Below are 72,089 nucleotides of genomic sequence, written 5' to 3'. Positions count from 1 at the left end.
TGTGTATCTTAAGAAAATTCAATAAAATAAAGAAAAAACTTAAACAAAGTGACAAAGTGTACCTGTATGCTAAGAACAAGTAGCATTGTTCCTAACTAAGACAACTTTTTCAAACTGTACCCACTCTGAGTCAAAGTAGAGCATAAACAGGAAGAAGTGATCATTTCCAGAGATAAAGAGTTTCAGGGGGCCAGAGCTATAGCACAGCGGATAGGGTGTTTACCAGGCACGGGGCCAACCTGAGTCCAATCACTGGCATCCCATATGGTCCCCCAAGCACTACAAAGAGTAATTCCTGAGTGTATGGCCAGGAGGAACCCTGAGCATTGTGGGGTGTGACCCCAAGTCTCCCAAAAGAGAAAATAAAGAGTTTCAGTGAATGCAATTGTCTTGGGGTGATTAACTTAAGGAGTCACTCTGTCTCCCATGAACATCTATTTCGTTTTTTCTTTGCCTTTAGTTGTACATATTAAACAATTAAGTTTACTTCTCATTAATACTTGCAGTTATTTGGATAAACACAGTAAGAGATATAGGTTCCACAAGAAGTTCTCGGGGCTCCAAGGCAAGCCCGCTGAGCTTTCCTGTAAATTCCAGACTAAGTCCTTGGGTGGGTTCAGCCTGTCCTTTCTCTTGGGGGTCCTGTATCTTCAGTCATAAGGGATTGCATCAAAATCATGATTTTGTGTTTTCTAGATTGTCTCATTCAGTGCAGAGGTAACTTTACTGCTCACTTGCCTTTGCAAAGTTGATTTTCCTGCCAGATCCTGAAGTGAAGAGGGGACTCCCAAATCCTACAATACAAATGATGAATTTTTGTATCTGGTCTGAGAAATTCAAGAAAAGCTCAAGAATTGGAGCACATCAAACAACAACATGAAATGGCGAACACCAGAGGCAGTTCACGGCCTTCACATGACACTATCCCAGGAAGTTGTCATAATCTTTAAGGACACTCACTTATGTAAAGCACTTGGCCTGTTGCAGAACACCAATGTTTGGGGGAAAGTTTCACAGAGCCTTTCTGAAAGGAGAGAATATATAAACATACTTATATACTCATACTGGAGCATATACATTACATTGGGTTTATAGACCATGATAACAATTGATTACTTGAGAAACTAGAAAATTGGTTCACCTTAAAATATGCTTCATGAAGAAAGGAGCAAATGTTTTTGAAAAATTACTTAAAAGCTAGTACCTGGAGACTGAAGAGGAAGGAAGGTGGTTGTCTAGTACTTTTGCAACCCGGGTTCTATCCCAGATTCTCCATAGTGTCCCCTGAGCACCACCAGACTGATCCTTAGCCACAGCCAGATGTGGCTCAAAACCAAAAAGAAAACAAACAGCTTGATATTAAAATACTTAAAATAATTAACATTATTCCTTTGAGATAGCAATAATTTTTGCTCTGATTTATGTTCTCCCACCACTTCCATTGTTCTTGAGTTGTCTTCCCAGAATTCTGCTGTGCTCTGGGTGTCAGCCTGTCCAGCCATAGGTCCACAGGCCAGATTCAAAAGACCCTCTGGAGCTATACCTGGCAATGTTCATGGCTCCAGTAGTGCATCGCATGGTGCTTAAGGGACAATACATTTCTGTGGTTCAAAAATAGGGCCCCTGTACAGAAAATATCAGTTCCAGATATTCATACCAGCCTTTCCGTTGACCTTAATAAATTTAATGGTATTTAACACTTTCTGATTGCTATTATATGTAAAGTGCCACGTGTGTAATACACATGGTGTCAGTCATTGGATTTGACACGTTACCATATAAAATGTTCTTTTAAATGATTATCCTGTTCCATGAACAGCATTTCCCTGAAAGAATATAGTGTTGTAAATAGCTTACACCATGGTCAGCAGATGAATCTCAGTTTCTATAGGACTGAATTGAAGTTAATAATGTTAACTATTCAGAGTCACTTAGATCAAGTTTTTTTCTTTACAGACAGCTCCCAGACTGAGTAAGTTGAAAGTGTAGGGAGTATACATTTATTATATACTAGTCTATTTTTTTTTGAGAATTTGGATTCTTTGTTGGATAAAAATAACTATTGTCAAATTCGTTGACTCTAATCCAACAATTTTTCCTTCAGAAAAAGTTCCAGGAACTGTGACAAAATTGAGGGAAGTGGATGATGATTATAACACATTGAAGTTGTACACACAAGAGCAAATAATGAAATGGAAGGTGAGAGTTTGTTTCATTGCTGAATATGTTCCACCGTAGAGCTTAGCTATATAGAAATAACATGTAAAATGCAATGATGTTATTCATAATACATAGGAATTATTTTTTAAATTATATGACATGGAACAAAATGATCTTTTAATGTTATCAAACAATATGAAATAAATGAATCACGAGTTATAGCCTCTTGGTTGTCTCCATCTATCAGAATTTCCTCCAGTTCCTTTCACTGTTCAGCAGTAATTGTCTTGAACTACTTATACCTCAGCCTGGTTTTACTGAACGGTATTCTTTTTAACCTACATTCACGCTTTACAAGGCTTCAAGTATAATCATATCAGTGTACCTTCCTATCTGAAGCTTAAATCTGTCTCTTTGAGACATAGAACACAAAATAGAGCTAAATTTTCTGTAAACAGGCATCTAACACAAAATTTTGTCCTCAAAATTCCATTTTCATAAACTAACCATTGCAAACACTAAGTGTAGGATAATTCCAGTGGGATTTATATCCCTCAGAGTCATTATGGATAAAAATAACTATTTTCAAATTAGTTGACTCTAATCCAACAATTTTTCCTTCAGAAAAATTTCCAGGAACTGTGACAAAATTGAGCGAAGTGGATGATGATTATAACACATTGAGACTGAGACCCAAAAGGATGAGTAGAAATGGTGAAAGTAACCTAAAAACACAGACTATGAATCTCAACTACAGTGTTGATCTCTCCTCAGGGGAGATACTTAGACTTTTGTAGAAACACTGAAGAAATCTGTCATATTATACTCATATTTTATGTGTTTCAGGTGGCACTTTGATATTCCAGGGTTGTTTTCTTTTCTTTTTGGGTCATACATGGCAGTATTAAGAGGTTACTCCTGGCTCTGACTCAGGAATTACTCCTGGCAGTGGTGTGAGGACCACCTGAGATGCCAGAAATTGAACCCTGGACTGGCCATGTGCTAGGCAAATATCCTCCTTGCTAGTTTAACGTTCCTTTTCACTATTTAATTTCTATAAGTGTATGAGAGTTTTCCTGTCCTCACAGGAGAGCCAACAAATCCCCAGGTGTATTCATATGCCAAATACAGTAACAATGATAGGTCTCATTCTCCTGACCCTGAAAGAGCCACTAATGCCGCACAGTTTGAAAGGACGAGTAAAGAGAGTCGGCTAAAATCTCAGGGCTAGGATGAATGGAGGTGTTACTGGGTCCGCTCGAGCAAATCAATGATCAACGGGATGATAGTGATAATGATAGTATAGTGCACGGGTAGTTCTGCTGATGATTGAGAATGTAAAATTGTTAATTTACCTCTGTGCTGTACCTCTGATGCCACTTCAGTGAGTCAGTTTCAGGGCCCTCCATGGATTCTTCAAAGAGGAACTTTGTGATGAATAATATCTAATATGGGAATCTCATGTGAAGGGTTTCACTGGATTCAAAACTTGCAGAGTGCACTAGGACAAATTCCTGGTCTGTTTACCCAGGAAGCCCGCAGTCTAATGTGATTGCTGCTCCTACAACTGCTCAGCTTCCTTAAGGCAGAAAACTCACTGGTGTTAATAGCACTAAGTCCTATGGTTATTATTCTAGGGCACTGAGAATGATTCCCCAGGAAACCATCATTATCTGAATCTGGAGCTGTGGTATTGATTCTTTAGTAGCCTAGTTTCTAGAGAATACTCTCATGAAATACTATGCTCCATATCGATATTTATGTTTCTTTATATGTAGGATGTGACAGACACCTTAAACATGTAAGGGGAGTTGGGATATAAAATGTAATAGAACGTTCCACTGATGAAGTCTCTTAATTGTACCTATTCCACTATGTCTGCCATGGTAGACGATAAACCAAGTTGTTTGCATTGGAACATTGGTACTATGTGCAATGTATCTGAACTCTACGTTGATCAGAAGAAAATTTTAGAGTGATATTAAACTACATGACATCAAGAATTCCCCAGATGAGTGATAGTTGGAAAAATTAGAAATAATGTTGGTGGGAAGGTGCAATGGTGTATAGCTGTTGAAATATTGAAAGAATTAGGCAAAAAACTTTTAACATAAAATTAAAAATAAAGCAAAATGAAAAAAAGCATTCCCCAGATGGTGCAAGTGAAGAGAATATTAGGCAAACAAGTTAACTTGTGTTCCATTGACAGACTCAGAGACAGAAAGTTTAGTTATTGTAATGCTATTTCATACTCTCCCTCTTAGATATTAAGTGACTACATAGGAATTAGAGCACTTGTTTTGTGTGCAAATACTTTAAATGCTTGCTCTCCAGTTTATTACCATTATTTCAAAGATAAATAACCTCTTTGTTGTTTCATTTATATATAAATATTACTTATTTAATGAATGTCACAAGTATAAAAGAATTCATCAACTATTTAAAGTGTATTGAAGAGGGTCCAGGTAAAAATGGTTTTATTTACATGCAGTTCAACTCCTGAGGCAGTGATGAATAGGTAGATGAGAATTGTTTGCAATGCTTTCAATTAATTTAGTGCTTGATTAGAGAATCCAATAAATGTGGGATATAGGATTTTGTATAGAAAATGTGCCAAGGGACAATGAAGTTACACTGGATCCTGAATCTGGATTTCTGGGTCCTCTGACTGACAGTGCAAACAGAATAACTATGTCGCCCTTACCTCTCCCCTCACTCTGCTTTCTCTGAGGGAGTGGCTTGTTTTGTGAGGGTTTTCCTGTACTATGAAGCTGGACTTGTATCATTTTGCAACAGGTACAATGGTTCCCACATCTTCGCCTTCCCAAAGGCCTCCTTCTCTGAGCCCCTCGGACCTATTTCCATATTAACAAAGGTTCTAGTTTATATATTCCTTAAGTTTAGTCAGAAAATTCAAATTCTATCAGGGATGAAATTTGATCTGTTCTCACTGCTATCTCCAGTTGAGCTTTAGAAGATAGTAAATAAAACTGCTTTGAATGAATGGATATAAAATTCTAAAGAATTTATAATGAATGAAGAACCCTGATGAGAGAAAGTTACTAGATGAGTCTAAGTTTTCTTTTGCACTGCCCTGGGCATGCTGCAGAGAAGTAACAACTCATCTTACTCCGGGACGTCTATTGATTATTAGTAATGGCAAGAAAACACATTTTTAAGGAAAAAGACATATTACTTTACTTTTAGATAGCTAGTCCCTAATTTTCATTAAAAAGAAGTTTTGAATCTTCAGTAGGTTCACAAGAGTAGGTAAACTTTCTTTCTATTGTCCTGATCTGGGGTTGATATAAATAGAGCTGTTTTATACTGGAGTCCAAGGAGAAACTCCATTAACTTCTACAACATTTGGAATACTCAGAATAACTAAAGTGAGTTCCTTTCACTTAGGCATGGGAAAGCAATGTATATATTCAATGATACGTCAAAGAGGAAGGAACACGAGCACCTGGGATTGGACCCAGATAGGCCATGTGCAAGGCAAGTGTCCAACATTGTTTACTATCACTCAGGCCGTTCTTATTCTTCATTTTCAATCGGCACCCAATTCAGAGGAGGCTTCCTAGCACTCAGTTTTTTTGAAAGTGACTTTGTTCTGATATTTCCCTCTCACTGCATCAGGGACAGATTGATTCACTAATAGATAGTGGTAAGTCCCACTCCTTGGCCTCTTCTGGCTTAAGAGTTTTGGGAGGTACAAACTGTAGTAGGGAATCTCCAGGCGTAGCTGTAGCCTCTGAGCCATTAATAGATGCAATTTACAGAGGTTAGAGAATAGGATGACACCCACACATGTGCAGCAACCCTCTCCTTTGCTGCATCTTGGTAACATGCCATCAGGGTTCTCTTCCAGTGCCTTATTCTGACCCTCAACAGGAGTGAATATTTGGGAGTGAAAGATTCTGTGTCTTTTGGAACAGAAGTGACCTTTGAAGAGAGAAACACTGTAGGGAAGTCTGATGTTTTCTTTCTCAGGATGGCTTTGTTTTAAAGTCCCTTAAAGTCACTTGAATTCAGTTCCTGGTACTGCTGGTAAAGTCCAGAGAGAGAGAGAGAGAGAGAGAGAACTCTTACCCCTAAACTGGGAGGGACTTTAGCTCCTAAAGCATTTGTGAGTCATTGGAGTGTTCAGTCCCATCAATGATCTCTGCATTAGGGCCCAGGCAGACCTGGCTCTGACCTTCTATCTGACCTGAGAATGGCTGTGTGACAAGCCATACCTAGCAAAGTGAATTTGAAAGACCTCTCCACTGGACTATGGAGAGAGAAAAGAAACAATTCTGCCTCTCCCTGCTGACTCTTATAACTGGATCCTGCCACCTGTGTTCATTTTTCCTGAATCCTGGACTCATTAAGGTTCTATGTCCGGCTTATACAGCTCCTGAACTAGGGGAGAAAATGGGAGAAAGATCAGCAAAAGGGGAAAGAGACTTCTACAGTATTCTGGTCTAGAAATGGTATTTCACATGATGTAAAGTTTATATTCTGACTAAGTATGAGTACAAGAGTCATCCTCCTAGAAACCTTGCTTGAAAGGAAGATTTTCATGGTGTTACCTCCGTTCTCCTGGAGATCTTCCTGAAGTTTCCTTGGTTTTCTCCTGAATGGCACTCTGAATGACAGTGGTGAGAGATGGAGAAGCAAAGGCAGCGCCATGACAGGTTTGATTAAGGATCTAGAAGAAAGTAGGCCCAGGTTTTGGTTCCAGAATTCCTGGAATTGAGTGCAAATTTCTGGAATTGAGTCATGACTTCTCTGAAGTGAGGTAGCCATGGTGAAGTCAACTTATTTACCAATTAGATGCAGGTAGAAAAGTCCCCCTCAGTAACCCCTTTTTAACCTTGATGTAACTCTGTCTTATAACCAATTAGCTATATGTATAATCATTGTCATACCATTGTTCATCAATTTGAGAGCAAGCTACCGAGAGTATTCCACCCCACGGCAGAGCCTGCAAGCTAAACATGGCATATTCGATGTGCTAAACACAGTCACAACTCTCACAATGGAGACATTACTGGTCCCTGCTCCAGCAAATACACACACACACACACACACACACACACACACACACACACATATATTGAGAGAGGGGGAGAGGGGGGAGAGAGAGAGAGACAAAGGGGGAGGCAGAGGGAGAGATGCTGGGTTTCTGGACTTTATTAGCATTGTTTAAATGATACATTATTTTCCACCTTATTACATATGTGCTTAAAATAAGTCACAACTTAACAATGGGGGAAAAAATCAAAAATCACATGGACCACAAAGATTCATAAACTTCCAGGAGACTTTAGGGCAAATGTAGTTACATCTAAAGTGGAAGTCAGAAAACTGACTCTTAGAGGCTTCTTAATTTAGAAACTGTTCTGGGATCAGAGAACAGCTTCCTTTGTTTTTACTGTGTCTCTTGGCTTGGGTTTCGCTTGTGTGTTTGTTCATTTGGTTGGTTGGTTGGTTTTTGAACAACACCTGGCAATGCTCAGGGGTTATTTTCCTCTTTGCACTCAGGAATCACTCTTGGTGGTGCTCAGGGACAATATGGGTTAGATGAGGATCTAACCTGAATCAGCCACAGACAAGGCTGATGCCCTTCCTGCTGGTTAATGATTCTGGCCCCATCACTTGGTTTTAAAGATCACTGTGGAGTAAAGGCCTCACTTCTACAAATCTCCTCCCAGTCAGTAGGAAATGAATTTAAATATAAGTCAAACAGGACTTTGAACCTCACAACAGTTTCATTTCTGATTTGATTTCACACAACAGTTTCACTTTTGAGTTTAATCCAGTTCGAGTGAACTTCCTCATTGAGTCATCGGGAAATTGAAGCTACTGAAGCTACTGAGGAGACTGACAACAACAACAAAAAAATGTGAGTTTTGGGGATTAGACAGTGGAAAAATTATAGCCAAGGTTTTTAAAGTGAGCCTAACTGTGTGTGTTTGTGTGTGTGTGTGTGTTCAGAGAGAGAGACAGAGACAGAGACAGAGAGACAGAGAGAGAGGAACAGAACAGAGACAGAGATGAATATAGACCAACTAGGATCTTGTGGAATATAAATTAATATATATGAGACCAACACTAAGGACAGTACAGATAAGTGCCATGAGGATTGTGCCTCGGTTTCAAAGCCAGCCTCAGGTGCTGGGGGAAAGGCAGTTGGGATGGAGTAGGGACCACTAAGCAAATGATATGTGGAGGATTCTCTCGGGATGGGAGATGCGTACTGAAAGTAGATGAACGACCAAACACCCAAAAGTAGAGAGAGTAAGAAGGAAGGTGCTGCCACAGAGGCAGGAGGTGGGATGGAGTGGGGGTAGCAGGAGGGAAACTGGGAACATTGGTGGTGGAAAATGTGCACTGGTGGAGGGGTAGGTGCTTGATCACTGTACGACTTACATTTAATCAAGAAAGCATGATGCACTCTAGCTCCTTCTCAGGGCCCTCTATTTAGCATCAAGAAGGAAAAGCCTTTTACCTTGATAATATTCGGGGATTGATTGAGATTTCATGGACATACTTTTTGAAATACATTATCTATAATATATTTTATAGCTCCTAGGCTGTAATCTAGCATTTCAGAAAAGCTACTTGTGATGCTATTGTGTAAATAAATATGAAAGAAAAACTGATAGTCTATATAATTGTCACTGTCTACCTTTTAAGATTATCCATAGAATAAGACCATTTTCTCTGGGTCACGTCATATAATATTATTTGAATTTACATTTCCATAATAATAAATGATGTTGGTTTTTTTTACATGTATGGGGGAAATTTATCTTTGAGAAATATCTACCAAAACATTTTGGCCATTTTAAAAGACTGTTTAGTCATGTCTTTGAGAATCATTTATGCAGGCATTTTGCTCATATTTGAAAACTGTTTAGTGAACTGCTATAATTATGAAGTGCATATGTCAAACATTCATTGTTTCTGAAATGAGCCCAACTTGGTAATAATGAATGACTTCCTTGACAGGTGATTAGATGCTATGACTAAGATTTTTTTGTTTTAACATAAAATAATTTCATGGGAAAGAGAGGACAGAGAGAGAAAATGTAACATGTTCAAGACAGACTATGAGCCTGAATGACTTTAGAAAGGGTCATATGTGGTTATTCAGAGTGCTTTGGCCTGAAGTTCTAGGTCCACAAAGAGTTGTCAGGTATTGTCAAAAAGAAGAGTTTTGAACTTTTTATGGTCATCTACACTGCTTCTTTGATTTTGATATTTGGCTTTGGAGCTCAGGGTTTACTTCTAACTCACATTCAGGGATCACTACTAGTGGGGCAAATTTCATTCATCCATTTTATTCATACACAGGTGTAGTCATTTGATTCTGAGCTCTTCTTAGAGAGACTTGAAATTGCAGGTTAATTTTCTCTGAGTCTTCAAAAGCTCTGATCTAGGACCTACTCTTCTCCTCCCCTCAGATCAATTTTCCTTCCCTCAGATTAGGGAGGATGACAGAATGAACATATCAGTTGCCTATTAACTTACATTGTCACCAGAGACAGATCTTCACAGGCTTCATTGAACTGGTATTGTTATTCTATACAGATAGGGGTAGATAAAATACAGAGAGGAATTTTCATTAGTCAAATATGAGTCCACTGAAACTTCTCTTTTTACAGCCCGAATTATCAAGTGTTGCTACTAGTACAAGCAGTCAATCAGAAACCAAGTATTCGTGGTGGTTAGTACATTGATAATTTATTTTGAAAACTTCCTAATATTCTTGCTGATCAGCTACTATTTGTGTGAGGAATATCATCTGCCTTCTAGTTCTTAGAATTGACCAAGAAAAATTTTCTTTGTTTACGGTTCTGTTTCAGGAAGGCCAGTTACACCAGCACCTAAGCTACTAAGAAATGAAATGTGTCTAGGTATAAAGAGATATTAAATTTAAATATTTAAGTATTTTAGATTTAATCTTATCTACAATACTTGGAGAGCACTGCTATATTACAAACACAATTCATACTTTAAAAGTGTCTGTCCTGTTAGGCTAAAGTGACATCTTTTTCTATCACCTAGAGAAAAATCCCATCTGCTTTATCTCTACCTTTATTTTCAGTATTAAAGATTTCCAGGAAAAACCATGGCCTCGGGCACAGCTAAGACCATGTGGGAGGAAGCCACCTGCCCCATCTGCCTGGAGCTGATGACTGAGCCAGTGATGACAGAATGTGGGCACATCTACTGCCGTGCTTGCATAATGAAAAATCTTGAGAACCAGCAACAGCGGTCACCTTCCCAGGAAAACTTCCACTGTCCAATATGCAGAGCACAGTGTCAGAGGGAGAGCATCCGGCCCAGCAAGCAGCTAGAAAGCATCATTGAAACCATTAAGAGGACGGCTCAGGAAAACTTGTGTGAGGAACACGGAGAGAAGCTCTGCCTGTTCTGTGAAGATGATGGTCAGCTCATCTGCTGGTGTTGTGAGCGAACACCAGAGCACAAATGGCACTCCACAGCCTTTGTTGCAGATGTACATCAAAAATATAAGGTGAGTACTTGCCAGAGTGCTTCTTCAAATACCCATTACTTTATTTATTCTCGGGTCTGAAATGATTAATCTGAAACCCAGATTTCATCACGTTAATCTTCAGAAATGTTTTATAACAGCTGTCCATATGATATATACATAATGCATCTACACGGAGTCTTGCTATATCTCTATGGACATTGATATCTGTAGAACACTTGGCCCAGGGCAAAACAACCATTTTTTGGAAAAAATTCATAAAGACCTTGATGGCACTGAAAAGCTGATAACTATGACTCTGTATTCAGAGAAGTTAATATACTGACTTTACAGAGCAAGTAGAGAATTGACTACTACTTTCAAGATAGAGAGCTGCTGAGTCTTACAGTGTGTTCCTATATTGGGAGAAAGTACTTTGAAAAACAATTTAAATATTTGATAATCACTGTATTACTGTATCACTGTCATCCCATTGTTCAAATGTTAAGGTGTCAGTAATCTGCGACTGTTATTTGTATTTAACACATTATTATAGAAAATATTACATAAATTATTCTATCTTGGCATGGAGCGATAGCACAGGGGGTAGGGTGTTTGCCTTGCATGAAGCCGACCAGGGTTTGATTCCTCTGTCCCTCTCTGAGAGCCTGGCCAGCTACTGAGAGTATCCCACCCACACGGAGAGCCTGGCAAGCTACCCATGGCGTTTTGATAGGCCAAACAGTAATAACAAATCTCATAGTGGATACGTTACTGGTTCCTGCTTGAGCAAATAAATAAACAACCGGATAACAGTGGTACAGTGCTACATTCTATTCTTGTTATTTTTCATTGTTAAATTAGGATAATGCAGCATTGTATATCTTAGGCCATGGTTCATCAGAAGAGCCTGTGTCTAATGTAGAAAAATGAGAATAATAAATGTACCAATATCTTAGGTTCTTCAGGATATCACTTTTTAAAATTATATTTCCTGAATCACCATAATACACAGTTACAAAGCTGCTCATGACTGTGTTTCAGCCATTCAATGTTCCAACATGTATCCCTTCCACCTGTGTAGCTTTCTCCACACCAGTGTCACCAGTTTCCCTCCTGCTGCCTTCCCACCCCTCTCCCACTCGCCAGCCTGTACGGCAGACATTTTTCTTTCATGAGATCAAAGTTTTCACTTCACACAAATCCCTCAGTATGTATTCTTGAAAGTATAAGGACTATACAAGTTTCCAATCATCATCATCATTCCGTTGATTTTTTAATTTCTCAACCTGTCTCAATAACGTCTCCATTGGTCCTAGCCCTGAGATTTTAGCACTCTCTCTCTACTTGTCCTACCCAACTATACCGAATTGGAGGTTCTTTCAGGATCAGGAGAATGAGACCCAGCTTGTTACTGGTTTGGGCATATTAATACACCCTGGGAAGTTTGCAAGGCTCTCCCTAATGGGCAGGAAACTCTTGGTAGTTTGCAAGGTTCTCTCAGAGGGAGAAGTGGGCTATGAGATATTGCAGAGAGTCTCTTGCTTGAGCACCTAGCTATGTTCCCTTGGCCCATTGATGGGATGGACTCCAGTTTCCCTCCCCACTCTGTGCAGAGCTCCCGGCAGCCAAAGATCTCTGGAGCCTAGCCACAGCCATGCTCAAGGTCCCTCTCCACATGTTTGGACGAGCCTAACACATGAAGGTACAAGTAGAGGATCCCAGGTGTTTGGGACCCGGGGCTGAGACCTCCAAGCCTGCTCGGATTGAGGCTGGGCCTCCTCCTCCCAGATTTCCCATTTCCCAGTAGCTAGGTGGTTACACCCAGGGACTGTCCCTGGAGTCCTGTAATCCCATCAACGGCCAGCATCCAGAGACTTAAAAGCAAGCTCCCGGAAGCGTGCTGAGCTTCAAACTTCAAAGTTTCCAAAATTGTTTTATATTTGAAAGTCTGTGATCTTCTCTGATATACATATTGAAAAATTTCCCAATTCTTAGACCTTCATCAAAACATTCTCCTTCAGAATATCTTCCAGGAAAATTTGACAGACCTGAGGAAACTCAAAGACCAAAATAAGAAACGGCAACAGAACATAAGAGAACAAATAACAAAACTGCGGGTAAGCATTTGAGTCCATTTGAGTTCAAATATGTTATCCCTAGAGATTAGACATATCGAAGCATAAGAAAAAACAAAAGGATGCTATAATCTCATTCATCTAGACTAAATAGATAAATCGCAAATTATTTGTTTAAATGATCCTAGTGGGCAAAAACTATGAGAATTGAGCTCCTTTTCCTTTGACCTTTCAGACATAACTGTGGAGGAGTTCTAATATCAGTTAGGAGAAGCAAAATAAGTTATCTTCCTACTTTGACTCAACTTGACAAGTATATAAGCTTTAAACATCCCAAAGTACCTTTCTTTTGAAGCCTAGACCTACCACTATAAGAAATTTACCACAATGCAGGGTCTGACACACAAATTTCCATACTCAAAAACTAACCATTGTGAGGAGCAGAATCACTCCTGCTGGATTCATATTCAAAATATTTATGAGGATTAGCAGAAAATGGTGCAACAACATCTGGAATTGCAGATTAAGTTCTATTTCTATGATGGATCAGACTGCTCAGGAGAGAGATTTATAGCTTTATGGCAACACTGATGGAAACCAACAGTCTAGACTCAAACTTCACGGGTCAATGGGCTTTTCAGGGTGTCTTTTCAATCCTTTGCCCTAATCTCTGTACATGGAGTGCAAATTTGGACTCACAGAGAATATACATTCTTCTCTCCGTTAAATAGTCATGGGTAGTGGGAGGAAAAAGATTCCACTAGCATGTAGGGAAACCGAGATCCCTGAGAGAGTTAAACTTCCTGTCTCCTATAAAAGTTCTACTCAACTCTAAAAGAATGGAATTACTCTTTTTTGATTATTTATTTATCTAAAGATAAACATTTCCCCCGTTTTTAACTGTACTTTTTTCATTCTAGTCTGAAATACTGCATAAAAAAAAAAACAGTCAGAGTGACTTTAAGGATATTCACCAGATCCTATACATGGAGGAGAATACTTATATATGGAAACTGGAAAATGAAGAAAAGAAAGTTCTGAAGACACTGCAGGACAGTGAAGCACAGCTGGAGGAGCAAAGCCAGGAACTCAATCACAACATCCTGGAACTGCAGAGGAAATGTCAGGGCTCAGCCCAGGAGATACTGCAGGTGAGACTGTGCACGGGGAGGAATGGATGAAGGTGTCAGTTCCTGGGGTTTCAGAGAAAATGATGAGTATGGGAGGACTGGCTGGCTTCCTTTTTCAAAAAAAAAAGAAGCATTCATTTAAATTCTCCACACGGGTGCATCCTTTCTCAAAAATGCACCAGTGTGGAGAATTTAAATGAATGCTTCTTAGATACATGTACCTATATATGGGTGTCTTTACTAGTCTATAAAGTGTTTATTTTATTTCATTTTATTTTATTTTATTTTTATTGAATTACCATGTGGAAAGTTACAAAGTTCTCAGGCTTATGTCTCAGTTATACAACATTCAAACACCCATCCCTTCACCAGTGCCCATATTCCACCACCAAAAACCCCAGTATACCTCCAGCCCCTGCCCCCCCCAACCCCAACTGCATAACTGATGAATTTCACTTCATTTTCTCTTTACCTTGATTACGTTCCATATTTCAACACAAAACTCACTAATGTTGTTGGAGTTTTCCCCCAAGATGGACAGCCCTACTACCAATGAAGCATTTGATAATTAGTTTTCCATTGCTTAGAATGAAGAGATATGTAGCCCCACTGCTCCAAGTACATAACTCTTTTTTTCCCTTTATCCTTTTCCTTTTTTTTCCCTCTCATCCCCCTCCCCGTGCCTTGTAGTATGGTGGATGCCACGCCGCATTTCTCCCCAAAAATGGGAAACAACCTGGAAAGAGGGATATTTCCTCTTCTTGGCTGGTGTGGGGCTGTTGCTTAGTTCATAGTCTAGAGAAATGGCTGCTACTTTGATTACCTTCAATATTTCAACAAAAAACTCACTGTTATTATTTGGAGTTTCCCCCCAATGTCAGACCTGCTAAAAAGGAACCGTTTCACATTGCTGACAAATAAGAGATGTTAAGTCTGTGGCCACAGCAGCATCCTCACGATTTTGAATTTCTGTATAAAGTCCAGGGAAAATTCTGCCAGAAATTGCATAGCCCATCTCACAGTCCCAGTGCATTGCTGTAAGAAGCGGCACTGGATGCCAAAATGTGTTAGAAGGTCTCTGGAGTCAAAGTCTTTAGGCACAGAGGGTCCGTTTCAACTCTCAGCAGCTCTGGATTTATCTGGGCCTAGGACGTGCCGGTTACACCCACTTCCCATGATTACCTAGGAGCCCCAAAGTGTAAAAATTGTATACCTCTGGGTTAGGAGTCTTAGAAGGTGGCTCACACCACGTGGATATTGCTGCTGCCGCCATTTTCCGTGCAGAAAAACAGGGTGGAGAGGAAAGATCCATCCCCGGGCAGCGTGGAGTCGCAGCCCAGCTCACAGTCGCAGTGCATTGCTGTAAGAAGCTGCACTGGATGGCAAAATGTGTTAGAAGGTCTCTAGAATCAAAGTCTTTAGGTACAGAGGTTCTCTATAGAGTGTTTTTATGTAAGTAAAAAAAAAAAAAGCCCTTTGGTTTATGTGGCAGTTTTCAGAAAACAATGGGAAAACATTTGTTGGCATCTGTTAGCCTCAGTATATTTCAAAGATGCCTGGTGTCAAACGATCTCCTCAAAGATTTTTGTGCTGACTGGTGGAGGCAAAATCAGGTGACCAAATTGGTTGATAACCTTTCCCTTGATTTGCTCCTGTATCTTGGTAGAACATATTATGAGGCCTGATTTAATAGGAACAGTAAGGCTATTGCCCACTGTGATAGATGCCTGGAGCTCCTTATCCTATTTTCTTAAAGATAGTGGGGACTTAACGAGACCTTCCACCTCAGTGTAAACCTGCTCCCACCAACTTAGTGAGTCAGTCTCCAGTTCTCTACATGAATTGTCCTTGAGGGCCGATGTGACAAACAGTAGCTACCATGATGACCCTATCAGAAGAAAGAGGTCACTGAATGCAAAATATGCTATGTGAGCAAGCTTGAGAAAACTGCTGATCTTACCCCAAAGAGCTCATTGGCAAGCTTGGTTATAGGTAAGATAACTCCTCATGTTCTGAAAGTAAAAAAAAAAAAATGCACTGAGGTTGATCAGATATCAGATATTGTCATAGTTATAGACGGGGCCAGGGTTTCTCCAATTCTGTGCTTGTACTGCTCTAGCTAACAAGGACAGAGAGGTTGAATATCGATGGTCCATTGCAGTGGTTGTAATTGCTGTTCTGTGGAATGACAAGCACACAGGTATTGGACTGCAGGTTTGAAAAGACTGAAGAACATAGTACTAGGGAATTGGGATGGGAATCATTGCCTGGGAATTCATTCATACATAGAACTAGGACCACTGCAGTTATTTCTCGGGACGTTTATTGAGAAACAGCTACTTACTAAAGTACTATGAAATGCTAATATTTCTATATTATCTTTCTTGCTCTGTAGGATGTGATGGACACTTTGAACAGGTGAGTGCTCTTTGAATTCAGGAGAGAGGGATAGTAGCTCTACAGAGTCTAATGGAATTTTCTCTGATGAATTTTCTGGACTCTTCTTATCCAGGATGTCTGCTATGAAGTTAAACACACCAGAGGATGTCTCATGGTACATTCCGGATCTTCCTGGTCCTGATAACATTTTACGTGTATTGTTAAATGCGGTTGGAATTTATTATGGTATGTGACAATTCCTGCAATAATACTGGTGGGACTAATACTGTGCAACACATTTTACTGCTCTTAGATGGGCAGGTCCTAGTAGGATGTTTATTATTTCAAAGCAGCTGTCACACACTTCCTGTGAGTAACTGGGTTGTAGACAGGGACAAGAGTATTGGTTCTGTTGATGACACTTCAAGCTCTTTCACTCCACTTCAGGAGTGATGTCCTCCAGGTAAATAACTTCTGTATCTGCCTGATATATAAAAACAAAACACTGACAGTTCCGACTCAGTGGACTATGACAAATGTTAAATAAAATCATCAATTACACAGTTTTTTTTAACCATTCAAAGTATTTTCAATAAATCCCAAATGTGTTCAGTCATCTCCCGTTAAGAATTCATTGAGGAGAGTTTAATAAGTAACTTAAACGAAGAATAGACTTAGGGCTGTGAATAAGAAACATTGAAGCCACTTGAGTGGAGATAGTCAGCAAGTTCTCACCATGTTGGACTCAACTACAGGTGGAAGGATTTAAAAACCGAAGAGAATGTGACCTGAGAGAGAGAAGCGCAGACTCTCAGAGCACTGGGGAGAAGCTTCCATAGTAATGATTGCCACTCCACCTCTTAATTTCTCATGTTCTCCCAAGCACTCTTATTAGCTCACTAAGATAAAGTCAGATAACTGTTTCATGAGAGGAGGAGAGAAGGCAGATGGAATAGAGAAAGGATCACTAAGAAAACAATGGCTGGAGGAACCAGATTGGATGGGAGATGCATGCTGAAGGTAGATAATAGAACAAGCATGATGACTTCTAAGTGTCTCTGTTGCAAGCCATGATGCCCAAAAGTAGAGAGAGAGAGAGTATGGGGAATATTGTCTTCCATGGAAGCAGGAGGAGAGTGGGAAAGAGGGGTTATACCTAGGATATCCATTGTGGGGAATGTGCACTGGTGGAGGGATGGGTGATTGATCATTGTGAGATTGTAACCCAAACATGAAAGCTCGTAACTATCTCACGGTGATTCAATAAAATAAAATTAAGGGAAAAAAAGATAAAGTCAGATAAAAGGAAGGAAGCTGTTTTCATACAGGTCAGAGGAAGAAACAAAAAGCATTAAAATGTGGGGAGTGGTCTGAAGAAATCAACGAGAAAAATCAAGAAGGAAATATTTCTGCATTCTTTATTTACCTATGTCCTATTGTCCATTTGCTTGGAAACATTGAGTGACCCTCTTTCTAGAATAACCTCTCGCTGTGTTTGATTTTTTAAACTGTACTTTTATCTAGTACCAGCTGACCATCCTATTTTTTTTCTTAACTCTACTCGAATCATTATTTATATATTTGTCCATGGTACAACATCTTGTACTAATTCTTATTGTCTGTGAAAAACCAAAGAGAGACAATATTTAAAGTTTATGAGAGTTGCCATGTGTCCTAAGGCTCTGGGGATAGCCTGTCTTCAATAAACAGGTATTGATTTATCTGTATTCCTCTCCTCTGATACTGTGCCAGTGTCATTTGGGAAAATAGGGAGGCTTGTTTACCCTTCACATTTCACGATTAATGAAGTCCTACCTGGAAGAGGAACAGCTCTGGAGGGAGAATAAGTAAATACGTTAAATCTGTTCCTCTGATTTTTGGCTTTTATTAGTGTGAGAAAAGTGGAAATAATGTTAAATAATAACACGATAGTAGGCAGAACCTTTATAGTATTTACAATGCCATATAAGGACAGTCATGCTCAGTACAAGGTAAGCATGAATTAGATCCTCAATCTGCCACACCATTCTTGTGACCATATGATTTCTAATTTATTTTCTACAACTAATTTTGATAAAATGAGTAAAATAGTTGTTAAAAACAAATATTTGTTTTGAGCATCAGCTGACTGTATTTTGGAATATACTGAGTGCTAAGCATGAAGTAACCATGTCATTTTTTTTCTTTTTTATTATTTTTTAAATTTTCTGCAGTTACAATTACTCCAGATCTAGATACAGCTCACAATTCCCTTTTTGTGAATGAGGATGAAAACTCGGTGACCGGTGGACCCCCCGTAGTGAAGCATAAGACTACTGCTAGGTTTAGAGACTTACCCTGTGTCTTGGGGCATGAGCACTTCAAGTCAAGAAAACATTGCTTTAAAGTGTATAATATAACAGGCACTGAATGGGATGTAGGAGTGTGTCTGGAAAATGTGCCAAGGGACAATTACAAGAGACGGGATCCTGAGTCTGGATTTTGGGCCATCAGACGCTGCCAACAGAGGGGCTATGTAGCCCTTACATCTCCCCTAACTCCACTTCGTCTGAAGGAGGGGATTAAGTGTCTAAGGGTTTTCCTGGACTATGAGGCTGGACTTGTCTCCTTTTACAATGCGGATACTAGCTCCCACATCTTCAGCTTCCCACAGGCCTCTTTCTCTGGGCCTCTCAGGCCTTATTTTCGTATTGGTGAAGATTCTCATTTGCACTTTGGTGAACACCGATATTGGTAAGAAGTTTGTAAGAAAAAGATTTTTAAGATTTGTAAGAAAAGATTCTGGCTATTGTAAACAGTTCTGCGATGAACATATAAGTGCAGATGTCACTTCGACTATACATTTTTGCTCCTCTGGGATATATTCCCAGCAGTGGTATTGCTGGGACAAATGGGAGTTCAATGTCTAGTTTTTTGAGAATCGTTCATATTGTTTTCCAAAAGGGCTGAACTAGTCAGCATTCCCACCAGCAGTGTAGAAGGGTCCCTTCTCCCCACATCCTCTCCAACACTGGTTGCTTTTGTTCTTTTGAATGTGTGCTAGTCTCTGTGGTGTGAGGTGGTATCTCATGGTTGTTTTGATCTGCATCTCTCTGATGATTAGTGATGTAGAGCACTTTTTCATGTGCCTTTTGGCCATTCGTATCTCTACCTTGGAAAAGTTTCTGTTCATTTCTTCACCCCATTTTCTGATGGGATTGGATGTTTTCTTCTTGTAGAGCTCAACCAATGCTTTAAATACCATTGATATCAACCCCTTATCTAATGGATATTGTGTAAATATCCTTTCCCATTCTGTAGATAGTCTTTGTATTCTGGTCACTGTATCTTTTGCGGTGCAGAAGCTTTTTAGTTTAATGTAGTCCCATCTGTTGATCTCTGTTTCTACTAGATTGCTTAGTTCCGTGTCATCTTTGAAGATACCTTTATCTTAAATATCGTGGAGGGTTTTGCCGACCTTGTCTTCAATGTACATTATGGTTTGTGGTCTGATGTTGAGGTCTTTAATCCATTTTGATCTGACTTTTGTGCATGGTGTCAGGTCAAGGTCTAAGCCCATTCTTTTGCATGTGGTTGTCCAGTTGTGCCAGCACCATTTTTTAAAGAGGCTTTCCTTCCTCCACTTCACGTCTCTTGCTCCCTTATTAAGGATTAGATGATCATACATTTGAGGTTGTGTGTAGGGATATTCCACCCTGTTCCATTGGTCTTCGGCTCTGCCTTTGTTCCATTACCATGCTGTTTTAATTGTTACCGCTTTGTAGTAGAGTTTAAGGTTGGTCAGGATGATGCCTCCCATCATCTTTTTCCCAAGAATTGTCTTAGCTATCCGTGGGTGTTTATTGTTCCATATAAATTTCAGGATTGCTTGATCCGTTTCTTTGAAGAATGCCATGGGTATCCTTATAGGGATCGCATTGAACCTGTATAATGCTTTGGGAAGTATTGCCATTTTGATAATGTTTATTCTCCATATCCATGAGCAGGGGATATGTTTCCATTTCCTCATGTCCTCTTTTATTTCATGGAGTAGCGTTTTATAGTTTTCTTTGTAGAGGTCCTTTACTTCTTTAGTTAAGCTGATTCCAAGGTATTTGATTTTCTGGGGCACGATGTGAATGGGATTGCTTTTTTCATGTCCCTTTCCTCTGTCTCATTGTTTGCATATAGGAAGGCCATGGATTTTGGGGTATTGATTTTATAGCCTGCGACTTTACTGTACAGGTCAATTGTTTCTAAGAGTTTCTTACTAGAACTTTTAGGCTTCTCTAGGTATAGTATCATATCATCTGCGAATAGTGAGAGCTTGATTTCTTTCTTTCCGATCTGAATCCCCTTAATATCTTTTTCTAGTCTGATGGCTATTGCTAATACTTCCAGTACTATATTAAAGAGAAGTGGTTAGAGTGGGCATCCTTGTCTTGTCCCTGATCTTAGAGGGAAGGCCCTTAGTTTTTCTCCATTGATGATAATGCTTGCCATAGGTTCGTGGTAGATGGCTTTGACTATCTTGAGGAAAGTTCCTCCAAAACCCATTTTGGTGAGAGTTTTTATCATGAATGGGTGTTGGATCTTGTCAAATGCTTTCTCTGCATCTATTGATATGATCATATAGTTTTTATCTTTACTTTTGTTGATATGATGAAAAAACCCAAGTGCCCTAGAACAGATGACTGGTTGAAGAAACTTTGGTACATCTATACAATGGAATACTATGCAGCTGTTAGGAAAAATGAGGTCATGAAGTTTGCATATAAGTGGATCAGCATGGAAAGTATCATGCTAAGTGAAATTAGTCAGAAAGAAAGAGACAGACATAGAAAGATTGCACTCATCTGTGGAATATAGAATAATAGACTAGGAAACTAACACCCAAGAATAGTAGAAATATGTACCAGGAGGTTGACTCCATGGCTTGGAGGCTGGTCTCTCATTCTGGGCAACTCAGAGAATGGAACACCAAGTAAAATGTGATAGGAGGTAGTGCGGGGGAAGGGTGAAGCATGCTGAATGTAGGCTAGAGAATGAACACAATGGCCACTCAACACCTTTATTGCAAACCACAACACCTAATCAGAGAGAGAGAACAAAAGGGAATACCCTGCCATAGTGGCAGTGTGGGGTTGGGGGAGAAGGGACTGGGGAGGGAGGGAGGGACCCTGGGTTTACTGGTGGTGGAGAATGGGCACTGGTGAAGGGATGGGCTCTCGAAATCTGTATGGGGGAAACATGAGCACAAAAATGTATAAATCTGTAACTGTACCGTCACTCTGACTCACTAATTAAAAATAAATAAAGTATTAAAATAAGAGTGAAGGAAAAGATAAAATTATATAAAATCATTCTGTGCTGGGGGATTATTCCTGGCAGGCACAGGGGACCATCTGGGGTTACTGGGATTGAACCTGAGTCAGCTCTGAGGAAGGGAAGCACCTTTACCACTGTGTTATCTCTTTGCTGCTTTAATAATTTCTGTGTTTTGTTACCTACAATGTGCCTTTAGTTGAATCATTTAACACCTCTTCAATTTAATGAGTTCATAAAATTTTTAATATAAATTTTACCCTCTATATGACTGTGATCAGATGTGGTTTTCAAAGTATATGATGTAAAACAATATAAATTGTCATTTTTCTTTGAATAATTTCCCCCATTAAAAAAACTATTTTGTTTGTTTAAAAAAAAAGATTTGTAAGAAAAGAGCACAGTATCCTTATTCTTCTATGCAGTTCAAAGGAAGAGGATTCAAAATCTGTGAGGGTACAAATTTTGGCTGCTTTCTTCACTATTTTTCATAACCTAGAATGATGTCAAGCTTTAGTAAATACATAATAGATTTGCATTGAATGAAGGACTATAAAGACTCTATGCAAGCAGCACCAATGAGGAGCCTGCTTTGCAGGGAGGTTAGTTAATGAGGATCATACTTTCCTGTTGACTCTCTTCAGTGAATTCAGTTTTATAAAATTAATACTCAGCTTAGGCAAATTCCCACCAGTGATTTCTTCTTAGGAAATAAAAGCCTTTTCTTTGAGCATGAAAGTGCTGAAACAATATCCATTCAATCTCCCTTACAGTGTCTTGTGTAAATGTTGGGAGAATATAGTCAGGACTAAATCAGTTAATCCCAGATCCTAGGACAGGTTTATGTGACCCACAAGAGTAAATACAAGGTCAGGTTAGAGAGATATAAAAATATAAGTAGTTTTATTAAAGAACACTATTCATGTAAGAAATAAAGTGTATACATGGCCCTCACTGTGTAATATATTTAAAAAATGCTACTAATAGCCAAGGAGAGTAGAAATGAGGGCCAGACAGACTGGTCCATGTTTGGAAGCTTGCCATAAACATATGTGGGAGTGGGGTGTATGAGGGGGGTGTTAGGACAGAGAAGAGCCCACTAGGACACTGATAGTTGGAGACGATCACTCTGGACACAAACAAATAGTGAAAGGAGACAAAGAGATATACATGATAACCTTCAGTATCTCCTTTGCAAACCATAATGTCTGAAAGGAAAGAGAGAGACAGACAGACATACAGACACAGATAGAGACTGAGACAGAGAGAAACAGAGACAGAGACACAGGGAGAAGAAAAAAAAATAGCCTGGTGCAGATGCAGGCTGGGTGGGATGGGAGTGTGGCAGGAGGGAAACTGGAGACAGTAGGTGTGTGAAATGTACACTGCTGAGGGACTGGTGTGGGAACACTGTATGACTGAAACTGGCTCAAGAACAACCTTGTAACTGTGTATCTTAAGAAAATTCAATAAAATAAAGAAAAAACTTAAACAAAGTGACAAAGTGTACCTGTATGCTAAGAACAAGTAGCATTGTTCCTAACTAAGACAACTTTTTCAAACTGTACCTACTCTGAGTCAAAGTAGAGCATAAACAGAGGAAGAAGTGATCATTTCCAGAGATAAAGAATTTCAGTGGGTCAGAGCGATAGCACAGCAGATAAGGTGTTTACCTGGCACGGGGCCAACCTGAGTCCAATCACTGGCATCCCATATGGTCCCCCAAGCACTACAAAGAGTAATTCCTGAGTGTATGGCCAGGAGGAACCCTGAGCATTGTGGGGTGTGACCCCAAGTCTCCCAAAAGAGAAAATAAAGAGTTTCAGTGGATGCAATTGTCTTGGGGTGATTACCTTAAGGAGACACTCTGTCTCCCATGAACATCTATTTTGTTTTTTCTTTCCCTTTAGTTGTACGTATTTAACAATTAAGTTTACTTCTCATTAATACTTACAGTTATTTGGATAAACACAGTAAGAGATATAGGTTCCACAAGAAGTTCTCTGGGCTCCAAGGCAAGCACGTTGAGCTTTACTGGAAATTCCAGACTAGGTCCTCCAACAGGTTCAGCCTGTCCTTTCTCTTGGGGGTCCTGTATCTTCAGTTATAAGGGATTACATCAAAATCATGTTTTTGTGCTTTCCAGACTGTCTCATTCAATGCAGAGGTAGCTTTACTGCTCACTTGCCTTTGCAAAGTTGATTTTCCTGCCAGATCCTGAAGTGAAGAGGGGACTCCCAAATCCTATACAAATGATGAATTCTTGTACATGGGCTGAGAAATTCAAGATAAGCTCAAGAATTGGAGCACATCAAACAACAACATGAAATGGCGAACACCTAGGCAGTTCACGGCCTTCACATGACAGTATCCCAGGAAGTTGTCATAATCTTTAAGGACACTCACTTATGTAAAGCACTTGGCCTGTTGCAGAACAACACCATGGTTGGGGGAAAGTTTCACAGAGCCTTTCTGAAAGGGGAGAATATATGAACATACTTATGTACTCATACTGGAGCATAAACATTATATTGGGTTTATAGACCATGATAACAATTGATTACTAGTGAGAAAATAGAAAATTTGTTCACCTTAAAATATGCTCCATGAAGAAGGGAGCAAATGTTTTTGAAAAATTACTTAAAGGCTAGTACCTGGAGACTGAAGAGCAAGGAAGGTGGTTGTGTAGTACTTTTGCAATCCGGGTTCTATTTCAGATTCCCCATAGTGTCCCCTGAGCACCACCAGACTGATCCTTAGCTGCAGCCAGATGTGGCTCAAAACCAAAAAGAAAACAGCTTGATGTTAAAATACTTAAAATTGACATTGATATTAAAATACTTAAAATAATTAACATTATTCCAAAGATACAGCAATAATTTATGTTCTGATTTATGTTCCTCCACCACTTCCATTGTTCTTGAGTTGTCTTCCCAGAATTCTGCTGTGCTCTGGGTGTCAGCCTGTCCAGCCATAGGTCCACAGGTCAGATTCAAAAGACCCTCTGGAGCTATACCTGGCAATGTTCATGGCTCCAGTAGTGCATCGCATGGTGCTTAAGGGACAATATGTTTCTGTGGTTCCAAAATAGGGGCCCTGTACAGAAAATATCAATTCCAGATATTCATATCAGCCTTTTAGTTGACTCTAGTAAATTTAATGGTATTAAACACCTTTTTATTGTTATTACATACAAAGTGCCACGTGTGTCATAAACATGGTGTCAGTCATTGGATTTGATACGTTATCATATAAAATGCTTTTTTAAATGATTATCATTTTCCATGTACAGCATTTCCCTGAAAGAATATAGTGTTGTAAATAGCTTACACTATGGTCAGCAGATGAATCTCAGTGTCTATAGGACAGAATTGAAGTTAATAATCTTAAATATTCAGAGTCACTTAGGATTTCAAGTCTTTCTTTACAGACAGCTCCCAGACTGAGTAAGTTGAAAGTGTAGGGAGCATACATTTATTATATACTTGTCTATTTTTCTGAGAATTTGAATTCTTTGTTGGATAAAAATAACTATTGTCAAATTAGTTGACTCTAATCCAACAATTTTTCCTTCAGAAAAAGTTCCAGGAACTGTGACGAAACTGAGGGAAGTGGATGATGATTATAACACATTGAAGTTGTACACACAAGAGCAAATAATGAAATGGAAGGTGAGAGTTTGTTTTATAGTTGGATATGTTCCACCATAGAGCTTAGGCATATAGAAATAACATGCAAAATGCAATGATGTTTTTCATACCACATAGGAATTATTTTTAAAAAAATTATATGACATGGAACAAAATGATCTTTTACTGTTATCAAACAATATGAAATAAATGAATCACAGGTTATTTGTTTTTAGCCTCTTACTTGTCTCCATCTATCAGAATTTATTCCCAGTTCCTTTCACTGTTCAGCATTACTTGTCTTGAATTCCTTATACCTCAGCCTGGTTTTGCTGAACAGTATTCTTTTTTACCTACATTCATGCTTAACAAGGTTGCAAGTTTAAACATCTCAGTGTACCTTCCTATTTGAAGATTAAATCTATCTCTTTGAGACATAGAACACAAAATAGAGCAAAATTTTCTGTAAATAGACATTTAACACAAAATTTTGTCCTCAAAATTCCATTTTCATAAACTAACCATTGCAAACACTAAGTGTAGGATAATTCCAGTGGGATTTATATCCCTCAGAGTCATGAGACTGAGACCCACAAGGATGAGTAGAAATGGTGCAAGTAACCCAAAAACACAGATTATGAATCTCAACTACAGTGTTGATCTCTCCTCAGGGGAGATACTTAGTCTTACGTAGAAACACTGAAGAAATCTGTCATATTATACTCACATTTACGTATTTCAGGAGGCACATTGATTTTCCAGGGTTGTTTTTTTTTTCTTTTGGGTAATACATGGCAATATTAAGAGGTTAGTCCTGGCTCAGACTCAGGAATTACTCCTGGCAGTGGTGTGAGGACCATCTGAGATGCCAGAAGTTGAACCCTGGACTGACCATGTGCTAGACAAATATCCTCCTCGCTATTTTAAGGCTCTTTTTCACTATTTAATTTCTATAAGTGTATGAGAGTTTTCCTGTTTGCACAGGAGAGCCTGACAAGCTCCCCAGGTGTATCCATATGCCAAATACAGTAACAATGATAGGTCTCATTCTCCTGACCCTGAAAGAGCCTCTAATGTGGCACAGTTGGGAAGGACAAGTAAAGAGAGGCTGCTAAAATCTCAGGGCTAGGATGAATGGAGACGTTACTGGGCCTGCTTGAGCAAATCAATGATCAATGGGATGATAGTGATAGTATAGTGCACGGGTAGTTCTACAGATGATTGAGAATGTAAAATGGTTGGCTAATTTACCTCTGTGCTGTACCTCTGATGCCACTTCAGTGAGTCAGTTTTAGGGCCCTCCATGGATTCTTCAAAGTGATGAATAATATCTAATATGGGAACCTCATGTGAAGGGTTTCACTAGATTCAAAACTTGCAGAGTGCACTAGGACAAAATCCTGGTTCTGTTTACCCAGGAACTTCACAGACTAATGTGATTGCTGCTCCTACAACTGCTCAGCTTCATTAAGTGAGAAACCACCCTGCGGTAAATGGCACTAAGTTATATGGTTAGTATCCTAGGGCACTGAATCATTCCTCAGGAAACCATCATTATCTGAATCTGGAACTGTGGTATTGAGTCTTTAGAAGCCTTTTTTAGAGAATAGTCGCATGAAATGCTATGTTTCATATCAATATCTATGTTTCTTTCTAGGTGGATGTGACAGACACCTTGAACATGTAAGGGGAGTTGGGATATAAAATGTAATGGAATGTTACACTGTTGAAGTCTCTTGATTCTACCTATTCCACTATGTCTGCCATGGTAGACAATACACCAAGGTGTTTCCATCGGAACATTGGTACTATGTGCAATGTATCTGAACTCTACGCTCTACGTTGATCAGAAGAAAAGTTTAGAGCGATATCAAGCTACATGACATGAAGAATTCTCCAGATGAGTGACAGTTGGAAAAATTAGAAATAATGTTGGTGAGGAGGTGAAATGGTGTAGATGTTGGAATATTGAAAGAAATAGGCAAAAAACTTTAACATAAAATTTTAAAAAAGCAAAATGGAAAAAAGCATTCTACAGACAGTACAGGTGAATAGAATATTAGGCAAACAAGTTTACTTGTGTTCCGTTGGCAGACTCAGAGACAGAAAGTTTAGTTATTGTAATGCTATTTCATACTCTCCCTCTTAGATGTTAAGTGTCTCAATAGGATTTAGAGCACTCGTTTTGTGTACAAATTATTTAAACGCTTGCTCTCCAGTTTATTACCATTATTTCAAAGATAAATAACCTCTTTGTTGTTTCATTTATATATAAATATTACTGGTTTAATTGAATGTCAAAAATATAACAGAATTTATCAACTATTTAAAGTGTATAGAAGACGGTCCAGGAGAAAATGGTTGTATGTGCATGCCACTCAACTCCTGAGGCAATGATGAATAGGTACATGAGAATTGTTTGCAATGCTTACAATTATTTTAGGGCTTGATTAGAGAATCCAGAAAATATGGAAGGTAGGAGTTTGTATGGAAAATGTACCAAGGGACAATGAAGTGACACTGGATCCCCAGTCTGGATTCTGGGTCATCCGACTGATAGGGCAAACAGAATGACTGTCTTGCCCTTACCTCTCCCCTCACCCTGCTTTCTCTGAGGGAGGGGGTTGCTTTGTGAGGGTTTTCCTGTACTATGAAGCTGGACTTGTATAATTTGGAACATGTACATTTGTTCCCACATCTTCCCCTTCCCAAGGGTCTCCTTCTCTGAGTCCCTCGGACCTATTTCCGTATTGACAAAGGTTCTCATTTATATATTCCTTCAGTTTAGTCTGAAAATTCAAATTCTATCAGGGAAGAAATTTTGTCTGTTCTCACTGCTATCTCCAGTTGAGCTTTAGAAGATAGCAAATAAAACTGCTTTGAATGAATGGATATAAAATTCTAAAGAATTTATAATGAATGAAGAACCCTGATGAGAGGAAAAGTTACTAGATGAGTCTAAGTTTTCTTTTGCACTGCCCTGGGCATGCTGCAGAGAAGTAACAACTCATCTTACTCCGGAAAGTCTATTGATTATTAGTAATAGGCAAGAAAAGTCACTTTGAAGGAAAAAGACATGTTACTTTTCTTTTAGATGGCTCGTACCTAGTTTTCATTAAAAATAAGTTTTGAATCTTCAGTACATTCACATGAGTAGGTAGACTTCTGTTTTATTGTCCTGATCTGGGGTTGATGTAAATAGAGCTGTTTTATAGTGGAGTCCAAGGAGAATCTCCATTAACTTCTACAACATTTGGAATACTCAGAATAACTAAAGTGAGTTCCTTTCACTTAGACATGTGAATGCAATGAATATATTCAATAATACGTCAAAGTGGAAGGAACACCAGCACCTGGGATTGGATCCAGATAAGCCATATGTAAGGCAAGTGTCCAACATTGTGTACTATCACTCAGGCTGTTCTTATTCTTCATTTTCAATCAACATTCAAATCATAGGAGGCTTCCTAGCACTCAGGTTTTTTTTGAAAGTGATTTTGTTCTGATATTTCCCTCTCACTGCATCAGGGACAGATTGATTCATTAATAGATAGTGGTAAGTCCCACTCTTGGCTTCTTCGGGCTTAAGAGTTTTGGGAGGTACGAACTGTAGTAAGGAATCTCCAGGAGTAGCTGTAGCCTCTGAGGCATTAATAGATGCAGTTTATTGAGGTTAGAAAATAGGATGACACCCGTACATGTGCAGCAACCCTCTCCTTTGCTGCATCTTGGTAGCATGCCATCAGGGTTCTCTTCCAGTGCCTTACTCTGACCCTAAACAGGAGTGAATATTTGGGAGTGAAAGATTCTGTGTCTTTTGGAACAGAAGTGACCTTTGAAGAGAGAAACACTGTAGGGAAGTCTGATGTTTTCTTTCTCAGGATGGCTTTGGCTAAAAGTCCCTTAAAGTCACTTGAATCCAGTTCTTCATAATGCTGGTAAAGTCCAGAGAGAGAGAGAGAGAGAGAGAGAGAGAGAGAGAGAGAGAGAACTCTTACCCCTAAACTGGGAGGGACTTTAGCTCCTAAAGCATTTGTGAGTCATTGGAGTGTTCAGTCCCATCAATGATCTCTGCATTAGGGCCCCGGCAGACCTGGCTCTGACCTTCTATCTGACCTGAGAATGGCTGTGTGACAAGCCATACCTAGCAAAGTGAATTTGAAAGACCTCTCCACTGGAGTATGGAGAGAAAAGAAACAATTCTGCCTCTCCCTGCTGACTCATCACTAGATCCTGCCATCTGTGTACATTTTTCCTGAGTCCTAGACTCATTAAGTTTCTATATCCTGCTTATATTGCTCCTGAACTAGGGAAGAAAATAGGAGAAAGATTACCAAATGGGGAAAGGGACCTCTTCAGTATTCTGGACTAGAAATGATATTTCACATGATGTAAAGTTTATATTCTGACTAAGCACAAGTACAAGAGTCATCCTGCAAGAAACCATGCTTGAAAGGAAGATTTTTATGGTGTTACCTCCTTTCTCCTGGAGATCTTCCTGAAGTTTCCTTGGTTTTCTCCTGAATGACACTCTGAATGACAGTGGTGAGAAATAGAGAAACAAAGGCAGCGGCATGACTGGTCTGAGTGCAGATTCCTGGAATTAAGTCATGACTTCTCCAAAGGGAGGTAGCCATGCTGAAGTCAACTCAGTTACCAATTAGATGCAGGTTAAAAAAAGTCCCCATTATGTAACCCCTTTTTAACCTTGCCGTAACTCTGTCTTATAACCAATTAGCTATATATATAGTCATTGTCATCCCGTTGTTCATCAATTTGAGTACCCAGCAAGCTATCGATAGTATCCTGCCCCATGCAGAGCCTGGTAAGCTACATATGGCATGTTTGATATGTAAAAACTGTCAAAACTCTCACAATGGAGACATTACTGGTGCCTGTTCTAGCAAATACACACACACACACACAAATGGAGAGAGAGAGACAAAGAGAGAGAGGAGGGGGGAGAGAGAAAGAGAGAAAGGGGGTGGGAGAGGGAGAGAGAAGCTGGGTTTCTGGTCTTTATGAGCACTACTTAAATTATACCTTATTTTCCACCTTATTACATATGTGCTTAAAATAACTCACAACTTAATAGTGGGGGAAAAAAATCAAAAATCACATGGACCACAAAGATTCATAAACTTCCAGGAGACTTTAGGGCAAATGTAGATAGATCTGAAGTAGAAATCAGAAAACTGACTCTTAGAGGCTTCTTAATTTAGAAACTGTTCTGGGATCAGAGAACAGCTTCCTTGGTTTTTACTGTGTCTCTTGCTTGGGTTTTGCTTGTGTGTTTGTTCGTTTTGTTGCTTGGTTGTTTTTGAACCACACCTGGCAATGCTCAGGGGTTATTTTCATCTTTGCACTCAGGAATCACTCCTGGTGGTACTCAGGGACAATATGGATTAGATGAGGATCTAACCTGAATCAGCCACAGACAAGGCTGATGCCCTACCTGCTGCTTAATGATTCTGGCCCCATCACTTGGTTTTAAAGATCACTGTGGAGAAAAGGCCTCACTTCTACAAAGTCTCCTCCCAGTCAGGAGGAAATGAATTTACATATAAGTCAAACAGGACTTTGAACCTCACAACAGTTTCATTTCTGATTTGATTTCACACAACAGTTTCACTTTTGAGTTTAATCCAGTTGAGTGAACTTCCTCATTGAGTCTTCAGGAAATTGAAGCTACTGAAGCTACTGAGGAGACTGACAACAACAACAAAAAAAATGTGAGCATTGGGGATTAGAGAGTGGAAATGTATGGCCAAGGTTTGTAAAGTGAGCCTAACTGTGTGTGTTTGTGTGTGTGTGTGTGTGTGTGTTGAGAGAAAGAGAGAGAAAAAGAGAGAGAGAGGGAGAGAGAGAGAGAGAGAGAGAGAGAGAGAGAGAGAGAGAGAGAGAGAGGAACAGAACAGAGACAGAAACAGAGATAAATATAGACCAACTAGGACTTGTGGAGTGTAAAGTAACATAATATATAAGAGTAACACTGAGGACAGTAGAGATAAGGGCCATGAGGATTGTGCCTCGGTTTCAAAGCCAGCCTCAGGTGCTCGGGGAAAGGCAGTTGGAATGGAGAAGGGACCACTAAGTAAATGATATTTGGAGGAATGGTTTGGGATGGGAGATGCGTACTGAAAGCAGATGAACGACCAAACATGATGGTCTTCTAGTATCTATATTGCAAACCATAACAGCCAAAAGTAGAGAGAGTAAGAAGGAAGGTGCTGCCACAGAGACAGGAGGTGGGATGGAGTGGGGGTAGCAGGAGGGATACTGGGAACATTGGTGGTGGAAAATGTGCACTGGTGGAGGGATGGCTGCTTGACCACTGTATGACTTAAATTTAATCAAGAATATTTGTAACTGTATCTCATTTTAATTTTTCAATAATTAAAAAAACACACTAGAAAGCATGATGCAATCTAGCTCCTTCTCAGGGCCCTCTATTTAGTATCAAGAAGGAAAAGCCTTGATAATATTCAGGGATTGATTGAGATTTCATGGACATACTTTTTGAAATACATTATCTATAATATATTTTATTGTGTTAGGCTGTAATCTAGCATTTCAGAAAAGCTACTTGTGATGCTATTGTGTAAATAAATATGTAAGAAAACCTAATAGCCTATATAATTGTCACTGTCTATCTTTTAAGATTATCCATAGAATAAGACGATTTTCTCTAGGGCATGTCATATATTATTATTTACATTTTTATTTCCCTAATAATAAATGATGTTGATTTTTTTCACATCCATGGGGGAAATGTGTTTTTGAGAATTATCTACAAAGGCTTTTTGGCCATATTCAAAAACTGTTTAGTCATGTCTTTGAGAATCATTTATGCAGGCATTTTGCTCATTTTTGAAAACTGTGTAGTGAACTGTTATATTATAATTATGAAGGTCATATGTCAAATATCCATTTGTTTCTGAAATGAGCCCAACTTGGTAATAATGAAAGACTTCCTTGACATGTGATTAGGTGCTATGACCAAGAATTTTTTGTTTTAACATAAAATAATTTCATGGGAAAGAGAGAGAAGAGAGAGAAAGGGTAACATGTTTAAAATAGACTCTGAGCTTCTCCAGAGGTGTAAGAGCCCTGAAAGACTTTGGAAGGGTCATATGTGGATATTCACAGTGCCTTGGCCTGAAGTTCTAGGTCCACAAAGAGTTGTCAGGTATTGTCAAAAAGAAGAGTTTTGAACTTTTTGTGGTTTCATCTCCATTGCTTCTTTGATTTTGATATTTGGCTTTGCAGTTCAGAGTTTACTTCTGACTCACATTCAAGGAACACTCTAGTGGGGCAAATTTCATTCATCCATTTAATTCATACACAGGTGTAGTCATTTGATTCTGAACTCTTCTTAGAGAGTCTTGCAATTGCAGGTTCATTTTTTCTGCGTCTTCAAAAGCTCTGATCTAGGACCTACTCTTCTCCTCCCCTCAAATCAATTTTCCTTCCCTCAGATTAGGGAGGATGACAGAATGGACATATCAGTTGCCTATTAACTTACATTGTCACAAGAGACAGATCTTCAAAGGCTCCATTGAACTGATATTGTTATTCTTTGCATGTAGGGATAGATAAAATACAGAGAGGAATTTTCAAGTGTCAAATATGAGTCCACTGAAACTTAAGTTTTTACAGCCCTAATTCCTAAGTGTTGCTACTAGTAGAATCAGTCAATAAGAAACAAAATATTTATGGTGGTTAATACATTGATAACTTATTTTAAAAACATCCTAATATTCCTGCTGTTCAGCTACTATTTGTGTGAGAATAATATCTGCCTTCTTGCTCTTATAATTAACCCAGAAATGTTTTCTATGCTTATGGTGTGTTCTGTTTCTGGAGGGCCAGTTACACCAGCACCTAAGCTACTAAGAAATGAATTGTGTCTAAGTATAACGAGATACTAAATTTAAATGTTTCAGATTTAATCTAATCTACAATACTTGGATAGCACTACTATATTCCAAACACAATTCATACTTTGAAAGTGTCAGTCCTGTTAGGCTAAAGTGACATCTATTTCCATCCCCTAGAGAAAAATCCCACCTGCTTTATCTCTACCTTTATTTTCAGCATTAAAGATTTCCAGGAACAACCATGGCCTCGGGCACAGCTAACACCATGAGGAAGGAAGCCACCTGCCCCATCTGCCTGGAGCTGATGACTGAGCCAGTGATGACAGAATGTGGGCACATCTACTGCCGTGCTTGCATAATGAATAATCTTGAGAACCAGCAACAGCGGTCACCTTCCCAGGATAACTTCCACTGTCCTATATGCAGAGCACAGTGTCCGAGGGAGAGCATCCGGCCCAGCAAGCAGTTAGGAAACATCATTGAAACCATTAAGAAAATGGATCAGGAAAATTTGTGTGAAGAACACGGAGAGAAGCTCTACTTGTTCTGTGAAAATGATGAGCAACTCATCTGCTGGTGTTGTGAGCGGACACCACAGCACAAAGGGCACACCACGGTCCTTGCAGCACTTGCATATGAAGAATACAAGGTGAGTATTGGCGAGAGTGCTTCACCAAGTACCCTTTTCTTTTTGGTATCCATGGGTCTGAAATGATTTAGTCTGAAACCCAGATTTCATCACGTTAATCTTCACATAAGCTTTATAACAGCTGTCCATCTTATATATACATAATTCATCTACACAGTCTTGCTATATCTCTATGGACATTGATATCTGTAGAACACTTGGCCCAAAGCAAAACAACCATTTTTATGGAAAAATTTTATAAAGACCTTGATGGCACTGAAGAACTGATAAGTATACCTATGTATTCAGACAAGTTAATATACCGACTTTACAGAGCAAGAAGAGAAGTGACTACTACTTTCAAGGTAGAGAGCTGCATAATCTTTCAGTGTGTTCCTATATTGGGAGAAAGTACTTTGAAAAACAATTTAAAAATTTGATATTCACTGTATTACTGTATCACTGTCACCCCATTGTTCAAATGTTAAGGTGTCAATAATCTGCTACTGTTATTTGTATTTTACACATCATCATTATTATATATATTATTATATATTATTCTATCTTGGGCTGGAGTGATAATATAGCGGGTAGGGCATTTACCTTGCATGTGGCCAACCTGGGTTCGATTCCTCTGTCCCTCTCAGAGAGCCTGGCAAGCTACACATGGTGTATTCAATGTGCCAAAAACAGTAGCAACAAGACTCACAATGGAGACATTACCTGTGCCCATTCGAGCAAATCTATGAACAACAGGATGACAGTGCTACATACTATTCTTGTTATTTTCAGTCCTCACTTAAGAGAATGCAGCATTGTATATTTTTGGCCATGGTTCATCAGAAGAGCCTGTTTCTAATGTAGAAAAATGAGAATAATAAATGTACCAATTCCTCAGGTTCTTCAGGATATCAATTTTTTAAAATTTTGTTTCCTGAATCACCATAATACACAGTTACAAAGTTGTTTATGATTGTGTTTCAGCCATTCAATGTTCCAACATTTATCCCTTCCACTGGTGTCAGTTTTCTCCACACTAGAGTCACCAGTTTCCCTCCTCCTGCCTTCCCATCCCTCCCCCACTAGCCTACCTCTTTGGCAGATACTCTTCTTTCAAGAGATCAAAGTTTTCTTTTCACACAAATCCCTCTGTATGTATTCTTGAAAGTATAAGGACTATACAAGTTTCCAAAATTATTTTATATTTGAAAGTCTGTGATCTTCTCTGAGATATATATTGAAAAATTTCCCAATTCATAAACTCTCATCAAACCATTCTCTTTCAGGATATCTTCCAGGAAACTTTGACATACCTGAGGAAACTCAAAGACCAAAATAAGGAATGGCAAGAGAGCATAAGAGAACAAATAACAAAACTTGAGGTAAGAATTTGAGTTCATTTGAGTTCACATATGTTAGCCCTAGAGCTTAGACATATCGAAGCATAAGACAAAAACAAAAGGGTGCTTTAATGTTATTCATCTAGACTAAATAGATTAATCGCAAATTATTTGTTTAAATGATCCTACTTGGCAACAACTATGAGAATTGAGCTCCTTTTCCTTTGACCTTTCAGCAGTAATTGTGGAGGAGTCCTAATATCAATTAGAAGAAGCAGAATAAGTTATCTCCTTACTGAGACTCATCTTGACAAGTATACAAGTGTTAAACATCTCAATGTACTTTTCTGTTTGAAGCCAAGACCTAACACTGAGTAATTTACCACAATGCAGGGTCTGGCATGCAAATTTCCTTGCTCAAAAACTAACCATTGTGAGGAGCAGGATCTCTCCTGCTGCATTCATATTCAAAAAGATCATGAAGATTAGCAGGAAATGGTGCAACAACATTTGAAATTGCAGATTAAGTTCTATTTCTATGATGATCCGACTGCTCAAGAAAGAGATTTGTAGCTTTATGGCAATATTGATGGAAACCAACAGTCCAGACTCAAACTTCACGGGTCAGTGGGCTTTTCAGGGTGTCTTTTTCAATCCTTTGCCCTAATATCTGTGCATAGTGTGTAAATTTGGACTCACAGAGGATATACCTTCTTCCCTCCATTGAACAGTCATGGGTAGGAAAAAGATTCCACTAGCAGGTAGAGAAACCGGTATCCTTGAGAGAGTTCAACTTCCTGTCTCCTATAAAGGTTCTACTCAACTCTAAAAGAATGGAATTACTCTGTTTTGGTTATTTATTCATCTAAAGATAAACATTTTCCCCATTTTTAAGTGTACTTTTTTTCATTCTAGTCTGAAATACTGCATGAAAAAAAAGCAAGGCAGTTTGGCTTTAAGGAAATTCACCAGATCCTATACATGGAGGAGAACACTTTTATATGGAAACTGGAGAATGAAGAAAAGAAAGTTCTGAAGACACTGCAGGACAGTGAAGCCCAGCTGGAGGAGCAAAGCCAGGAACTCAATCACAACATCCTGGAACTGGAGAGGAAATGTCAGGGCTCAGCCCAGGAGATACTGCAGGTGAGGCTGTGCACGGGGAGGAATGGATGAAGGCGTTCCTGGGGTTTCAGAGAAAATGATGAGTATGGGAGGACTGGCTGGCTTCCTTTCTCAAAAATGCACCGGTGTGGAGAATTTAAATGAACGCTTCTTAGATACATGTGCCTACATATGGGTGTCCTTACTAGTCTATAGATTGTTTTTATATAAATCAAAAAAAATCCTTTGGTGTATGTGGCAGTTCTCAGAAAATAATGAGAGAGCTTTTGTTGGCACATGTTAGCCTCAGTCTATTTCAGAGATTCCTGGTGCTCCTATGTCTCGCTAGAACATATTATGAGGCCTGATTTAATAGCTATTGCCTACTATGATAAGTTCCTGGAGCTCCTTTCCTGTTTTCTTAAAGGATAGTGGGGGCATAGCAAGACCTTCCACCTCAGTGTTAACCTGCTCCCACCAACTTTGAGTCAGTTTCCAGGGTGCTACAAAAGTTGCCTGTGAGGGGCTCGAGTGATAGCACAGCGGGGAAGGCAATTTGCCTTGCACGCGGCCGACCTGGGTTAGATTCCCAGCATCTGATATGGTTCCCTGAGCACCACCAGGAGTAATTCCTGAGTGCAGAGCCAGGAGTAACCCCTGTGCATTGCCAGATGTGACCCAAAAAGAAAAAAAAATTGCCTGTGAGGACCTTTGTGACAAACAATGTCTCCTATGACTTCTTCAGAACAAATGAGGTCACTGAATGCAAAACATGCAGAGTGTGCAAGTATGAGACAATTCATGATCTTCCTCCAAACAGCTATCAGCAAACCTGGTCCCAGAAATATTAATTCTTTGTATTCCAAAAGTAAGAAAACGTACTACGAAGTTGATCAGATATTATCATAGTAATTTACTGGGCCAGGGTTTCTCAAACTCTGCGCTTGTACTGGTCTGGCTAACAAGTTTAGAAAGGTTGAATATCAATGGTATTACAGTGGTTGTAACTGCTGGTCTGTGGACAGTGTACACACAGGTATTGGACTGAAGGTTCGAAAAGATTGAAGAATGCTATATATACTAGGGAATTGGGATGGAAATCATTGCATAGGAATGCTATTAATACATAGGACTGGAACCACTGCATATACTCCTTGACATTTTTATAGAGAAACAGCCATCCACCAAAGTTCTGTGAAATGCTAATATTTCCATACCAACATCTATGTTTCTTGCTCTTTAGGATGTGACAGACACTTTGGACAGGTGAGTGCCCTTTGAATTCAGGAGGGAGGGATAGTAGCTCTATGGCATCTAATGGAAAGTCACTCTGATGAATTTTCTGGGTTCTTCTTTTCCAGGATATCTCTTGTGATTTTAAATGCACCAGAGGATGTCTCATTGGATATTCCGTCTATGCCGGATCTTGATAACATTTTCAGTGAATTTATAGAAGTGGTTGAAACTTATTTTGGTATGTGACATCACAAATTCCTGAAATAACACAGGTGGGAGGAATACTGGGCAACACATTTTACTAGTCTTCTGTTGGCAGATTCTAGTGAGAATATTGGTTTTCTTGATAACTCTTCAAGCTCTTTCTCTCCAGTTCACTAATGAGTCACCCAAAGAAATGATCTCTGTATCTGTCCCATATGAAAAACAGAAGAAGTAACACTTCCCAATCAGTGGACTATAACAAATTTAAAATTAAATTATCAATTACACAAAGCATAGAAAACAGGACATAATAATTATGTTTATGTCATTCAATTTCCAGAGTAATTGCAGAAATGTAGGTGAAGACTGGCTGTGCTGCCAGTGGTTTTAGGGCTAGGCCAGGTTGCATAATAAACATTTGAAACATAAAAACCAAGTGCTAGCTGGTAAAAAAAAACTTGCTGTTTCTTACTTCACTCTTTCCATGATTGCTTTATTTCCATAAAATCTATAATTGTAATTTAAAACACTGAAAACTAAGTTTTTGTACATGATTTGTCAAACTATAAAATAAGAGTCTCTATGAAAAGTTTCCTTACAAATTTTATGAAAATCTAGTGGTTAAAAATAATGCAGTTTTAGGCTTGAGAGTATATAGGAGGTCGAGTGCCTTGCATATATTCGACCTGGGTTTGATCCTTAACACCCCATATCATCCCCTAAATTCTGCCACAAATGATCACTAAGCCCAGCGTTAGGAGTAAGTCCTGAGCACAGCCTGAATGGCACCCAACCACCCCGACACACCCCGCCTTCCCCATATAGGAACACAATAGCTCACAAGATTTCAGTAATCTTACCACAGCTCAGAGGAATCCTCTACCTGGATTCTAACAAAGCTGCAATAAACATGATTGCTGGACTGTGCTTTCACCTTGAAGCTAAGACGATCCATTTCCAAGCTCATTGTGGCTGCACGCAGAATTCACTTCTTGATACATGTAGAACCTAGGACACTAGCTCTTTGCTGGTTGCAGGCTGGATGCCTTTTTTGTATTTCCTGTAGAAAACTCTCAAATACTTGTGCATGAGTTTCCTGGCATGGTCGATTGTTTCTTCAAAGTGAGCTCAAAAAATGAGTCTCCAGGACAAATCTGATGGAATTGTTAACACTGTCATAATAGACTATATTAATAGACATGAAATCCCATCATTTCTACTGTGTAAATCCAATGTAACAAGATTGGTCTCTGATCCTGAAAGTAGCTGTACAAATTGCCAACAACAGAGGGGAGATTATTAAAGTCATTGTTAGTCTGCCAGCTCAGTGAGCAAAGCTAAATTGCTCTGTGGACAGTGTTTTGTCTTTATTTATTCCACATAGTTTAATTGTAGGAGTGTCGATGAGATGAGCACTTAATTAGACCATACTGGATTTGTCCAAATGCTTAGAATATAGATACGTTTCTTTACATTTATGACAAGAAAAAAACATTCTGAATTCTAAGACATGCTTGGCCCCACATGTTTCATAAAAAATGTAATGCTTCCATACTGTGAGAGCATTATTCTATGACTGGGGTGGTGATGGAGGCAGTTGCTAGATAGATAAGGGCAAAGCTTCTTATAATTCAGAGCTTCTCACCTACAAAGTGAGTCATATGTATCCTGTTAAGTATGTCTCTGCAGATACCATTTTTCTCTATTACTATAACCAGAGTTGAGATATCTTTTCTTAATTAATTTATTTTTTTAATTAGTGAATCACCGTGAGGATACAGTTACAGATTTATACATTTTCGTGCTCATGTTTTCCTCATACAATGTTCGAGAACCCATCCCTTCACCAGTGCTTATTCTCCACCACCAATAAACCCAGCATCCCTCCAACCCCCCCAATCCCAACTGCCCCCACCCCACCCTGCCACTGTGGCAGGGTATTCCCTTTCGTTCTCTCTCTCTAATTAGGTGTTGTGATTTGCAACAGGGGTGTTGAGTGGCCATTGTGTTCAGTCTCTAGTCTACATTCAGCATGCATCACCCTTCCCCCCCAACATGGCCTCCAACCACATTTTACTTGGTGTTCCCTTCTCTATCTGAGCTGCCCTCTCCCCAGAATGTGAGGCCAGCTTCCAAGCCATGGAGTCAACCTCCTAGTACTTATATCTTGATGACAATATTGAACCCTTTCTCTAGTTGAGATGAATCTATTACAGTATTTTTACTATGTATTAGTATTTTGTTATAAGCATTTGATTTTTTATTTTTTAACAAAAGATGTATTTGTTTTACTTCTGACTCTGAGCTCAGGAATCACTCATGAAGGTTTTCAGGGAACCTTTGGAGAAGCCAGGGATTAAACCCAGGTCAGCCACTTGCAAAAGCATCTTACCCGCAGTATTATCTCTTCAGTCCAGGTTATAAATATACATGTATAATATATTTAGAAGTAGTATTGCACTGTAGCACTGTCGTCCCTTTGTTCATTGATTTGCTTGAGCAGGCACCAGTTACGTCTCCGTTGTGAGACTTGTTGTTGCTGTTTTTGGTACATCGAATATGCCACGGGGTGTTTGCCAGGCTCTGCCATGCAGGTGGGATACTCTTGATAGCTTGCCAGGATCTCCTAGAGGGATGGAGCAATCAAACCTGGTCTGGCCACGTGCAAGCAAACACCTTACCTGCTGTGCTATCGCTCTAATCCATATAGTAACATATTTAATGCACTACTTATTATTCATACATATTTTTCATGCATTTTATTTATATTTTAAAATTCTATTTTACTCATGATAATTTTCAGTGCTGTCAATTATAGGATTGCATTCATAAAACATTCCAACAACACACCCCATCAAAATGTTCACTTCTCTCAACCGTTCCATGCTTTACCAAGGTACTCTCCTCAAACCCATCTGCCCCTCTCCCCACCATGGTTATGTCATTCTGTTAATAGACTCTGTTGTTTTGGCCTATTAATTATTCCCTTACTATGATTTTTCATGTCCCCTATATGGGAGAAATTATTCTGTGTCTGTCTTTCTCCTTCTACCTGACTTCACGAAGTATAAACATTGCGTAATTGCATCTTATGGCTAAGTAGCATTTTTTGTGTGTATATATGTCATACATTTTTAAATTAATGATCTGTTCTTGAAAACTTGGCTTGTTTCCAGATATTCACTATTGTTACTAGTGGTTCAATAAATATAGTAGTGCAAATGTATTTTCTGAAGAACTCTTTCTTGGGCCTTTGGGATAGATTCCTAAAAGTAATGACTGTGTCATACAGATGCTCAATTCATATTTTTTTGTATCTGTCCATTATCTAATAAGGTTGAAACAAGTGACCTTCCCTCCAACAGTGAATAAAGATTTTTTTCCCCACATCCATGCCAATTATGGTGGTTTTGTTCTTTTTGGTGTGTGTCAGACTCACTAGTGTGAGATGATTTCTCACTGCTATTTTGATATGACTTTTCCTTATAGCAAGTGATAGAGAACATTTTTCATATTTCTACTGGTCACATGCATGTCTTCTTTGTGGAAGTGTCTGTACATCTCTTCTCCACCCCCCCTTTTTTTGGTTTTCTTTTCATTGCCCTATTTTGGATGGGGTTTTCAAGCAGGGTTTTTGTTTTTAACCATTCAAAGTATTATAAATAAAATCCCAAATAAGTTCAATCTTTTTTTTTTTTGCTTTTTGGGTCACACCTGGCGATGCACAGGGGTCACTCCTGGCTCTTCACTCAGGAATTATCCCTGGCAGTGCTCAGGGGACCATATGGGGTGCTGGGATTAGAACCCGGGTCGGCCACGTGCAAGGCAAACGCCCTACCCGCTGTGCTATTACTCCAGCCCCAATAAGTTCAATCTTCTCCTATTGAGAACTCATTGAGGACAGCTTAATAAGTAAATTAAACAAATAATAGATTCAGAGAATGACTAAGGATCACTGACGTACCCAGAGCAGGGATAGTCAGGGAGTCCTCACCACGCTGGGCCTCAAATACAGATGGAGGGATCTGAACAACAGGAGAGAGTGTGACCTGAGAGAGAAGTACAGACTCAACTAGAGCACTATCGAGAAGCTTTCATAGTAAAGTTTTCAGTACTCATATTGTCTAAATAAAATGAAGACTGGTTGAAAGAAGGAAGTTGGTTCCATACTGGTCATTCTTCTCAGAAAGACAAGGAATTAATAGGTAGGGAGTGGTCTGAAATAAAACAACAGGAGAAAATCCAGCTAGGAAGTGTTTCTGCACTCTTTATTTCCCTATGTCCTACTATCCATCTGCTTGAAAACATTAATTAACTCTCTGTCTAAAATAATCTCTTGTTGTGTTTGATTTTTTAAGTTGTACTGTTGGCTGGTATCATTATGACCATCCTACTTTTTTCTCTCTTAGCTCTATTCAGATCATTTTTAATACATTTTTTCTTGGTACATCATCTTGTACTAATTCTTATGGTATATAAAAATCAGAGAGTGAATACATAAAGAGTAGCCCTGGGAATAGCTTGTCTTCGGTAAGCAAGTATGGATTTACCTGTATTTTTCTCTTCTGATACTGTGGCAATGTCATTTGGAAAAATAGGGAAGCTTGTTTTTTCTCCAGTATTTCATATTTAATGAAGTACTACTTGGAAGAAGAAAGGGTTTGGAGAAGAGAATCAGTAAATATGTCAAATATATTCATCTAGACTTTGGCTTTTATTAGTGGAAGAAAGAAAGAATGTTAAGTAACAAAGGAGAATAGTCAGAACTTTTGTAGTATATGCTGCTACTACCAGATATTTACACTTGTATCACTTGTCATCCTGTTGATCTTTGGTTTGCTCGAGCAGGTACCAATAGTGTCTCCACTTTTGTTCTTTTGGATGTGTGCCAGTCTCTGTGGTGTGAGGTGGTATCTCATGGTTGTTTTGATCTGCATCTCCCTGATGATTAGTGATGTAGAGCACTTTTTCATGTGCCTTTTGGCCATTCGTATCTCTTCCTTGGGAAAGTTTCTGTTCATTTCTTCACCCCATTTTCTGATGGAGTTGGATGTTTTCTTCTTGTAGAGTTCAACCAGTGCTTTATATACCATTGATATCAACCCCTTATCTGATGGGTATTGTGTAAATATCCTTTCCCATTCTGTAGATAGTCTTTGTATTCTAGTCACTGTATCTTTTGCGGTGCAGAAGCTTTTTAGTTTAATGTAGTCCCATTTGTTGATCTCTGTTTTTACTAGATTGCATAGTTCCGTGTCATCTTTGAAGATACCTTTATCTTCAATATCATGGAGGGTTTTGCCGACCTTGTCTTCAATGTACCTTATGGTTTGTGGTCTGATGTTGAGGTCTTTAATCCATTTTGATCTGACTTTTGTGCATGAGGTCATAAAGTTTGCATATAAGTGGATCAGCATGGAAAGTATCATGCTAAGTGAAATGAGTCAGAAAGAGAGAGACAGACATAGAAAGATTGCACTCATCTGTGGAATATAGAATAGTAGACTATAAGACTAACACCCAAGAATAGTAGAAATAAGTACCAGGAGGTTGACTCCATGGCTTGGAGGCTGTTCTCTCATTCTGGGCAACTCAGAGAAGGGAACACCAAGTAAAATGTGGTGGGAGGTCATGCGGGGGAAGGGTGATGTGTGCCGAATGTAGACTAGAGACTGAACACAATGGCCACTCAACACCTTTATTGCAAACCACAACACCTAATCAGAGAGAGAGAACAAAAGGGAATACCCTGCCATAGTGGCAGTGTGTGGGGGGGTGGGGAGATGGGACTGGGGAGGGTGGGAGAGATGCTGGGTTTACTGGTGGTGGAGAATGGGCACTGGTGAAGGGATGGGTTCTCAAACTTTGTATGGGGGAAACATGAGCACAATAATGTATAATTCATTTCAATTCTTAATGTAATTTTATTAGATCAATAAAGTCCAGATGAAAAAAAAAATAGTGTCTCCACCCAACCCTATTGTGTGCTAGTGTAGCCCAGTGGTATCTGCTTACTCTGGGAACACGAAGAACCTCAAACCGTTTGTTCAGGGTTTTGACAAAGAAGTCTGACCATCTCGTATACAATGCCGCATAATAACAGTCATGCTCACCACTAAGCAAGCATGTATTAGCTCCTCACTATTTTACTTACAATTAATTTTGATAAAATGACTATAATAGTTGTCAAAAACAAATTTTGTTTTGAGCCTGGGATGATACTATTTGAAATATACTAAATATTAAGCATTAAGTAACCATGTCATTTTGTTTTCTCTTGCTTTTTTTTTTATTAAATGTTTTGCAGTTACAGTTACTCTTGATCTAGATACAGCGCACAATGGCCTACTTGTGAATGAGGATGAAAAAACGGTGACCAGTGGACCCCCCCAAGTGAAGCATGAGACTCCTGCTAGATTTAAAGACTTACCCTGTGTCCTGGGATGTGAGGCCTTCACCTCAGGAAAACATTCCTTTAGAATAAATAATACAACAAGATCCGAGTGGGATATAGGAGTGTGTCTGGAAAATGTGCCAAGGGACAATGACATGAGACGGGATCCTGAGTCTGGATTCTGGGCCATCAGATGCTGTGGACAGAGGGACTATGTAGCCCTTACATCTCCCCTAACTCCACTCCATCTGGAGGAGGAGCTTAGGTGTCTAAGGGTTTTCCTGGACTATGAGGCTGGACTTGTCTCCTTTTACAACTCGGATACTAGCTCCCACATCTTCACCTTCCCACAGGCCTCTTTCTCTGAGCCTCTCAAGCCTTATTTCCGCATTGGTGAAGGTTCTTATTTGCACTTTGGTGACCACCCAGATTTGTAAGAAATTTGTAAGTAAAAGATTTTTAAGATTTGTAAGAAAAGAGCACAGTATCCTTATTCTTGTATGCGGTTCAAAGGAAGAGGATTCAAATTCTGTGAGGGTAAATATTTTGGTAGCTTTCTTCACTATTTGCCATAACCTAGAATGATGCCAAGCTTTAGTAGATACCTAATAGATTTGTATTGAATGACAGGATATAAAGACTCTTTGCAAGCAGCACCAATGAGGAACCTGCTTTAGAGGGAAGGTAGTTAATGGCACAGACCAGACACTGTCCGGCTGACTTTTCTTCAGTGGATTCAGCTTTATGAAATAAATACTTGGCCTAGGTAAATTCCCACCAGTGATTCCTTCTTAAGAAATAAAAACCGGGGGCTGGAGTGATAGCACAGTGAGTAGAGCATTTGCCTTGCACGCAGCTGACCCTGGTTCGATTCCCAGCATCCCATATGGTCCCCCGAGCACTGCCAGGAGTAATTCCTGAGTGCAGAGCCAGGAATGACCCCTGAGCATCACTGGTGTGACCCAAAAAGTAAAAAACAAAATCTTTCATTTGAGCATGAAAATGTTAAAAACAATCCACAGTCAATATCCCTTGCACCTTGCAGTGTCTTGTGTAAATGTTGGGAGAATACAGTCAGGACAGTTAATCCCAGATCCTAGGAAAGTTTTATGTGATCCACAAGAGTAAATACAAGCTGGGGTTAGAGAAACAAAGAATATAAATAGTTTTGTTAAAGAACAATATCCACGTAAGAAAGAAAATGTACATGTTGTACTCATTGTGGGATATAAAAAAAAAAACTAGAAGACTAATAACCACAGACAGTAGAAATGAGGGTCAGGCAGACTGGTCCATGTTTGGAATCTTGCCATAAGTATGTGTGGGAGTGGGTCATGTGAGGGGGATGTTAGGACAGAGAAGGCCACTATGACACTGATAGCTGAAGATGATCACTCTGAACGCAAACAAGTGCTGAGAGGAGATGAGTATATACAGGATTGAATTTCAGTGTCTGTATTGCAAACCTTAATGCCCAAAAGGAAAGAGAAAGAGATAGTGAGAGAGAGAGAGATAGGAAGAGAGAGAATAAAAAGTTAAAAGTGCCTGCTGTAGAGGTAAAGTTGGTGGGGATAGGTATGTGACAGGAGAAAAACTGGGGACTTTGGAGGTGGGAGATGTACACTGGTGAAGGGATGGGTATTGGAACATTCTATGACTGAAACCTAATCATGAACAACTTTATAACTGTGTATCTCAATTTAATTCAATAAAAAAGAAAAGAAAGAAAGTGTAGTAGCACAGCGGGTCGGGCATTTGCCTTGCACGTGGCCGATCTGGGTTTGATTCTTCTGTTCCTCTGGGAGAGCCTGGCAAGCTACCGAGAGTATCCTGCCCACATTGCAGAACTACGCTAAAAACAGTAACAAGTCTCACAATGGAGACATTACTGGTGCCTGCTCGAGCAAATCGATGAGCAACGGGAGGACAGTGATACAGTGATATGCTAAGAATGGTAGCATTGTTCCTAAGTAAGAAGCTTCTCAAAGTAACTGTACACACTCTGAGTCAAAGTGGGGCATAAATAGAGAAAGAACTGTTTGTAGTCAATTCCTAATTTATATAGCTATGAGTTCACGATGTGGGTGAACAATGCTGTTGATGTCCTAGATCCACTTCCCTGGCCTCCCCAGCAGAAGAACAGACACAGGGGACCACAGCCTGATGGCTGATGATCAAAATGGCGCATCTAATGCAGAGCTCAGCTGAAGGGGCCTGGGGTATAGGACTGCACATAGTTGTGATTGCTCATTTACAGAAGTAAATTGTTTCAGAAGGCAATTCTCTTGGGGGAATTAATTCAAGGAGACACTCTGTCCCCCAGAGACAACTATATTGCTTTTTTCTTTTCCTCTAGTTGTATATATTAAACAATTAAGTTTACTTCTTATTGATACTTGCAGTTATTTGGATAATCACAGAGTGATATAGTTTCCAAAACTTAGTTCTTTGGGTTCCAGCGCAAGCCAGCTGAGCTTTACCATAAATCCCAGACTACGTCCTTAGACCAGTTTAGCTTGTCCTTCGCCTTGGAGTTCTGTTTCTTCAGTCATAATGGCTTGCACCAAGATTGTGGTTGCTTCAATGCTTTCGAGACTTAAATTTTGATGCCGTGGTAGCTTTTCTTCTTGTCCCGGGTCCATCCAAGCCCCATGGTGGAACCTCTCTTTGTAGGCTTTAGGAACTTATGGCAACCAAAGCCTGACTCAGGTAATTATGATGGCTGACCAAGAGTAGATATATTTGAGTCAGTCAATTCCCAAATATTAGGAGCATAGCATTGCATTAGTGGGCTGTTTGTATTTAAGCAAAGAATACTACTCTATAGCAAAATGAAATGTTATAGGGGAGATTGGCATGTGGAAAATGCCACCAGATGGCGGGTTAGGATTGCAGCTCTATTGAAGGAGCGGCTCTCACTCCTGAACCCCTGGCGGTCACCCCATAGTAACCCCCCAACATTGGGAATAACACACCAGACACTGTGAGGTCAAAATAGGTCAATGGATGGCAACGCCTGTATGGGCAGCTGAGGATTGCCATTGAGGTTCTTGCAGAAGCTTTGAATTGTACCATATTTAATTCTTTTGCCTCATAGAATCCAGCATGGTTACTTCAGAGTTACCAGTATTACAGAATTCAACCAGTGAAACTACTGCCTATTCAGATGCTAGTACTGAACTTGAAGAAACAGTGGGTAATGGGGCCGGAGCGATAGCACAGTGGGTAGGGCGTTTGCCTTGCACGCGGCCGACCCGGGTTCAATCCCCGGCATCCCATATGGTCCCCCAAGAACCGCCAGGAGTAATTCCTGAGTGCAAAGCCAGGAGTAACCCCTGAGCATCGCTGGGTGTGACCCAAAAAGAAAAAAAAAGAAACAGTGGGTAAGGGAAAACGAAAAAGGGGTCATCCTGGCTGGCCTCTATCTACAAAGAAGAAACCTCTAAAATCTCCGGGAAAGAAGAGTGGAAGGGATGCTGGAGAGAGAGGACCAGGTCATGTCAGAATGATGAAGGGAAGTCTGTCACATTATTTGAAGTGGTAAAACTGGGAGAAAGTGCAATGCAGGTACTGTGAGAATAGAGATCTGAAATATGCAGAATGCAGGAATCATCAGAAAAATGACTGAAGAATTTGATAAGGACAGTGGTGATTATCCCCTTATTATGCCTGGTCCTCAGTGGAAAAAATTTCATTGAAACTTTTGTGAATTTATTAGAGTCTTGGTTCGACAGTGTCAATATAGCATAATTTATAATGTTCACATAACGGTGAATTATGATGGACACAGTAATCTACCTTTTGACTGGCTTGTCAGACTCCCTGGTCAGAGCTTTTAGGCACGCAAGTGCCCTTGCTGCCATGAAGCTTGTGACTGCGTTGGCAAATCTCAGTATTCATCAGGATAGGACACAGAGACAATATGAAGCTGAGAGGAATAAAATGATTGAAGAGAGGACCAATGAAAGTTGGCCAATGGAGTTGGTGCCAGAAAATCAGGATGAAACTGAAATTATAATGAATCCTGTTTTTTTTTCTTTTTGGGTCACACCTGGCAATGCTCATGGGTTACTCCTGGCTCTGAAATCAGGAATTATTCCTGGCAGTGCTTGGGGGTATATTTGGGATGCTGGGAATCAGACCCGGTTAGGCCGCATGGAAGGCAAACGCCCTACCCGCTGTGCTATCACTCCAACCCCGATGAACTCTATTTTTAAGGGTATGTTTGTTCATAGATACCATGTTGCTATGCTGAGATTAGAGCCATTTGTATTGAAGAAACTGGAGTGTGCATGAAAATGTATAGTGATGCCTTCCTAAATGACCGTTACATTAAATATGTTGGCTGGACTCTTCATGACAAGAAAGGAGAAGTCAGGCTGAAGTGTTTGAAAGCTCTACAGAATTCGTATACCAACCAACAATGAGTCCCCAAACTGGAGCTGCTTATTCATCATTTCAAGGATCATACTGTGTAAATGACATTTGATAGGGAATATGATGTTGTTGTGGAAGTTTTTCGGTTGGTCACTTTCACGGGAGTGAAAAAGCTCTTTCCAATAAAGACTGTGAAAATGTGTATCACTTGGTGTACTCAACTCACCGCCCTGTTGCTGTAACAGCTGGAGAATTCCTTCACAAAAAGCTTTTTAGCAGGCATGACCCACAGGCAGAAGAAGCACTAGTGAAGAGAAGGGGAAGGAACAATTCCTAGTGCGAATCTCATGAGGATGCTTGTACTTTTCTTCCTTGAGAGTAAGTTACATGAACATGCAGCCTACTTGGTGAACAGTTTGTGGGAGAGCTCTCAAGAACTCTTAACATAAAATCCTGACAGGGCACCTCTGCCCCAAACCACACATCCTCTAGATACGGATTCCCAGATTTTACATACTCTTGAATAAAGAGGTTTATTTTTATTTATAAGAGGGCATAAAGTAAGAAATGTCCATGGAGCCATTTTTCTAACAATTGCTGTACAGATTCATTTTATATAGAATAGAGAGATTCAGACATGGTACACTTTCTACTGGTATTTGTTCTGTGCATTTTTAGCAACTTCTACCAGCAAATAAAGTATTCTAAGTAAAACAAAATGGTTCTCAAGTTATCAGTTTGCTGTTCTTACCACTTACTTCATGCCCTGCCAGACTCAACTTACAATATCTTTCTTAAAAAGATAATCATGAATCCTTTGCCATCCAAAAATAATTTTAAGTGTAACATAACTGTCTACTTCCCATGTATTAAATACCTTTCCGCACTAATTTTAAACTTGTGAACTAAGTTTTCCAATGACAGAAGTATGTGTTGCATAGAAGTCTGTGCTTAGCGGGTGACGTTCCTAAACTTACCTTGCTACGTTTTTGGTTAAATGTGCATATTTAGTCTTTGGGGGAAAGAGATTCTGAATAATCAGGACAGCTTCCATTGGTTCAGAATGAGACTGATTTGCTGCTATTGTTTTTTTAAGCCTATTTTGTTTCTTCCTGATTTTTAAAATTAGCCTCAGAAATTCTAATTTCCAGCTATCTCTAGGTTGGTTTTTAAAAGTAGCTACAACAGAATAATGAGGAATTCTCTTTTTACCAAAAATAAACATTTTTTTAAAAATCTGTGCATTCAACAGTTATCTTTTGTGCAGGAACACAAAATGAGTTGTTTTATTCATTCTTTTAACAAAGACACAGAACAAATTTTTCTCAAAATTTATACAGTTCTGGAAAGCCCTGGTCGCCAAAAATGTTTTATTGCTATTACAGCAACTCCTGGGCTCCAGTTTGGATGCTTTTTTCCAAAAGTTTGGCATTACTGGAAATGAAGGGCAGGAGTGACCGGACTGGAGTACCCTGGCACACACACAGTTTGTTCCTTTGTTTGACAGGAAAACAGGTACTGGTTTAGAATTACAGATGATCACGCAACAGTTTCATGTCTATTCCAATGGGTTTCCAGTTCAGTTTGAAGTCAATCACATTTTTGTATTTTCAGTGTCTCCTTGTTTGGTTTTTTTAGTAACTCTATAAATTGTACATTTGCAATATGAAGTTTTTTTCCTTTTGTACAATTTGAAACTTCACCTTTCCTTTAACAAACTATTCAAAATCAGAAGGAAAAAAGTTATAGGGGAAACTAGAAAACAAGTGATTCACTTCCAATACAAAGTCCGGAATCACCAGAAATTTTCACTTAGTAACTTACACAAAGGAAAGGTCAAAGATAAACAAGAGGGGCAGAATGTCTCCAGCCTGAGAACTAAGCCTCGGCCCCGTGCCCGCCCGGGAGGGGAAAGGTATTTCTCTCTCTCGCCTCTTTCTCTCCGGGGATGAAGGGCGCGGTGGCCGCCATATTAAGACGACCACAGATTGGGTTTTCAAGCCTGCAATTATCTAATATCTGGAAGAAATCTTCCTGGACTTCTAGTTAAAGTACAGAAATTCAAAACCTTATTTGTCTTCACAGTAGGTCTGAATCTAGTGGGGTACTCCTGACAACAATAGTGAGGTTTGTGTTGAAATATTGAATGTAACCAAAGTAAACAGAATGTAAAATGAAACTTATCAGTTACAAGGTAGGGGATGGGGGGGGGCGGGATGGGAGGTGTACTGTGTGGGTTTTTTTTTTTTTTTGGTGGTGGTATATGGGCACTGGTGAAGGGATGGTTGTTTCAGCATTGTATAATTGAGACCTAAGCCCGAAAGCATTGTAATCTTCCACACGGTGATTTAATAAAGTAAAATAAAATTTAAAAAAAAAGATAAACAAGAGGAATTAGGGTGTTCACAAGAGCATTGTAAACTCTGGGGGGAGGTAAGGGGCATTTCACTGATGAAGCCTTAAACACTTAGGGTTAATATTCAACACTTAGAGAAATAGGGTAAGTTAATAAGGGACAGATTTTCAGATGCAGAATATTTTTTGTGTGTGGGCGCTGGGGTAGTGTTGGACCCACACACAGATGTGCTGCTGGTTCTGCCTCAGGGATCACTCCTGTCAGAGATTGGGGGCCCATATGTGGAGCTGCGGATCAAACTGATGGGCTACATAAAGGGTAGCCCACTGGCCTGCTGTACCCTGTCTTCAGCCCTCAATGTTGCTCTGGCCTCAAGGATCCCATTGGCTGACCTAGAAAATTCTGTCTCACATGGAAGTTTAAAATGAGTCTTTGCTCAGCGAAGATGTGGGAATTGCAGGGGGTCCACCAAGGACACTGACCTATTTTGTCTCTTCCCAGCTGATTCTGTCAACTTAAAGAAAGCTCTTCTGCACTTGACATAAAGTAATGAACTGGAATTATTTCAGAATTTCCAGGGCTGCCTAATGGAGGAAGTCAAGGGCTATTCCTGCTCTCTGCCAGGACTAGGTGAAGAGTCAAAGAGAAAGTTTCTCTCTTGCACCCTTTCTATATATTTTCTATCTCCACCCCTTACCTATTCCTATCATTTGTCTGTCCCTTGTGTTGGCAAGTTTTAAAAATGATCAGCTAAGTGAACTAGATGTCTTGGTGCCCCTCTCTCTCTCTTTCCACCTTCCCCATAACAGTATGATCTTCAGTAGGGGAGAGAAGCAGGTATTTAAGTGAGGATTTTGGGTTTTATCCAGTGGTGAGAGCTGAGGGTACCCTGTTAATTAAAAGGAAGGACTCACACAATCCATGTTGCGTTGAGATACAGGTAAGCCCCAGAATGGCAAGTATCTCACTTGCCTTTGCAAAATTGATGTTTCTGTCCAATCTTAGAGTGGAGAGGCCTCCTGAAACCTAAGATATAATGATGAGTTCTTGTGCCTAGACTGAGAAATTCAAGAGAAGTTCAAGAATTGGAGCACATCACGCAACCACATGAAATGCCAAACACCAGAGGTAGTTCAGGGGTGTGACTGCCAGGCTCTTGGAGGAACAGGGTGATGGAGAACAGTCGGTCCTCCATTTCCGACTCCATGAGAGCCTGGAGATTTTGGTCACAAAACCCACATACATGTACATGACTTTTTCAACAGATTCTTTCCTGGATGAAGCTCACCTGGATGAGCCTAGAGAATCCAACCATGGGCATGGCAGCAATTGGATTTTGGAGGATTTTGGCTGCCACGGCTCTGTTTGGGTGGATGGAACTGCTTCAGACACATCATCATCCTCATCATCCCGTTGATCATCGATTTTATCAAGCGGTCTCAGTAACGTCTCCATTTGTCCTAGCCCTGAGATTTTAGAAGGCTCTCTTTACTTGTCCTTCCCAACAGTGCTGCATTGGAGGCTCTTTCAGGGTCAGGAGAATGAGACCCACCATATAAGCTCATTAACTGACCATAATCCAGAGACTCATGAATAAATTTCAAAAGAGATCAGCAAGCTCCAGAGTTGCTTCCAGACCTCAAAGTCACCATCCAGTTAATTTTTTAATTCCAGCTGTATATCCCATTCAAAATTATAGAATTCCTGGGGCGACTTCTCATATTCTATACACCACTGATAGGGCAGGAGTAGCACAAGGCTTAACCTGTAACAACATGTTAATCTCCTTGTCAAGGGCTTAATAGTTTCAGGGTGAGATACAACAATCTTCACAAACTTTATTCTAAGGAAATCTTTTAAAATAATTTTTAGCAAATCAATAATAACAAGCAGTACAAAGTAAATCATCTAGGGCCTGCTATTGGGGCAGGCTCAGGTGGTGGTGGAGAAAATTGGAAATAGTGGTGGGAAGGTGTAATGGTGGTGGAATTGGTGTTGAAATATTGAATGTAAGAAATCATTGTGAACAACTTTATAAGAATAAAATATAATTAAAAAAGAAAAACCAGACATAAAGAAACCTCTATAAATACTCTTAATAATTAGTATCTGAACATTTTATGAAATTACTAAAATTTAAAACTTTTACTACAACTTAAAGAAATTAAGGATTCAATTAAAAATTCAAATATGAAGTTTTAAAAAAAATGATGCCAAACACCTTTTTCTTGAAATAAAATAGGTGGAGATTGGAGGAAATCACAATCCACTGTGCTCAGGGACCACTCCTGGCAGGGGTCAGGAGATCATATATGCTGCTGAGGTCAAACCCAGATTTTTTATCAAATGCAAGGCAAACTTCGAACCACCTATACTATCTCTCTGGCTTGAAGTTAATTTATCTCTGAACTTCTTTATTTCCTTATCTCGTTGGCCTGAAAATAATTTTTAGCAGACTATTTGTGTAAATTCTGAACAAGATTCATCAAATATACCTGGAGTACATGGCAGGGTCTCCTTCACTAGCCAATATCTAACGCACCCCCTCTGCCCACTCTGAAAGCTCCCTGCCACACTGGAAAAATGGAGAATTTTTCTTTCAAAACAAAAAAAAAAGATGGGTGGTGTGTGTGGGGGGGGGAATTGACTAAAAACCAACAGGTTTCCAGTGTCCCTGGATAATATCACTTGGTTATTAATTTATTTATTTTGGTTTTGGTGCCATGTCCGGCAGTACTCAGGATTTACTCCTGGCTCAGGAATTATTTCTGGTAGAGCTTGGGCATCCATATGGGTGCCTAGGAATCAAACCCAGGCCAGCTACATGCTGGACAGTACCTTTTCGACACTCTCAAAGTGGATGTATGGTCAGTGACAGCAGCAAGGGGCCAGAAATCAAGTGGCACACAATATTTCATAGTGTGGTGGGGGAAAAGAGGCTCAGACATGAAATGATTCTGAAAGAGAAAGTCTATTCTCGAGTGAAATATTAACTCACTGTGACGTGGAATTTTGGCCCTGCAGATATTGGTGGTGATTAAGAATCACCACTCCCTGCTTCACGCATTCCATAGGGTGCAGAGAGAGATTACTCCTTGGGTGGGTCTGTTTGCCAGTGTTGCTTCTACCTTAAGTCACTGGGTCAGCAGGATGTCATTGGGCTGCACCCCCAGTTCCTCCTCTAGGTTTAGGGGCTAGCACAGACCCCGACATGGCTCTCAGCAGCACCTACCAGATGGAAGAGCTTCCAGGGACCTCCCTGTCGTAGGTCAGATTTTGAGTTTAATTTATGCTTCTTCTTCAGTCTCCTTACCAGCCCCCTTGCTCAACACTGCATATGTTTATTACATATACATTCATGGTGCTTACATAGAGTCTTCTACACCTAAGTTCATCAATATGACAATGTTTTGAGCTAATGAGTGTGGGGTTTGCTTTTTGGGTCTTTTTTTCCTACACAAAATAAAAAACATTTAATTTTTGAAAATAGAAACCTCAAAACAGGGAAAGCAAAAATATCTAAATAAAAGACCTTCTTTTCATCTTATTTCCTGAAGTGACTGGTCATATTACAGGTCATTCATTTTTTTTATTTATTATTTTTTAATTAATGAATCACCATGCGGGAACAGTTACAGATTTACATATTTTCATGCTTGTGTTTCAGTCATACAATGCTCGAGTATCCATCCCTCCACCAGTGCCCATTCTCCTCCACTGATGACCCCAGCATCCCTCCCAGCCCCCTCCCATCCCCCCCACCTCACCCCGCCTCTGTGGCAGGACATTCCCTTTTGTTCTCTCTCTGTGGATTTGTTTTCTGTTTGCCGTGCAATATCTCTTAGTTGGGTAAGGATAATACTTAGCCCTCATTTTCCTCTCATATGGGGACACTGCAGCTGAGTCACTACTTACTCTAACCCTGGCCTCACAGCTCAGAGAGTGTGGTGGCCCTGGGATCCTGACAACACACCCCTGCTGGGCCATTCATGGCTCCTGGGCTGGCCTTGGGGCGCTGGGTCCTGCAGAGGGACAGTGAAGAGGAAGGAGACAGGAGACACAGGATGAGGCCTGGGGTGGGCCAGTGTCCTCAGGTGACCCTGCTACTCTCAAACCCATTTCCCCACATCCTCCTGGGCTGTTGAAAAGTATTAAAGAGGCCTGAAGAGCAAAGGGATGAACCCAGGTACCGATGCTCCGGGGTCCTTCTGGGACTTTGTGGCAAAGGAAGGAAACTCAGAAGTCAGAGTCTGTGACCTGAATCTGGTCAGGCTTCCTAATAAGACTGCTGGGAACACGACAGTCTCCTGGCTTATTATTTTGTTTTTTATTTCTATTGCTGATTTTACTCTCTGCCTTTCACAATGAGCTCAGAGTAAACAGAAGGACAACTTCGAAAGTTTCCTCCCATCCCACAGGACTCTGACCTCCTCAGGGGTTTCAATTCTGAGTTTCATCCTGTCAGAGGGAACTTCCTTGTCCAGGGCTAAAAGGCAGCGACACAGGGGCTCCGGGACATGAAGCTGTGTTTCCACAGCAGGAGAGTCCTGGCAAGCCTTTCTTGGTGGATGACTCTGAGGCCTGTAAGTGTTTTTGTGTGGGGTGGGGGCTGAGGGGCGGGTGCCGGTAGTGGATGGAGAGTCAGGGGTGGGGGGTGGAAGGATATTGCTGGTGGTTGACAAAGAACACCTCCAACAATAAAAATATTCAGGGCTTTCCTTCTGAGCTCTCTCTGCAGTCTGTTTTCACTCTTCCCCGAGTCCATGACTAAGAAGTTCCAGGATGTGAGGCCAGCACGGGGTGGGGGCGGGGGGCTCGGAGAAGGGGAGGTTCTGCTTCCTGGCACCCATAAGGAAAGTTTCTGGCTGTAGATAAAATTGCCTGGAAGAAATAGCCTCTGAGGGATTATTCGAAGGAGCCTGCTTTCCTGTAACTTTAGTTGAGTCATATTTCTTATTTTGGCACCGCCCATAGAGAGAAACAGTTGTGGCTAGAGAAATCATGGGATAGAATAATGCTTTACAGACTGAAGATCCGAGTTGGGTCCCCAGCACTGCTTGGTCCCCAGAACAAAACTGGGAATGTCCACTGAGCACCACCTCAGGAGTAGCCCCAGGGCACTGTCGGATAGGGCCCTCAAACCACACCAAAGAAACAATTGCTTCTGCGACTTCAGCCAGCCTCTGTTTCCCTCTCTACAAAGGCCTAGCAATGGCCCCAGTGGACCAACTTCCCGGAGCAGCTACAGCCGTGCAGGGCGGCACATGTCTGTCCCCTGGGTCCCTTTGCCCTGAGTCTGGCCAGCCTCAGGCTAGCAGACAAGAGGGGATCCAGCCCGTAAGATCCCCCTGAATCCTGGCCTCACTCCTCTGCTTCTCACCTCTTGTACACAGTGGATTCTGGCAGCCCCTTGGGTTCCAGTCACCTTGGACTTCTGGGTGACATTGTTGGATGGGGGGAGGGAGAATTGCCTGAGTCTCTGCTCCCAAGATCAACCCAGGACCAACCCCTTCTCATTCCAGCTCGTTCTTCAATTCTCTCTTCCAGGTCAGGTAGGAGGACCGAAAGGAAGCACTGCTCTCTCTTTCTCGCTGTATTGCTGGGTTTCATTTATCATACTGTTGGGGACACTGAAACTTTATTTATCTTGGGTATTTTTTGTTCTTTGTGATACAGTTGAGTAGATATTTCCAGCTCTGGACAGTGTTCCAGTAGACTCAAATATGATTGTCTCAACAAATTTCTTCTCAGACTTCTTAGTCAGTGGTGACACTGGCTACAGTGAAATAATTCTGCTAATAACTTACCTGGATGTTTATTAGAGAATTTCAACAATGAGCGTGTGCGCTCTCTCGCTCTTTCTCTCTCTGTCTCTGTCTCTCTCTGTCTCTCTCTCTCCTCCACCTCCCTCCCTCTCACTGTTTTGCTCTTACTCTTTGACTTTTGTGAGGAATCATGTCTTTCTTCTTTATTTCTTGGCCCTTGGTCCAAAATATTTTCTTTGGTGATCTCTTATATCTCAAAGCCGAATGTAGACAGTAAGTGGCAAATCGCCTAGTGGGATGGAAAAACTGAATTCTAAATTTTATTAGTTTCAATTCAAAGAGCAATGTGTAATAGCAACTATCCTTTTCCTACATGTTCTGCATTTTTACAACCCAATTCATTTCTTCTGCCCAGGGAGAATCATCTATACCTGCCATAGAATTTCAGGTGTGGCATGTATCAGTCACTGTGTAAGATTCTGGCTGCATCATCTCAGCTTCTGACCCAAATCAAAGGTGTTGAGGAAAACCACCATGGCCTCAAGCTCAGCTACCGAGAAGCTGAGGGAAGAATCCACCTGCTCCATCTGCCTGGAGCTGATGACTGAGCCCGTGAGCATCGACTGCGGGCACAGCTTCTGCCTCGTGTGTGTCATGGGCCTCATTGGGAACCAAAGTTCTGAAACATCATCCCTGGAGACCTTTCACTGTCCCCAGTGTCGGTCACCACTGAAATGGGAGAGCATTCGGCCCAACAAGCAGCTACAAAACATCATTGAAACCATCAAAGGGATAGAATTTGAAAAGGTGTGTGAGGAACACGGAGAGCAGCTCCACTTGTTCTGCAAAGACAGCGACCAGCTCATCTGCTGTGAGCGCACTCCACAGCGCAGAGGGCTCGGTGCAGCTCCTGTGGAAGATGCAGTCCAAAGATACAAGGTGAGCATGAGAGCCGGAGCATGCAGAAGAACCAGGTTCCAGGTGGTGCTCGGAGACCTACACTACGGTCTATGTGTTTTATGAGGCAATGTTGATGGACATTGCTGCATTTATAGGAGTGCTTTCTCACATGCCTCAGAAGTTCTTACAGCACACCTTCCCATAAAAGTGCTGAGATGCCTCCTTCTCTGTCTATTGGACCCCCCTTTACCCTTTTGGGTGGGGCTGGTATTGGGGGGCCACACCCAGCAGTGCTCACAGATTAGAAACCACTCCCAGCTTGTTGCTCAGGAGCACTCATGGCAATGCTCAGAGGACTTTGTGGTGCCAGGGACTGAACCCCGATCTCTGGCATGCAGGGCAAGCATTCAGGTGCTTTGAGCTACTCCAAGGACCTCACCACCATCTTTCCTCTCAGTGTACTTTTGTGTCTCCTGCATCCTGTGTTGGGCAATCTCAATTTTGTGGTCCAAATGCAAAGATTGGTTTTGCTTTTTACTCGTTTTTAATATCTCTTATACGAGAGAGATCAAGTTGTATTTGTCTTTCTCTTTCTTAATTATTTTGCTTAGCATTATGCCCCCAACTCCATCCATAGAGTCACCAGTGGGAATATTGACTCTTACTCAATATTTGAGTCCTATTCTGTGTGGAAAGGTACGTCTTCCCTCGTGAGCTCTGAGGCTCTTTTCACATCTCAGGTATTTTAAACAGTGCTTTGATAAATATACACATGTCGTTATCCTGATGAAAGAATGGTTTTATATTATTTGGATATATTCCGAAAGAATGGAATTTCCAGATTTCGTTGTAAGCCTAAAAATAAGTCTGATAATTTTTAGCATTATATCAACTTCTGTACTGATTTTCAAACTTGCTGAACAGATTTATATTCCTATCAACAGTGTAGGAGTATTTTTGTTTGTCAACAACCTCACCTATATTTATTGTTTTGGTTTTCCTGATAGAGACTATTCTTTCAGAGCTGGGGTGTTGTATGGGATTATAGATTTGATTTGCATTTTCATTTTTATAAGTAATATAATCCTTCTTATGTAAATGATCACCACATATCATTTTTGGAGAATTTTCTATTTAACTGTTCTGGTTATATTTGTGAGTTTTTTCTCTTTAGTTTGTTTCTGTTATTGTTGCTGCATTTTATGGCTTCCTTATACCATTGGATAATTAACTCCTTATGAAAGATGTAAAATAATTTCTCACATAAAATATGTCTTTTCCTTTATTATTTCTTCTTTAACTACATAGATTTTTTAATTTTTATAAAGCCTTCTATATTGTCTTTATTTTTCAATTCAACTGTTTCTGTGCAATTTTTATGATTTAATTTTTCCCTCAGTTTTGACTATGTTTGATTTTGTCAAGTTCGTTAGGTATATGGCTTTATTCTTATACCTCAGTTTAAGATTATTAAGTATAATCTTAGTTTAAGATTATTCATATTTTATAATATAAGTTAGGAAAGTTCATTACTGTGACCTGAACTCAACATTCTTTGAAGTATACCAGCTTTTATCATGTCAAATTTCTAAAAATTAGCTTATGATGGTTACTCAATAAACTGGGTCCTTACAATTTACCAATATTCCATAGAATGATCAGACTTTTGTCCCTTTGTATTCGTTTTCTTATACAAATCTCAGCCTGGACAGATAGTGCAATGGATAAAGTGTTTGTCTTCCACAAGGCTAACTCAGCTTCATTGCCCAGCACTTTGTATAGCCCCCGACAAGTACCTCCAGGAGTGATCACTGAACACAGAACCAGGAGTGTGCCCTGAACAACCCCCAGCCCTGCCCCCAAAGAAAATACTCTATTCTATAATTGTTAAACACAAACACCTGAATATTGTATTGTTCCCTCTCTATCTAACTCAGTTCATTTAGCATGATTCTCTCCATGCAGCTCTCTCTTATAATAAAACAAAGGAACGAGGCTAGCACTGCAGTTTCATTTCTTCTCTATTCTGTCTGGATTTCAGCTCTCTCTTTCCCTGGTCATGGTGTTAAGTCCATTCCCAAGACTCACTTTATACAGTGAAGAAATTACATTAACAATCTTATTGATATCTCAGGGGTAAAATGTGTCACCGGAATTAGTGAGGCTTTAAGACACTTCCTGCGTCCTCTCAGCGTACAAAAACTCAACAAATATTCCCTGTTTTTTTCTAACAGTTTCAAAGGATTCTCATTGCATGCCTATGGAGATTTTTCTAATAGCATATATTTTATTAATACAATTTTCATACAGGAAAAGCTCCAGAAAACTTTGAAAAACATGGAAGACTTATGTCAGATTCAGAAGGTGCTCACACAAGTTGAAATAGATAAACTGGAGGTAAGATCTTTATGTATTAAAATAAAATTATTCTCTATACTCGAACTTAGTCCTTCCTTATTCCTGTTGAATCTATTTCCACAGCTTCTATGTATCTACATAACTTAGTTGTTTATATATCAATAAGCATTGAGTTTGTTTTTGCTTTCTGAACACACTTTCTCTTTTCTAGGATAAGATAGCACTTAAGAGACAGAAAATCCAGTTTGACTTTCAAAATCTCCATAACTTCCTGTATGAAGAGGAAAAATCTTACTTATGGAAGCTGGAGAAAGAAAAAGAGCAGACTTTCAGAAGGCTGCAGGATAATTTAGTACATTTGGAAAGGCAGAGCAAGGAACTCAAGAAACACATCCTAGTACTCGAGAAGAAATCTCAGGACTCAGGTCAAAATTTCCTGCAGGTGAGACTTTGCAACTCCAAGTGCACAGACATGAATGGGCGTGGCTGTCCCAGGGCTCTCATGAGAAGAATGGAGGAAAAGGCCTTGAAGACTGCCAAGGCCTGCATGCTCTGGTGCAAGCAATAGTACATGTTAATGTGGGGAATGGAAAGGAATGCTTCTGTATACATTTGTGTATGCAGACTGACCTCCACTAGTGTCTAGAATATCTGTAAGTGAATAGTTATTGCTCTGTCTCTGTTGGAACGTTGAACATATAGAACAAGGAAATGAATTTTTATAATTTGATGTGAATAATTATAAAATCAATTTAAAATAATTTATAAGTAAAGGCACTTACTTGATCTCACCCCATGTGCACACAACACAGACTATTAACTCTCTTCTGAAAGACTCTTCCACAAGACTCAAGTATGATAAAATGGGATAACCAAAATGAATAATTGAGTGATTCTGTTTGTTTCCAAATATCTTGCTATGAGAATTATTTGGGGGCCTGTTTTCAGCTGCATGAGTGATTCAACACTTTAAGATAAATGTCTGAAGCTATTTATTCAAGACACCATAAATCAGCTAGAGTTTATACTATAAGGCCAAAAATGTACCAGGACTTCCATACCACTATAATGTTCCTGCTGCCACTATTTTTAATGACACATATGAGGGACTCTGCACGAATTTATCAGCAAGAACACTAGTGTTCTACACTAATAAGGAATTTTCTGAAGCAAATTAAATAGCAGAAAGTGAGCCACATGCCCCTATGACTACAGACGCTACAGGTCTCCACAAGCCTCTGGCAAGAAAGACAATAAAGACAGACTTTGGTATATTTAGTGCCAGGACAAAGATCTGTGGAACTTTCATGGAGATCCTTCTACTGGGAATCCACCAATAGCTGAGCTAGGGGTTGGTCTCTGTACTTCTCTGAGAACAGAGTTTATAGAGAACAGCTCCTGTGCCACGTCCGAGAATGTTCTCACATTCACCTATGTCTTTGCTTCTCTACAGGATGTGAAAGACATCGGGAACGGGTAAGTGGCACCTGAAATCTTAGGGAAAATGGTGTGTGTGCATTTATCTGTATGGAAGACCCCACTAGTGAAGTCTCTGGTCTCTGCTCATTCTAGGAAGTCTGCTGTGAAGCTGGAAATACCTGAGGTCATGTCTTTGGAAATTCAGACTCTGTGCCATGTTCCTGACCTTTACTTTGATGTGAAAAAATTCTTAAAGAGTTATCAAGGTGGGCATCAATCACAATATCTAAATGCTACAGATGGGAATAAACTTAACCTTCACAAATTTTAGCACTTGACCTTGGCAGGCCCACGGAGAGGTTGTTTAGGATTTTCAGTGTTGCTGTCACATCTCCTTGTTAGTCTGCACCAGTGCTTGGACTGGAACATAACATCCTGGTCACAAGGGCAGATAATTAAACATCCTGCAGCAACCCGCCCCCCCTCCCGACTTCAGTAGCTGTGTAAACCCAGGAAAATCCTTTCCCATGGGTTGTCATGAAAATGAATGCCTCACCCACTAGAAAGTGTGTAAAATGGGGAACAATACTTCTGTTTACAGTTGGTGTTTTACTAATGCTCATAGTAATATATGAAAGATGAGGATTTGGGACTGCAGTGCTGATGGTTTTAAGGTCTGTCCACAAACATGCAAAATGTTAAATTATACTGAAAACCAAATTTTAGTCAGTTACCCATACTGAGATTCTGCTGCCTTAATTTTCCTAGTAAGTGGTTGCTGTGTTCCTAAAATCTCTTCTCAGAAATGACAAAATTCAAAGTTTTGAATACTAATGGTTTCTTCCTGGCTGAAAACTTCAGACCTAACCTGAAATGTTTGCTTGGCTGCAAAATATCCCAAATCACTTAAACAGCCTATTATTATCGCTCATTTCTTTTTTATCAGAAACTTGGACAAATTTTGGTGCTGCTCTCCTTGCAATGTTACAAAGTTGCAACTATGGTTTTCACTATACTTTATTTTCTTCTGAAAACCAAACTAATGAATAATCTTCTTGGTTGTTGCTAGAATATATTGCTCCACGTTTTTAGACTTAAGGCCCTTTTGCTGGCTGTTGACTACAGGATGTGCTCAGGGGGCTGGAGCCATAGCACAGCGGGTAGGGCATTTGCCTTGCATGCAGCCAACCTGGTTTGATTCCCACATCCCATATGGTCCCCTGAGCACCGCTAGGAGTAAATCCTGAGTGCAAAGCCAGGAGTAACCCTTGTACATTGCCAGGTGTTACCCAAAAAGAAAAAGTAAAAAACAGATGTGCTCAGGTTCAGGGAGATGCCTCTAAGCTTAATATACAAGGGCCACACATTGTGACAGGTCATTTCTTCAAAGTGAGTTTTGGAAAGTGTGCTTAGTGCAAGCATACAACAATATATACAATTATATAATGAAATATAATTATAACATAGATATAATTTTTGACATGCTGATGTGAATTTCCCAATCCTATAGTCATCAATTGCAGCTGTTGTAAAAACATGTGAATACCAAATGGTAGGATCAAATAATGCCATTTGGCCACTGTGATCAAACCTTAAGTGTAGTGATTGAGAGTATGTAGTGTTTTCATGGCACTGGCTTAAATATTTCAGACAAGTACTGCCATAGAAAGTGCTGGAGGTAGACAAAACATTTAAATTACACTGTATTGCTTTTGTTACATGAAAAAAATCTGAATTTTGACATTTGTTTGACCCCAGAGTTTAAATTCTTATTTTGTTTTATTTGACAGTTTGTTTGGGGCCCTATCAGCCATGTTGGGGTCATGAGGGTTATACCTGGTGGTTCTGGGTAGGCCATGTGGAACCAGGGATCAAATTCAGGCTTTTCCAACCCCAGAATGTGGGGTCTACCTCCAGGTAGGACTGAGACCCTAGCCAAGGACAGACTTCTCAGACCAGAGGCTACCTGGCAGTGGTGACCTTTAACCCCTGGTTTGGACTCAGGTTCATTCTAAATTGGCTGCTTAGTGTCCCCCCTACCCCATCCAGTATTCAAAAATTAAGCCCATGATCACCAGTCCAGTCCACATAAATGCAAAGACACATGGGGACTAAATTCTTGAAACTGGGACTTGCTCATTTCCCGCCCCCCACCCCGTCATGTTGATTTTGGCATCACAGACAGTTCTAGGGGCATGAGAATTCCACTTTACACAAACTCCATTCAGTTCCTGCTCAGAGCCAAAGCCAAAGCTTGAGTCAGGACTCTGGGAGTTAGAATTTCCATATTGCCATGAGCAGGGTTTTTTGAGAAGGGCAGTAATCATGTCTGGTCTGTTAGCACCCTCTGAGGTGATGCTGATAATGAAGATATTATTGATACAATTGATTATTGCTCAATGACTGATCCCAAGGCATCTAGATAAACACTAAAACGGTATTTAGCTTATCCGTTCTTACTTAACACTTCTGACAGAAAAGGTGATGTCTACCTTATTTTTTTTTTATTTTGTTGAATCATAGTGAGATAGTTACAAGCTTTCATGATTGGGTTACAATCACACAATGATCAAACACCCATCCCTCCACCAGTGCACATTCCCCACCACCAATACCCCAGGTATAACCCCCCCTTTCCCACCCTCCCCCTGCCTTCATGGCAGACAATATTCTCCATACTCTTTCTATTTTGGGGCATTATGGCTTGCAACACAGACACTGAGAGGTCATCATGTTTGGTCCATTTTCTACTTTCGGCACACATCTTCCATCCCAAATGGTTTCTCCAGCCATCATTTTCTTAGTGATCCTTTCTCTATTCCATCTTCTTTCTCCCCTTCGCTTGTGAAATAGTCTTCCAGCTATGGGGCAATCCTACTGGTCCTTTTATCTACTATCCTTGGGTATCAGCCTCATGTGATGTTATTCTATACTCCACAAATAAGTGCAGTCCTTCCTTGTCTGTCCCTCTCTTTCTGATGTCTACCTTATATTTAAGAAATTGCAGTTTGGAAAACGACTCACATATCAAGTAAGAAACAAAGAATCTTTTGTTTGAAACTGAGATTACCAAATCATAGAAAAAGGATGTGGGGAGAAAGAAGAAAGGAAGAGGTGGGCAAGAGTAGACCTGAATTCGGAAATGCAGGATCTGGGACACTGTTGAGTGATAAAGATGCAGTAACTATATTTATCAAAACAATACAATTTAACACTACTACAATCATAATCCAAAAACTACAATTAAAAAGGTGGAGGGGGGAAGAAAAGGAAAAAGTGCCTGCCATGTAGGGGGACAGAAGGAAAATGGGTCACTGGTAGAGGGGAAGGGACATTAGTGAAGAAACTATCTGAAATTCAATCATAAACAACTTTACAATTTTATAATTCATGGTGATTAAATTTAAAAAATGAAAATTAAAAAAAAACAAATTTAAGAAACAGAGGGAGAAGAAAAATAAAGAAGCATAGGTTTGTTTATTAAACTGTGTTCTCAGAACCAAATTAATGCGATTCTTTGGTGATTTCTTTCTGTTATTGTTGGTTTTCGCAGTCAGTGTGACTCTGGATGAAGATACAGCTCATGAAAATCTAATCCTGTCTGAGAATCGAAGAGAAGTGAACCATCGACATTCCCAGAAGAAGTTTGATAACCCTAGGAGATTTAGGGAGATCTCATGTGTCCTGGGCTGTGAGAGCTTCACCTCGGGAAGACATTACTTTGAAGTGGATGTGGGAAAAGCTTTCATGTGGAATGTTGGAGTTTGTCTGGAAACTGTGCACAGAGACATTAAGGATGAGCCAGATCCTGAAAATGGATTCTGGTCCATCAGACTGAGCAAATGGAATGGCTATGAAGCACTGACAAATCCCTCAACATCTCTTACTGTGAGGGAGCGCCTCCATACTCTGGGGATTTTTCTAGACTATGAGGCCGGACTTGTCTCCTTTTACAACATGGAAACTGGCTCCCACATCTTCACCTTCCCACAGGCCTCCTTCTGTGGAGTCCTCAGGCCCTATTTCTTGGTTCATCTAAATTCTCCTTTGTTCCTTCCTCTCCCCAATGAGTAAGGAAAAGAACAAATTCTCTCTCTTAAATTATTCTCCTTAGAGAATTTTATTTATTTTAATTTTATCAAGGCAGAAATTTGGTCCATACTCTTTGGTATTCTTTCCTACTATTAAGAACAGTGCTGGGATTTTATAGGCACTAATGAATCTGCACTACAATTAGTGGATCTGAGGACTTTACAAATGCCACAGCTGATGAGCCTGAGCTTGGGGAAAGCAGCATAACAATGATCATATATTCTCCACTTCTTTGTAAAAGGATTCATATATTTGATTTCTAAGACTCCTAGACTGAGCAACAGAGTGATAAAAGTTCAGGGACACCTTGTTTCTCAGTTTGTTTGAAATCATTTGAACTTAGATATGGAGGTCAGAAAGGGTGGAAAAAGTTATGAGGGAAAGACACAATTGCCTCACCAACAATTGCCAAAGGCTGGAAAATTCAAATAGCAATAACTGCTCTAACCACTGACATGCTGATCAAAAATCTGCATCATATTCTGGAAGAATAGAAATTTCTGACAGATAGCGACTTCTACCCAAGGCGTTATCACATATGGTCCCTGAGTACTGTCATAAGTAACCCTTGAGAACAAAGCCAAGAGTAAGTATAGAATATCTCTGGGTATGATCCTGAAAGTACAGAAGAAGAAAAAGGAAGAGGAAGAAGAGGAGGAGAAGCTGCCTTCTCTTCCCTCAGCTGACTTAGGTAAAAGATTTACACATAGATTTACGTATGTTTCATTATCCCCTCCATACCAAGAAGGACAAAATTTAATCACCTGAAACAACTCTACAACTTTAGCATCACACAAAGAACAAAGCACTAGAGGGATGTACATAGCAGAACCAACTAAAATTAGCCTCTATCTACATTTAATCTCTCTCTATATTAGCCTTTACATAACTCACTATCTATCTACCACTTTTGGTCATCTGTCTTCTTTTGTTAACTGGACAGTCAAGGAAAAGAAAGTCATGACTCCCAGTTTCAACCAGACCAGGAATGCAGCTGTCACCTTTGTTGCCAAACTTCCTTTTCCGCACCCCTATGTCTTAATTCATATCGAAGAAACCATCTCTATCCACATCCAGATCTAAGCTGAGCTTTCACGAGAACTCACCCATTCTACTCCTTTACAGTCACACAGAAAGAGATTATCTGGTGATGAAATTAAGAGCTACTTGTTGGGAAGGACTGTCAATAAAGTGACTAAAACTCCCAACGGTAAATAATAATTTCTACTGTGTTGATAAGTTTTTTTGCTCTATATAATGGTAATCATGTATTTTCATGTTATGAATGTCATAACTTCATCATTAAAATTAATTTGTATGTGGATTAAAAGTTGCAATTATAACAAAGTTTCAGTGACGGTCATCATGGTAGCTTTTTCTTCATCTGTCTTGCTTTTCCTCAGGATGATTTTGGAAAGGAATTCCTGAGCCAAAGCACAAAAACACTTGTCAAAGAGACTGTTATCTGTTTGGGTTTCATTCCTACCCTCCCTCATTTCCCCTAAGTCTTTTCAACCTTCAATCTTTGAATGTTTCCAGATTTGGGAATCTTAAGGACTCAATAATTGAACTCTCTGGGCTGGGAGTCAGGTGAAAGAGATCTTCTGAGGAAATGGGAGTTTCAAAATTGGAGGGAAGATGGTTTCTTAAGTGCAAGATTTAGTTAATAATCCCAGGTTGGAAATAAAGTCCAGGGATGCTCTCTAAGCCCCGCACTGCACCATAGAAGGACCACAAAAACAGCATCATGAAAACATAATTTGCATAGTTCGCTTTCATCAGTACTTCTTTGTGTCCAGGGCATTCAAGGGCCACCCCCACTAGACCTTTGGCTGCAAAGTCATCTGGTGTCTAAGAGCATGGTGACCACTGTGTTCTCCTGTAGAACTCTTGGTAGTGTCCCTGGGCCTAGGCCTCCCCTTCTAGATTCTGGTGCTCTTGGTCAGAGGATGAAGTCCAGATGCTGTGGGATCCTGACCTGGGGACCATCCTTTATGAGGATGCAGGCACGTAAGTTATGTACTCTTTCCTGTCTTCGTCAGTCACATTGTTCTGGAAACTGCTTAGGGCCCCGAAAGAACACAAACATGGGTTTATTTCTCATAAAGATGTTTTTCTATTATTTTTTCTTACATCAGAATAGCCCATCTCTCCACTTTGGTAATTCTCTCACCAAAAATTCAGCTATTCATGACACACAGGAACAGAGAGAAACAAAGGTGCAGAAGAGAGTGGAGACCAGTGGGTGATAGTGAAGGTCCAGTCCCCACCTCACAGCTGACCCAAAGGGGGTGACCCTGCTACACCTTCTTCCAGCTGCAACTCATGGAGAGTTCCAGGCATCTACATGCACAGGGGGTGAACTCTTCTGGCCCCTTCACCTTTGGAGCCCCAACTCCACATCTAAGTGGGTGCCTCTTCTGTGAAGCTTCCAGTTGCCCTGAGCTCACCCCTTCAACACCACCTCCCCCAACAGGAGCTGATTTTCTGATGCTTCTGGTGGCCTTCTCCTTTAAAGGCCTCTTACCAGAGATATTCACGCTGCACCTTGAGGACCTGATGAGTTTACACTCTTACATTTTATTGAAGCACTATGATACACAAATCTGTTAATGAGACAGCTTCATGTATACAATATTGTAACATACCCTCACCCTGTATCCCTCCACCTTCATTTTACAAGCCCCCCACCCCGCCCACTTTCTCTTTTGGTAAGCTTCCTACTAAAGATCAGTTCTCAGTTTCTGTTGCTTTGGGCATTTGTTAGAGCTCTATATTATATTCCACTTATCAGAGTATTGACTTTTTTCTCATCTTTCTCTTCAGCGTCTATCAGGGGTAGATTTACTGCTTAGTAGACAATAGAAGGTCCATAGGGCAGTGATCCTCAGGTTGAAGGGCTGGAAGAGAAGTTGCAGTGGCTCACCAGGTATGTCTGGAAACTAAGTCACTAATGAGTCCAGTTCACCAAGAATAGGACCATTGAAAGTCATATAGATGGAGCATAACACACAAGACTTCCCGACCTTTTAGAATCCTGATGTAAGACACACTTTAAATATCTTAATAAGCACCCCAAAGTGGAATACTTTTAGTTGAAGTTTATTTTCCCTTAACATTGCATCCCTACTCTCTTAGTGACTTATGAAAACAATAAAGAACATCTTAAACTTGACTGTTCTGATATTTTCTTTCGAACATTTCTTCTTCAAAGGACCTTGAACCCCATATTATTTGAGTTACACCTAGTGAAGTTTCCAATGCTTGCTGGAAGGGTGGGAGGAGTGTGTGTGTTATATAACCTCACACTCACATGACAGGGACTTGAACCTCGGAAGCTGCCTGAGTCACTGGATTTCATCTCCCCACTCAAAGTCTCTGCACTTGGGTCCCTTCTGTCCCTAGCTTTTAACTCTCTCTCAAGCATTGCCAGCAGTGACTCCTGAGCTCAGAGCCAGGGGTGAGCCCTGTGCACCACCAACTGTGGTTTGACCCCCAAACAAATAAATTAATAGCTCTTAAATAAGGGAAAAACTGTATTTTTCTCTCAGATGCCCTAATTCTGAGTGCTTTCAACTGAGTAAAGGTACCCCACCTCTGACCACATTCTTTCTTCTGCAGCATGGGACAGAGTAGTGGCCCTGGGTTCCTGTGGCTCCCAGCTGACAACACTCCATGCATGGCTCCTGGGCTGTCCTGGACACTGATTCTGCTGTTCCTAAGCTTAGTCCTGCAGAAAGTGGCGGAGGAAGAGAGAGGGAGAGAGGGAGAGAGAGAGAGAGAGAGAGAGAGAGAGAGAGAGAGAGAGAGAGAGAGAGAGAGAGAGGAGGAGGAAAAAGAAGAGGAGGAGGAGGAGGAGAGGGAGGAAAGAGACAGAGCAGAGACAGAGAGGACAGGAGCCTGATATGGGCTCTGTTCTGGTGCCCATAAGCCCTGATAATGTCAGGACTATATCCCCACATCCTCCCGGATTGTTTCAAATAATAAAATGCCTATAAGAGAAGAGAGAAAGTGGAAACCAGAGAATCTAACTTCCGAGGTTTCTGGCTAATGTGGAAAGATCTCAAACCAGTTTGAGGCTGGCCAAGTAAGGCTTCCTGATTTTGGACTCTGATCTGCTGTCACATAATAGTTTCATGAGTTATAACTTGCCTCCTCAGCATTGCTGCTATTCCAGCCTTGTCCTTGTCCAAACAGGAGAGCAGTTTCATGAGTTTCCTCCAATCACAGAGGACTCTGACACCCCACAACTGTTTCACTTTTGAGTTTAATCCATTATCAGGGAACTTCCTTAGAACTCCTCCAGATCCAAGGAGATCCCAGCTCCAGAGGGGACAGCCAGCGAAAATGTGAGTATCAGCTGAGTTTCCAGTAGTGGAGGAGTCCAGGCCTAGGATTTCTTGCTGGAGGGTACTGTGATAACGTAGAATGGGGGGGTCGGTATCACCTCCACTGCTAAAAATTGCTGAGTGCTGTGTTTGCTTGCTTGTTCTTTCCTTTACTTCCATTCTTACTGGACTCTGTGGCTCACATCAGCAGACTGAGGGAAGAAAAGTCCTAGGATAGGTGCCCAAGATTGATTTTACTGCCCAGGGAAGAACTTAACCCTGGGAAAAATGTTGTCGCCATTGACAAATTTTCTGAGTAGAAATTTGCTAGGACTCTTAAAATACTGGTCCTAATAAATAGAAAAACGTTGTATTTTGACTTTCTTAATTTTTAAATTTTAATTAAAATATTTTTCATTGAATTACCATGATATACACAGTTACAAAGAAGTTCATGACTGTATTTCAGTCGTAGGATGTTCCAGTACCCATCATGTCACAAGTGTGCATTCCTACCACCAATGTCTCTAGTTTCCCTCCACAACTACCCCAATCACATATCCACCACCTCCACAGTCTGCCTCTAGAGCTGGCACATCTCTCTCTCTATCTCTCTCACTCTCTCTCTTTCTCTCTCTCTTTTTTTCTCACTCTTGGCCACACTCTCTCCCCCTCTTTTACTCTTGCTCTCACTCTCCATCTCTCTCTGATTCTGGGCATTATAGTTTGCAATACAGGTACTGATAGTTGCCATGTATATACCTTTACCTACTCTCAGCACTCAGTTCTTATCCAGGTCATTTCCAACCATCAATAGTGGTCCCGTCTCTACCCTAAATGACCCCCTGACCCCTCTCCACGTGGCAAGCCTCCAACAATAGGCCAGCCCTCCAGCCCTTGTTTTTACTGTCCTTGGATATCTATTAGTCTCATACTGTGCTGTTCTCATTTTATATGCTACAAGTGAATGCAGTAATTCTATGTCTGTCCCAATCCTTCTGATTCATTTCACCCAGCATGATACTTTGCATGTCCATCCATTTATAAGCAACTTTTATGATTTTGTTTTTCCTGGTGGCATAAGGTTACATTGTGTACATGTACCATAGTTTTATTTCCAGTCATCTATTCTCAGCTTATTTCCAGCTTCTGGCTATTGTGAATAGTGCTACAATAAATATTGAAGTGCAGGTGGGGTTTCTGCTGTGTGTTTGGGGGCTCCAAAGACATATACCCAGAAGTGGCATTACTGGGTCATACTGGAACTCAATTTCTAGGTTTTTGAGAAATGACCATATTGTTTTCCAAAGAGACTGAACCAGCCAGCATTCAACCAACAATGAATGAGAGTCCGTTTCTCCTTGCATAAGAGTAAAAAGTGCTGTAGCCATGGCTGTAGCCTGTCCTGTGTAGCCTGTCCCTGTGTTGTGAGATGGTACTTTTTGCATGTGTCATTTGACCATTTGTATTTCTTCTTTCACACCCTCTACTTTGTGCTTGCTTTTGTTTCTTTGTTTGGGTGACACCCAGTGATGCTCATAAGTTACTCCTGGCTCTGCAATCAGGCATTACTCTTGGTGATGCTTGGGGGACCACATGGGATGGTGGGGATTGAACCTGGCTTGAGCTCTTGCAAGGCAAGCAATATTGCTCTGGAATGTCTGATTTTATATTTCAGCTGGGTTACATTTAAAAAAAATCTTTAATACTTCAACCTGCTTTCAGGTCCTCTAATGGAAATGCTTAGCAGGGGAAACTGAGGCTCCAGAGCAGCTTCCCAAAGCAGCTGCTTTGGGGAAGAAGAGAGATCTGCCTGTGCTCCTGGCCTCTCTCTTCCATCTCTGACTGTCAGTTCTCGCTGTTGGGCTGCACTGGGTCCATCCCTCCCGACCCCACAGAGGTTAATCTCCTTCTGCCTTCCTCCCCAAATTCTGGTACTGCAGCCGCCTGAATTCCAGTCACCCTGAGCTTCTCCTGAGCAACTGCATGGACTGGAGAAGGGATGGTCAAAACCTACATCCAAAGATCTCCCAGAATTCTGTTCTATCCATAGTTTTAAAATTTGCTCTCCTAGTGTTAGAGAGAAAGACAGGAAGGAAATAGGGCTCCTCTTTTTCCTACTGACCTTCATCATCTTCCTTGTGGGATTGACTGAAACTAGATGGCCTGCATCACTTACTATTTGGGAGTGGGATAGCAAAAGTGTTTATGCATAAATGATCAACTAGAGTCAGAAGTGCTTATATAGGGAATCCTTTTTACACCATCTGTTTGTTGAAGTGCCACTGCCAGTTACAGAGAAATAATCTGAGAACCTGTGATTCACTACCAGCGGCAAGAGGTTTCACACACTCAGTGAATTCTTTTCTTGCCACTTCTTTTCTGAGGAAATCAGTCTTGCTTCTCTATTGCTTCTACTCAGGGGCTGGCCACACAATGTTTCAGCAGAGATGGAACTAGGCTGTCATGTCATAAGAATGCCAGGCACAAACTCAGCCAGTAAAGTGAACCTGAAGAGATGGAGATTCAGAATTTTAATT

General features: G+C 40.3%; 3 protein-coding genes across 3 annotated transcripts; all 3 read left to right on the top strand.

Annotated features, from left to right (window-relative positions):
* Window positions 1–7,746: 7,746 nt before the first annotated feature.
* On the top strand, window positions 7,747–21,352 carry LOC129402476 (E3 ubiquitin-protein ligase TRIM38-like). The gene is made up of 7 exons (XM_055129190.1): window positions 7,747–8,050; window positions 10,259–10,690; window positions 12,673–12,768; window positions 13,647–13,877; window positions 16,252–16,274; window positions 16,369–16,481; window positions 18,449–21,352. The coding sequence occupies exons 2-7, from the start codon at window positions 10,283–10,285 to the stop codon at window positions 18,970–18,972; spliced, it is 1,395 nt and encodes a 464-aa protein (XP_054985165.1). The 5' UTR covers window positions 7,747–8,050; window positions 10,259–10,282; the 3' UTR covers window positions 18,973–21,352.
* Window positions 21,353–33,289: 11,937 nt separating this feature from the next.
* Window positions 33,290–48,381, top strand: LOC129401591 (E3 ubiquitin-protein ligase TRIM38-like). Its single transcript, XM_055124286.1, has 8 exons — window positions 33,290–33,697; window positions 34,963–35,058; window positions 35,932–36,162; window positions 37,364–37,386; window positions 37,482–37,594; window positions 43,868–44,353; window positions 47,052–47,146; window positions 48,190–48,381. The coding sequence occupies exons 1-8, from the start codon at window positions 33,290–33,292 to the stop codon at window positions 48,379–48,381; spliced, it is 1,644 nt and encodes a 547-aa protein (XP_054980261.1).
* Window positions 48,382–56,986: 8,605 nt separating this feature from the next.
* Window positions 56,987–65,203, top strand: LOC129402477 (E3 ubiquitin-protein ligase TRIM38-like). The gene is made up of 6 exons (XM_055129191.1): window positions 56,987–57,391; window positions 59,663–59,749; window positions 59,922–60,152; window positions 61,164–61,186; window positions 61,283–61,395; window positions 64,683–65,203. Exons 1-6 carry the CDS (start codon window positions 56,987–56,989, stop codon window positions 65,201–65,203), a joined length of 1,380 nt encoding a protein of 459 aa, XP_054985166.1.
* The last annotated feature ends 6,886 nt before the right edge of the window (window positions 65,204–72,089 follow it).

The sequence above is a fragment of the Sorex araneus genome, chromosome 2 (genome assembly GCF_027595985.1).
Source record: "Sorex araneus isolate mSorAra2 chromosome 2, mSorAra2.pri, whole genome shotgun sequence".
NCBI lineage: Eukaryota > Metazoa > Chordata > Mammalia > Eulipotyphla > Soricidae > Sorex > Sorex araneus.
This window is presented reverse-complemented; position numbering and strand designations above follow the sequence as displayed.

Excerpts from the sequence above, each read along its gene's own strand:
- LOC129402476 (XM_055129190.1), top strand. The coding sequence starts at position 10,283 with ATGGCCTCGGGCACAGCTAAGACCATGTGGGAGGAAGCCACCTGCCCC. Across the intron at positions 10,691-12,672 it reads ATGTACATCAAAAATATAAG|AATATCTTCCAGGAAAATTT; the intron begins GTGAGTACTTGC and ends ATTCTCCTTCAG. Across the intron at positions 12,769-13,646 it reads AACAAATAACAAAACTGCGG|TCTGAAATACTGCATAAAAA; the intron begins GTAAGCATTTGA and ends TTTTCATTCTAG.
- LOC129401591 (XM_055124286.1), top strand. The coding sequence starts at position 33,290 with ATGGCCTCGGGCACAGCTAACACCATGAGGAAGGAAGCCACCTGCCCC. Across the intron at positions 37,387-37,481 it reads GTGACAGACACTTTGGACAG|GATATCTCTTGTGATTTTAA; the intron begins GTGAGTGCCCTT and ends CTTCTTTTCCAG. Across the intron at positions 47,147-48,189 it reads GTACTGAACTTGAAGAAACA|ATACCATGTTGCTATGCTGA; the intron begins GTGGGTAATGGG and ends GTTTGTTCATAG.
- LOC129402477 (XM_055129191.1), top strand. The coding sequence starts at position 56,987 with ATGGCCTCAAGCTCAGCTACCGAGAAGCTGAGGGAAGAATCCACCTGC. Across the intron at positions 57,392-59,662 it reads ATGCAGTCCAAAGATACAAG|GAAAAGCTCCAGAAAACTTT; the intron begins GTGAGCATGAGA and ends ATTTTCATACAG. Across the intron at positions 61,396-64,682 it reads ATTCTTAAAGAGTTATCAAG|TCAGTGTGACTCTGGATGAA; the intron begins GTGGGCATCAAT and ends TGGTTTTCGCAG.